The 72089-nt window shown below is 38.7% G+C and overlaps 1 protein-coding gene across 1 annotated transcript; it reads right to left on the minus strand.

Moving 5' to 3' along the window:
* Positions 1 to 6578: 6578 nt before the first annotated feature.
* LOC106091740 (aromatic-L-amino-acid decarboxylase) lies at positions 6579 to 30319 on the minus strand. The gene is made up of 5 exons (XM_013258379.2): positions 29848 to 30319; positions 11450 to 11634; positions 7902 to 8824; positions 7695 to 7834; positions 6579 to 7368 (listed from the first exon to the last, which is right to left on the minus strand). Exons 1-5 carry the CDS (start codon positions 29975 to 29977, stop codon positions 7016 to 7018), a joined length of 1731 nt encoding a protein of 576 aa, XP_013113833.1. The 5' UTR covers positions 29978 to 30319; the 3' UTR covers positions 6579 to 7015.
* Between the last annotated feature and the right edge of the window lie 41770 nt (positions 30320 to 72089).

Below are 72089 nucleotides of genomic sequence, written 5' to 3' on the forward strand. Positions count from 1 at the left end.
CGTTTGATCGGGTTATGGGGTTGGGGCGGTCCTCTCACGTACCCCACCCGAAATTTGGATACCAAATTTTTGTTTTATACTACTTTAACAGAACAAACTCAATTTGCTTGAAACGCCCCACCCATCTCCGGGATCTGGTGTTTCTGAAAATTAAGGTAAGGGGGATGGTCTGTGCCTCCTCCTTCCTTCTGATACATAATATCCGATATATAAATCTGAGCCGATTTGCTTCAAAATTACAATTTTTTTTTCTAAATTAGGGTAAGGGGGATGGTCTGTACCCCCTCCTTCCTTCTGATACATAATATCAGATATATAAATCTGAGCCGATTTGCTTCAAAATTACAAATTTTTCTTTTTCTACAACCATTTCTCATAATTGACGAATTTCATATATATCGAACTGTCCCTTGATTTAAACGACACTTTGAGTTCATATTCGGCTCAGAGAACTGCAAGCGGTGGTGTTTTTCTGATTTGCGTTATACTCATAAAAATGCGGTGTTAGTATATACCGCCACCGCAAATGAGGCGGTGTTAAGCTCGGCACACTGTTATGAGTGGCGGTCTTATGAATACTTGTACATACATTTTCATGCTTCGTATACCACCACTTCTAACATCGTCTTTGGAAGAGGTGTTATAAGTGAATACAAGATGAGAATAGTAACACCGCATCAACACAAGACATTGACTTAAATCATAATTGCGGTGTTTCTTTAACAACGAAGAGAATATTGATAATATTTAATTTCATTCTTGAATACCAATTTTCATAATTTTAAGGAATTTTTTCAAACTTTTTTATGTTGCAAAAACTGTAACATTATTATTTCCTTAATAACTCTTACTACCCACCACCATAGAATGGGGTATACTTATCTAGTCATTCAGTTTGTAATACATCGAAATATTGATCTAAGACCCCATAAAACATAAATAGTCTTGATCGTCTCGACATTCTGAGTCGATCTAACCATGTCGCACGTCCGTCTGTCGAAATGACGATAGCGGTCGAACGCGTAAAGCTAGCCGCTTAAAATTTTGCACAGATACTAACTATTGAGTCCCTGGAAGCCGCAATTTTTGTACGATTTGGCTGAAATTTTGCATGCAGTGTTCTGTTATGACCTGCAACTGCCAAGTATGGTTCCAAACGGCCCAAAACCTGATATAGCTCCCATATAAGCCGATATGCCGATTTTACTTCCAACAACTGTGAGTATGGTTCAAATCAGTCTGGAACCTGATAAAGCTGCCATATAAACCCGCCTCTCGATTATCCTTGTTCGGTTCGTAGAATCTTTAATTTTTGCTAATAGTTTCACAGAAGTTAGGTATGTAGAATAAAATTATGCCCTTCGAATTAATTTATTTTGTATAAATTTTTAGCAGAATCCATGGGGGTGGATTCCCAAGATTCGGCTAGGCAGAACTTTGCACGTTTATATTTACCCTAAACTCATGCAAAATAATTTTTGCTCAAACAATAGTTGTAGCTTCCACAGTCCATTTACAAACAATTGGCGATTTGATTAGCATCTTTGCCTGAAATGGATATTTTGGGTATTTTTGTGAAAAAATTCGGCCAGTATTTATTTTTTGTTTTTTTTTTTGGGACACTTTTATCTGGAAATCGCAGAAAAAATCTTTAATATATCTTTATTTTTTTTCTTAGAAGAATTTGAATTTGAGTGTTCGTTTTCAAAAAAAAACAAAAACATTGTATTTCGTTCACACGAATTTTTGAAGTGAATTTTTTAAAAATCTCACCACAGATTATTTTAGTTTTTTGTCGTCTATGAACATTGAAAATTGAGAATCTTAAATAATTTTATAGGTGCAAGAACTCTTTAGTTGGTTCAGGCGTTGTTCTGTGCATCGTAGAGTGCACCGTATTGATGATCTCTTTGCTATAGAATAGGAAATGATAGTATCTGCAGAATTTCATGGCTTATGAACAGGGATCACCCTACCCATTTTTCATATATAGGGTATTAACTGAGTTAAGAGAGATAGATAAAGGTTTTCCGCTCAGTACATTATTGCTCCTTAAATTGAGCTTAATCTTAAATCGGACAGCACTCAGTGATATGTTAGATGTTTGCCCCTGTTTCTTAATGGATTGTTCATGGTAAAATTTGCAATTTGCAAAAACTTTACAGCTACATAACCTTCTTGCTTCAGCATTAGTATCGAGATTTCCTCAGGACCAAGAGCTTTTGACAGCTTGGCTTTCGTTGTGACTTCAACAACAATTTCGAATCTAAATACTTTGGTCTGTCATCGATTGGGAGTTCCCATGCCTTCTTTTGTGATACTCCTTGTCACCTTATCACTCACTACACAGAAAAAATCACGAAATTAATTGATCCAATTAATTTTTTAATTGAAATTGCATCAATCACCAAAATGATAATATCAATCATCGTTTGAAAAATTTTTCAATTAAAAAAATTGCATATTCAATTAAAAAAAGTAAAAGCGTGCTAAGTTCGGCCGGGCCGTATCTTGGGAACCCACCACCATGGATTTTGCAAAAACTATATACAAAATAAATTTAGTTGAAGGACATAATTTTATTCTACATACCAAACTTCTGCTAAACCAGCAAAATTAAAGCTTCTAGGAACCGAACAAGAATTAACCAGAGACCGGTTTACATGGGAGCAATATCAGGTTATAAATTGATTTGAACCGTATTTGATACATTTATTGGAAGTTGTATTGGAGCAGAACAGCGCATGCAAGTCAAATCTCAAGAAGTCAAATCGGGAGATCGATTTTTATGGGAGCTATATCAGGTTATGAACCGATTTGAATCGTATTTGGCACAATTGTTGGAAGTCATAACAGAACACTACGTGCATAATTTCAGCCAAACCAGACAAAAATTGGGGTTTCCAGGGGCTCAAGAAGTCAAATCGGAAGATCGGTTTTTATGGGAGCTATAACAGGTTATAAACCGATTTGAACCGTACTTGGCACAGTTGTTGGAAGTTATAAAAAAACACCACGTGCAAAATTTGAGCCAAATCGGACAAAAACTGCGGTTTCCAGGGGCTCAAGAAGTCAAATCGAAAGATCGGTTTTTATGGGAGCTATAACAGGCTATAGACCGACAGTTGTTGGAAGTCATAACAGAACACTACATTCAAAATTTCAGCCAAATCGAACAAAATTTGCGGCTTCCAGGGGTTCAAGGAGTCAAATCGGAAGATCGGTTTATATGGGAACCGATATGGCCAATTTTCGACCAATGACCTAAATCAATATTAAGTATCTTTGCAAAATTTCAAGCGGCTAGCTTTACGCGTTCGACCTCTATCGTGATTTCGACAGACGGACATGGCTAGATTGACTCAGAACGTCGAGAAGATCAAGAATATATATACCTTTAGGGGGTCTTAGACGAATATTTCGAGGTGTTACAAACTGAATGACTGGATTAGTATATCCCCATCTTATGGTGGTAAGTATAAAAATGTTTGGAATTTTATGAATTTCATTAAATTTTTTAATTGGACCAATTAAAAAAATTATTAAAATTATTGAAATTTTCAATTAATTTTTAATTGATCCAATTAAAAAAAGATTGCAATTTTTTGGAAATTTCTACACAGAAAAAAAAATTAAAAATCGCTTTCAATCACGAAATTAATTGATCCAATTAATTTTTTAATTGAAACTGCTTGAATCACGAAAATGATAATATCAATATAACAGTTTTTAAAAAATTGCATATTCAATTAAAAAAATGGTTGAAATTTTTTTTAAATTAACAATTAATTTTTTAATTTATCCAATTAAAATTTAGTGAAATTATTAAAATTCTCAATAAATTTTTTAATTGGTCCAATAAAAAAATTTTTAATTGGTCCAATTAATATTTTAATAGGATCAATTGAAAATTTAATTTAAGATATGCAAATCTTATACATGAAATTTTCTGCGAAAAGAGAGCTGTATAGGGCGCACCCTCAATTTCATTACAACATGGTTCACATATGTAAAACTCCTCCAAATTTGAAGTTTATGTTTGGGTCCATGATCACTCCTTTGTGGGGGTGTTTTATCTTCTATGTATATAGAAAGAACTTATCAAAATCAAAAAAGTTTCCAATTCAATTTAATAGTAAGTGTGTTCGTGTACTCAAAATTTTTTGTGAATTTGCACAAGTTGTTACTGGAAGTCATTCGCGTACTTTATTTGTCAGCAGAAGAGAACAAGATAATTTGATAATTGGGAGCTTGCAAATTTCTACTAGAGGGTTTTTCGCCACGAAGTTTGCAGAATCTAAAATCTGTACATAGCATAGCTATTCTTACTCTCCTGCAAATTTGTACTGAAAAGTATGCGAACAGACCTAATGACTGAAAGAACTTACTACAATTAAAAAATTAATTGGCATTTAATCATTTTTTAATTAAATATGAGTTTTTTTTCCAATTAAAGTCGTGATTGAAATTTTTGCCATTTTCAATTGAAAAATTAATGCATGTAATTAACTTTTTAACTAATATACAATACAATACAATATAAAAGGAACAAGTAAAAGCGTGCTAAGTTCGGCCGGGCCGAATCTTATATACCCTCCACCATGGATCGCATTTGTCGAGTTCTTTTCCCGGCATCTCTTCTTAGGCAAAAAAAGATTATAAGAAAAGATTTGCTCTGCTATTAGAGCGATATCAAGATCCGGTCCGGTTTGGACCACAATTAAATTATATGTTGGAGACCTGTGTAAAATGTCAGCCAATTCGAATAAGTATTGCGCCCTTTGTGAGCTCAAGAAGTAAAATAGAGAGATCGATTTATATGGGAGCTGTATCGGGCTATATACCGATTCAGACCATAATAAACACGTATGTTAATGGTCATGAGAGAATCCGTCGTACAAAATTTCAGGCAAATCGGATAATAATTGCGACCTCTAGAGGCTCAAGAAGTCAAGATCCCAGATCGGTTTATATGGCAGCTACATCAGGATATGAACCGATTTGAACCATATTTGGCACAGTTTTTGGATATCATAACAAAATACTACGTGCCAAAATTCATTCAAATTGGATAAGAATTGCGCCCTCTAGAGGCTCAAGAAGTCAAGACCCAAGATCGGTTTATTGACAGCTATATAAGGTTATGGACCGATTTGAACCATATTTGGCACAGTTGTTGGATATCGTAATAAAACACGTCGTGCAAAATTTCATTCCAATCGGATAAGAATTGCGCACTCTAGAGGCTCAAGAAGTCAAAACCCCAGATCGGTGTATATGGCAGCTATATCAGGTTATGGACCGATTTGAACAATACTTGGCACAGTTGTTGGATATAATAACAAAACACGTCGTGCAAAATTTCATTCCAATCAGATAAGAATTGCGCACTCTAGAGGCTCAAGAAGTCAAGACCCAAGATCGGTTTATATGGCAGCTATATCAAAACATGGACCGATATGGCCCATTTACAATACCAACCGACCTACACTAATAAGAAGTATTTGTGCAAAATTTCAAGCGGCTAGCTTTACTCCTTCGGAAGTTAGCGTGCTTTCGACAGACAGACGGACGGACGGACGGACATGGCTAGATCGACATAAAATTTCACGACGATCAAGAATATATATACTTTATGGGGTCTCAGACGAATATTTCGAGTAGTTACAAACAGAATGACGAAATTAGTATACCCCCCATCTTATGGTGGAGGGTATAAAAATCCAGACGTCCCACATTTCGAAAAATCTATAGCAATAACATGGCAGCCGGTTCCACGTGCCGGACTAACCCGAAGGAGTCCTTCATCGGCCAAGGGCTGTCGCTTCAGTTTACAAAACACTGCTACGACAACAACAACAAACCTATAGGCGGAGTTGTTTTTTATACGGTCATGTTCATGTTCCAAGAGGTAAACATCTGTGCACCAAATATGGAAATAAATTGGAATTTTCAAAAAATTTCAATCATTTTTTGATTGGATCAATTAAAAATTAATTGAAAATTTAAAAAATTTCTATAATTTTTTTAATTGAATATGGAATTTTTGTTTTTGAAAAAATGTTCAAATATTCTTTAAAAAACTGTGATTGATATTATTATTTTCGTGGTTGAAGCAGTTTCAATTAAAAAATTAATTGGATCAATTAATTTCGTGATTGAAACTGATTTTTATTTTTTTTCTGTGTATGTGCTCGTCAAACTGTATGCCTAAATGGCTTGTGTACCATTGAAGGCATTCGCGGAATGACAAGAGTTCCGCGGCGAGTTAAAGAAAAGTTTGCCCATTGACCATATCTGCTCTCGAGCTGTTTTCAGCGTGGCAATCCCATCAACTTGCTAAACTAACGGCTAAGTTCAAACTGTAATCGGTTCCATGTATCGGAGCGAACCGGTTCACCCAAAAAGTCTGAGCAAGGGGTTCAACTCCCACTCACAAGTATCAAAATTTATCCTCAAGATGTTTACTTTGTTGTGTAAGTTTCCTCAGAATTCCTCCTACTCAAAAATTAGTTTTAGATGTACACTACACAAAAATATGTTTAGTTGTTTGTACAATGAACAATTTTATTTAATTTTCTTTTTTTTTCTATGGTACTGGAGTTTCTGGATATGTCGGCTTTACATTTATATAAATAAATGCATAATAATTACAAAAAAAAAAAAAAACAAAAATTAAACAAATTCGAATTCCATTGATGATTACACTTAAAACACATAAATAATTACCATAATTATTTTTTTGGTAACAATAAATAAAATCGGAACGATTTGAAGGGGAGTAGGGACATTACAACTAGGTGAATTATTGTCTATTCGAGATAATAGGCGCTTTAAAAATACATACACGTACAAAGGACATACATATACACACACTTACACATATTACAAATTCAATATAAACATAAGGACAAGGACTTTTTTCGTAATACTAATCTAGGAAAAGAGAAAGAGTTCTATTCTTATCTTGTTGTTCGATATGTTAGTATAGAACAAACAGTCGTGTATAGATCTCTTAATTGCTTGCCTCATCTGTTTCGACATCCTGGATTTCTTTCAGTTTATTTTGTTGATTTTCTGCTGTGGCTTTTAGGAAACTCTGCAGCATGGCATTGTTATCCACAACCAATATGGGCGTACAGCCATCCTTAAGATGTTCACTTTGGGATTCGTACATTTCACGCGATATACTGCGAGTGAAAGAGAAACGCAAGGACTTGGTGCGTGTGAGCTTCTTTTTGATTGGTGGTTTGCCGGCAATCGCTTGGGGTTTTTCCTTTTCCGGTGTGGGTGGTAGCGAAGATATTTCCATGGTAGCATCTCGTAGAATATCCTCGGCGAATGTTTTTATTTCTGTCCAAGCATCAACTGTAAAAATGAAAAAAAAATTCAAAATTAACTTACTAGCTGTTGAATAAATAAACAAACAAAAGCTTGTAGAGGGAAAGAGAGGAGGGAGAGAGGGAGGTAGAGAGAGAGAGCTCTAATGGGAGAGAGAGATAGAGAGAAAAGAGGAAAATAAAGAGAGAGAGAGAGGACGAGAGAGAGGGAGATCGAGAGATAGAGAGAGGAAGAGAGAGAAAGTGGGAGAGAGAGAGGGGGAGAGAGAGAGGGGTGTGGATAGAGTGAGAGAGGGAGAGGGAAAGAGAGAGAGAGAGGGAGTGAGAGAGTTTGTCGTATCACTATTTACTTACCTATATCCTTTTCTGTTGCATGCTCATAGGTAACACAAAATCTTATGACATATTTTCCATTTACCATGGAGGGAATCATATGCATTTTGCCCGAGTGATTCACTTGGGCCAAAAGTTCCTGATTATAGGTATCAGCGGCTCTGAAGTAAAGAGTAAGGAAGTTTAATGCATGAATGCACATTTTTAATTCCCCTTAATTAAACTTACCTCATGCGGAAACACACCAAACCCAAATACACATCATTTCGCACTTCGAAACGCTCATCTTTGCCCACCAAAATTTCGAATTTCTTGGCCAAGGCCATATGATTACGTATGTATGTCTGTAGGCCACTGATGCCATATGATCTGAAGACGAACCACAATTTCAATGCCCTAAAACGACGACTGAGCGGTATGCCATAATGACGATAATCAATAGCCTTGTCATGTTCATGTTGCAGATAAAGGGGATTGACATTGAGCGCTGTCTTCAGACTCATCACATCTCTGACCCACATGGCGGATGCATCGAAATTGGTTAACAGCAATTTATTGGGATTTGTATTGAAGGAGTCCGCCAAGTCCAGACCCTCGGCAAATTTTCTCATTTCAGGCAGTATAAAGGAATTGCCTGCATATGCTCCATCTACATGGAACCATATGGTGGGCACCTCTTTGCACACTTTGCCTATTTCCACCAAATTGTCGAAGGCACATGCTCCTGTAGTTCCAACGGTGGCCACCACAAAGAATGGTGTTAAACCAGCATTGGCATCATTCTGTATTGCCTGTCGCAACAAATCCACACGCATGCGACCTCTTTCGTCAGCCTCGATAATACGCAGTTTGACTAGAGCCATCTTTGCTGCCTTTTCCACCGAGGAATGAGCCTCTTTGCTGGCATAGGCAATGAGCTGGGGCAGGAAGACACTTTCGTGTATTTCTGTTGTCTGGCCTTTCAATTTGTTAATGGCTCTAGAACGAGCCGTAATCATGCACACCAGAGTACATTCTGATGCTGAACCTTGCAGGGCACCACCGCCCCTGCTACCGGGTACATCGGCTATAAATGCTTTAGGCAAACCCAATGCCTTGCCATACCAATCTAAAACAATGGTTTCCAATTCTGTGGCAGCAGGGCAGGAAGCCTGAAAAGGAAAAGAAAAATCCAAATTAATAAAGAGTGAAATGTGTAAAAGGTTTTTATAAAATAAACTAAAGTTTAGGTTTTATTGTTCGAAGTCTCATCAATCGTTAGACACGACAAAGAATGAAGATAGCTTCGGTTTTTAGCCAAAGTTAAGATCTTTCAACAATGGCTGAAATTTTGAACAAGGTTAGGTTGGATGCCATGCAGTAGAAACCTAGGTTGCTAACCTCTTCACTCTGAGACCTTAGGTCCATGGTGTGCGCCTAAGGAGAGGGTAAAAGAGAAAAAGAAGACGAAGACGGAGTTACACCATAGTAATGTACAAAAAAACAGAAGCAAGGAAGAAGGAAAAAGGTAGCCAACATAGAAAAATGTAGGGAAGGAGGAAGATCGGGAAACTCAGCGGTTAGAGCAACGTCCAGTCAGCCAATCTAGGCCTCTACAGAACTCCGCAATTGATCTCATCGTTCTTAAACACAGCATCTTCCTCCCAGTCCCCCTTTTGGTGAAAACGAGTCCCGAAGATCTTATCTCGGTACGACTATTCGCCTTGTAGTTGGAGACCTGCGCCAAATTTCATCGTAATCGGATGAAAAATGTTCAACATTCTATACCAGGAGATCGGCCTAAATGGCAGCTTTATCCAAATACGGTCCGATCTGACCCACATCTCACAGAAATGGGTAAGGGTCTTCCAGAACTCACTGTGTCAAGTTTCATCGAAATCGGGTAATAAGTTGATCTTTTATGGCCTTTATAATCTTTATCGAGAGATCAGGCGGTTGGTCTGTATGGCAACTATATTCAATTTTGGACTGATCTGGACCGCATTTCGCAGGAGTGAGTAAGAATCTACCAGAACTATTTGTGCCAAATTTCTTCGAAATTTGATGAAAATAAGCATTTTTATAGCCTCAAGACTTTAAGTCGACTATATATAACTATAGTCCGATTTTATGAGATCATAAGGTCAGGTTTATATATAAAAAAGAGTAAGAAATTATGTAAAAATGGTTTAAAATGTTTTGAGTATCAAAATATCTGAAAATTTATAAATACCCAAAAATTTATTTATTGGGCAAATACCCAATAAACACCCAACAGCCCCCTTAAACAGCATTGCACCATAACTGTGCCCTAATATGTCAACACTGGTGTTATGCATCCAGTCAATAACTTAGACAAGAGCTGTTGCATGCGCCAGTTCTGCTGCCAACCCATCGCTCCCTGCTGCCTCGTTGTTAAAAACCGAAACAAAGTTTTAGTTTTAAGGCCCATGGTTTCTTGGTCCGAGTTAAGGGCGTGGGCGAAGAATGCGCATGCAACCCTGTGGAAGAGCGAAACGGTCGTTAGGAGGGCGAAAATCCTATGGGGGATCGATATCGTGAGAAAATGAGGCCATTGCAGAAAGGAAGTAAGAAGGAGGCCAGTATAGCCATTGGTATCATGACGGGACCCATAGGACTACGAGGTGGGGAAACTATACCAGACATGAACCAATTTGGGGGAGTGGCATGGAAAACTATTAAGGATTTTGCAAGTAGCACGGAATTCGTAATTTAGATTTTCGTTTTCGATGTTACTTTTTTGTGTTTAGAGCGCACAACAAGCCGATAACTGGCTTAGGATTAAGTCCATAGTGGCATGGGGCGAATTAATATCTGCACCCTCTTTTCAACCTAACCTAACCTAAGTCGATATATATGGCCCCAATACAAATGCATCCCCCTATTTGAATTCTTAAGCTTCTAGGAGCCTACATTTTTGGCCATATCGCATTTTGATCATATACCCACACTTAAATAGCTTCCCATAACCACATACCCCGATCTGTTTTCTTGAGCACCCAGTAGCCACATTCATTCGCTGAGATGATCTCTTAAACATAACTCAATAATTTTGAATCGATCACATTTTGCTCTTTCTTACATGTTTAATTTTAACAATTTACTATAAAACAATGCCATCGTAGCCTAGAGTTTTGCATGTTCGCCTATGACGCCGAACGCCTGAGTTCAAATCCTGGCGTGAAAATCATAAATATTTTCAGCGGTGGAAATTTTTTGGCGTTAGTTATCCCCTTAGAAGGCCATAGCGAACCGCCTATGACGCTGAACGCCGGGGTTCCAATTCTGGCGAGAACATTAGAAAAAAATTTTCGGCGGTGGTTATCCCCTCCTGGCGAATGCTGGCGACACTTGTGAGGTATTATGCCATGTTAAAACTTCTCCTCAAAGAGATGTCGCACTGCGGCACGCCTTTGGGATTCGGCTATACAAAGGAGGTCCCTTATTATTGACCTTAAACTTTAATCGGACAGCACTCTTTGATATGTGAGAAGTTGCTTCTGTTCCTTGGTGGAATGTTCATGGGCAAATTTGTATTTGATTGTGTCCTTACTTATGCTGGCTACATTTGTGAGATATCATGCCAGGTTAAAACTTCTTTACCAAGTGGTGTCGCTATGCGGCACGCCGTACGGACTCGGCATAAAAAAGGAGTCGCCATATCAGTGAGCTTAAAAATTTAATCGAACTGCAGTCATTGTATGAGAAGCATTGTAAGAGAAGTATCCCCTGTTCATTAATGGAATGTTTATAGGAAATTCAGTTGTAGTACCTACCCAAGAAAATCCAATTGATCCAATGGCACTGCTTAACATATCTCCCAATATGGAAGGAAAGGAATTGCCCGATGGGAAGTAGGCAAAGAATTTCGGATGATTCCAATGCACCACACCGGGCATAACTTTTTTTTCAAAATCCTCCAACATAACATCAAATTTCTCTGGTTTGATGGGGGCTTCATCTGCATAAAAAGAGAAAAAAAAACAAATAATCTGTCAATAAAACCAAAAGACCAGACCTTGAGCAAAAAAAAAATGTAAACAAATCATATGATATGCCAATATAAAGCATTGCTGATGTTATAGAAAAATGAGAAGAAAAATGTTTTAAAAATTTCAAATTATTTGCACCTACAAAACAATTAACAGATCTTGTTGCTGGCTAACAAACAATTTGACTATTTGTTAGTAATTGTTTGTTTTTTTATGCACAACACACACGCTTACACACACACCCACAGTTGTTTTTCTTTTTATTTAATGTTCATGAATCAATTAACAATTTCTTAAAGAAAAGAAAACATACATACGCACACGCAGACATCTTCAAATGGGGGAAAGAAATCTCTTTTTTTCAATGAAATATGTAGATACACTGATTTATATAGACTGGCAATTTGTCCGTTTGCCACTTGGCAAAGTGTTTAAATTTTCAAATGTTTATTTTGATTTGAAATAAAACAAATTCGTATTGAATCTATTATGCTGCTGCTGCTGCCAGTACAGGTGTGATAATGAAATGATTGGACTTTGAAAAAATTTTTAAGCGTAATCTGTTTTTTGGTTTTATTTTAACAAAAAAGATTTATTTTATATGAAAAGTGTCCCCGGGTAGGTGAAGAAATCGAAAGTTTTTCGCATATGGGGATTTTATCTAAAATGCGACAGGTTTGTTTACACCTCGAGTGGTGGGATTTTTCTTAAATGTTGTAGCAAATGCTTACAGCCTTTTAGAATATTAATGATTGATTCCGTTGTCTGTTTACACTCTTTAAATATGTTAATGAATTATTCTAGTTTCTGTTGGATTTGAATTTATTCATAAATTCATCTCTTCATTATCATTGGCTAGGTGAAAGTAAAAGACCAGCATTCTTATGTGTTTAATTGACAGATTTAAAGACATGTTGAATTAGAATTTGGAAAAAAGTTTATAATTTTTTAAATTTTTATGGCACTCTTTGTTGTTCTTAAGCCCCCTCTTGTGTTAGAATCGTATGGTATAGAATCGAAATCGGTGAACCAAAAATCCACAAGGATTAAGTTGATAGGTTGTGATCATTTGGAGGGTCGTTTTAACGCATTGTGGAGCACTATATAAAGCGATAAAGGAAGTATAAAGGAAGTAAGGTATGGTTCCCAGATCATAGATCGATTAAGAGACGAAAAGAAACATCGCTTATCCAAACAATATTGCAAGTGCTTACATTAGGGTAGGTCGAGTTTTGCGGTTGTCAAAAATGTATTCATTGAAAAATTTTCAAAAGTTTTGTCTATGAAACCATGGGTTTTAAATCAAAAGTGAGCTCTCAGGTTTTAATAACAAAATCAAAGATAGGTGTGTATGAGGTATGGAGAATTTTGTCCTGCTGACCCGGACATGAAGACGAATGTCGTGTTTAACACAGATGCCTGTCATCACGGCCCAAGGGTGAATACAATGCGTCTACCAACTCTCCCGCATGTGGTATCCTACACATGAGTACCAATTTGATTCCACGTATTTGGACGTTAGGAGCGGAGCACTACCTACCTAATAGCATTAAATTCTGTGCATCAGATAGCAGCATACTCAATGCTGCTGTGATGCAAAAACAAGCTATCATTAGGAAGGGGTTGAGTACACTCATTAAAGATGCGACAACTGCAGTATACAACAAATGCATGATACGTGGTGTATGCCCCCACCCTTTTACCTATGGTCCTATTGCAGGTGTATAAGACAAGGTTTGCTTTTTTCGCTCTTTCCACAATATTTGATTTAAACATCAATTTCCTTTCCATCAAAACATTCTCGTATTTTTCATTAAAAGTAAATAGATCATTCTGTTCTCGTTAGGAGACAGGTTTCAATGTGAAAACTGTTTATCTTCTGCTGAAAAGAACAAATTTGGTCTTAGAAGGATAAATGACTAGACCTTGTGGAATGGATAGATGTAAGCTCGCGATCATAAGCGCTATACCGAGTCTGAGTATCTGATAACTTCTTTGAGTAGAATCCAAGCGGTTTCCATTCACCATCAATGAGTTGTTGAAGAACAGCTCCCATACCGATATCGGACGCATCCACCCATAAAGATGTTTCGGCAGACTCAACGGGATATGCCAAAAGTGCAGAGTTCGCTAGTTGATTCTTACATTCTTCAAATGAATTACGCAATTCTGGTGTCCACTCAATTGGTGTTTTATCATTTTTCTTCTGGCCGGACTTCAGGGAGTTTAATATTGCCTGAGCTTGAGCTGCTTTCGGGATAAACCGACGATAAAAATTGAGCATTCCAAGGAATCGACTTAACTCGTTGACAGTTTTTGGCAAATTGTATTGTTGAATGGCTAATACCCGTTCTGGACTTGGCACTAGACCACTTTGAGTTACGCAGTATCCCAAGAAAATAAGGGAATCCTTGCCAAATTCGCATTTGTCTCTATTTACAGTTACGCCATGTGATTGCAAACGAGAAAAAATCTGCCGAAGATGTATCTCGTGCTCTGCTTCGTTTTCAGACGCTACGAGTATATCATCAATATAAGCAAAACAGAAATCCAGTCCCCTTAGAACTTCGTTTATAAAACGCTGGAACGTTTGAGCAGCGTTCGTGAGACCAAACGGCATCCGTGTAAACTCGAACAAACCAAAAAGTGTAATTACAGCCGTCTTTGGAATGTCTTCTTCAGCTACAGGAATCTGAAAGTACGCTTTGACCAAATCGATTTTTGAAAATACTTTCTTACCAGCTAACATATAACCAAAGTCGTGTATATGAGGTACCGGATAACGATCGGGAACGGTTATCTTATTGAGGGCACGATAATCTCCGCACGGACGCCACATACCATCACCTTTTGGAACCATATGAAGAGGACTCGCCCAAGGACTTCTTGATGGTCTGCATATATCAAGTAGCATCATATAGTCGAATTCATCTTTCGCAATTTTTAACTTTTCTGGAGATAGTCGTCGTGCTTTCACTGAAATTACTGGTCCATTTGTATCAATATGATGTATAACTGGATGACTAACGGGTGGTAACTTAATACTGGGCGTAGTAACATCAATGAAATCGGAAACAATTGAATTACATTCTCCTGGCCCATCAGGAATTACCTTCAACGATAAAGTGAGTTGAAGTGAGCAAAATCCAGATACTTTGAGTTTTGTTGTTGAATCGATTAGTTGATTGTTTTTCATATCCACCAGGAGTCCAAAATGCTTCAAAAAATCTGATCCAATTATTGGCTGTGTTACATCAGCTACAATAAATGACCAGAGAAATCTTCGCCGTAGACCGATATTGCAATTAATAACCCTTGTTCCATAAGTTCGTATTTTCGTCTTGTTCGCTGCATACAAAACAAAAGATTTTGACGCTTTGTTTTTTTCATCGTTTCTGCGAGGTAAAACAGATATGTCGGCACCGGTATCTATAAGGTATCTTAAATTTGATTCTGCATCTTGAATAAAAAGGCGACTTATATGCCGGCCGCACTCATCCGCCACCTTAGATGAGGTGCCTAATTGTTTTCCGTCGAATTGAACGAGCAGGGCGAACGGCATTTTGTCGCTTTCCGTCCAAATTTATAGTGGTACCAACACACAGAAGATGTTGAACGAGAGCGTGAATTACTTCGTGAACGATGTGTGAAATTCCTTTTTTCGTGTTGACCACCTCTGAACGAAAAGGCATCAATTTTCGATAAAAGTTCACTTACTTGCCTTTCCAAAACCATCAAATGGTCTTCATCCTTAGTTGAAACAGCATTGACTACACCAGAAGCATCAGACTGGTCATGGATTTTATCTGCCATGATTGCTAACTTGTCTACTCCATCATCGCTTACCGACAGTATGGCTCTTGTTGTTGATGGAAGGCGCTGGATCCACAATGTTTTCAATAACTCTTTTGACACTTTTCCACAGGACAATTCCATCATTTCCCTTAGTAATGCTGAAGGTTTCTGGTCACCGATACATACATTTTCCAAAAGTTGTCGAAGGCGTTTTTCCTCAGATTCCATAAATTCATCAAGCAATGCCTTCTTCAAGACTTCGTATTTGTTGACCGCTGGAGGATTTTCCACAATATGGCTTACATGGTTCAAAATACCGCTTTCCATGGACCCAACTAGCGTATGGAACTTCGTTTCGTCGGAAGAAATTCCTGATGTAACAAACTGGGACTCCAATTGTATAAACCATAGCCGCGGATTTTGTCGCCAAAACGGAGGAACTCGAACCGCTACACGGGATAACTCCAATGCATTATTTTCATTTTCAGTAGCCATGCTTGAAAAAAAATAAAATCTGTATATTTTTCGTTCGGGGTCACCAATGTGGAATGGATAGATGTGTTCGTAATAAAAACTAATTCAAAACTAAACTTTATTATACAGAAATGAATTTCTTGTACATTGTCAAAATTATACTAAGCCTATGTGATAAATATTCAGAATAATAAACAAAGTTGTTTTTACGAAATAATAAAATTATTCTAAGGTTACTTTGATAAATATTTAAATTAAGAAACAAAGTTATTTTCACAAAGTGTGCCACCACAACCTCTTTAGGTTTTCCACTTCGCTAACATAGGCAGAGCCTTAAAAGTATATAATTCCCCTAATTCCAATAGCTACGTTGACAAAATACGTAACCAATTAACACTACTTTTTTTCTCCAGCGGTTGGAATATGTTGCTATATTCCAAGGTAGTAGAGACAGTACACCTCCTTGAGGTGTCCCTTTACCCACCCATCTCTGTCGATCTACAGATCTCAAGCCTGTCATAAGTGAGTAAGTTATTAACCAGAGTGGAAGACGGTAGCGTACGTTATCGTTGATAGCCAAATCCAGAAAGAAGAAGTTGGTCTTGAGAGGATATCGTAGCACAATACACCCTTCCTTAGTCAATCACAATTTCGACGTTAATCTATATCTATAGAATCTGTGGCATAAAAAACTCAATTTCTCCGACGATCCATATCAGTGTCAAATTTTTCCGGCGCCTCGTATTAGTTGTAGAGATTCCAGAGATATGTATACACAACGAGGAGATCTAGAGTTTCTTCACTAGACATTGGTCATACGTTCTCTGACTTCTGTATGTAAATAACATAAGTTTTGAGATAAGAAGAAGAATGATATTAATGAACAGAACTTTGGACTATGTATGTAAAAACAAATACATTTATTCGCACGACCTACAAGATATATACTACCTAAGATATTATTGGCTTTGAAAGCAATGATATTTGCGAAAGAAGACGAGCCGAGCCTGTGCTGAGAGTGTTCGAAAGGAATATAATTCATGAGATGTATTGAACAATCGGCATTGTGGAATAATGACAGTCTAATATTCAAGATTAGATGCCAATATGGACTTCATGGTCAAGCAAATATTTTTTTAAATTCCACAAATATTTGAATACAATCATTCATTTCCGTCTTACCTCCACGCTCCCTGTGAATGAGTCTGCTTTGGGGACCATCATTAATACCAAGAAAGTCATAAATTAATTTAATGGTCCAACGTAGGTTGGCAGTTTAGTTTACCCAGGGATATTTGATTCTTGCAGTTGTTTGGCTATTAACTGAAATATCTACTCGAGCTGCTGATCGATCATTAAATTTATCACAAGTTGGGAAAATAACGAGAAATCTTGCTATTGTATACGAAAAATAGCAAAAAATACAAACAAATAAGAAAAAGAAATTTCCATGTGCCTTTTCTGTTTGAAATAGGAAAATTGTGGAAATTCTACTGTTAGAAAATATTTGCATACAATGTCCGACTGAAATTTCTTCACTTCAGCAACCAAATTAAGTTGAGAAAATTTTTTAATTTTTGTTGTTTGCCTGCGGCCATAAATTAACTACACAATGAGAATAATTATGAACAAAAATTGAATTTTTGTTTATAAACAATTGCATGCATTGCCGATGAAGAAGCCAAACTATAATTAGGTACACCCATAAAATCGCTGTAGTAGATATATCTATACTCCCACTGGAAAAATGTTCACTTGTAAGTAAACTATAATAATTTTGAGTAAATTTAGTGGTTGGGATTTATTGAACTTTGAAGAAAGACGCAAGTAGCATACATAAAGGTTTATAGTTTAGTATTTATTGACAAATAGTACAACATGTATAAGCTTATAATCTGTACTACATTTCCACAGTGAGCATAGGAAACAAATGTAATATAACTATTCAAATTAATCCTATTATAAACAAATTAAACGTAAATAAATTTTTCAATTAATAGAAAAAGAAGTTGAACTAATAGAAATAATTGAAATATAAATTAATATAATATGAAATAAAAAATCGAAAATAAAAATGAAATTGAATTGAAAAGCGCTTGAGGCAACAAAATATTAAAAGTAATAGTACCTTAGAATTGCTAACAAATTACCTAATTAATATAGATAACATTTAAGTTTAAAAGAATATGACACACGCATACACTAATAAATGGTGAACAAATAAAATGTAAAATTACTTCTGCTAGATCATCAAAGTAAATTGTGATTGCAATTTTCTCTTGAACTGGAGAAATATCGAAATAGTACGAATATTGGGTGGTAGATTATACCAAAGGAGAACTGGTAATCCGAAATCATGTCTGGTTTTGAAAAGTTTAATACAGCTTAAACGAGATGACCGGGGAAAGTTAATCTAATATAATAAAGTGTGATTGTAATACTCTCTTCAACTGGAGAAATTGCGAAATAGAACGAATAGTTGGTGGTAGATTATTTCAAAGCCAACCAGCATGTATAAAGAACTGTCTGTCCGAAACCAAGTATCTGGTTCTGAAAAGTTTAACACAGCTTAAACGAGATGGCCGGGAGAAAGTTAATCTATCAAAAACGTATTTCGGTTGAGCAAGATAAAATTATTTTGTGACGCAAGAGTAAGCATCGGAATTCTAGCAGTCTTCTAAAATGCATATCATACAGTTCATTCGCGATAGGTAAAATGCTTTGAAATCTATTCACTCCATATACAAATCTAGCAATGTCATTTGTGACCCTTTGTAACTTTCTCATGTGTTTAAAGCCACAATTAATATAAATCTCGTAACAATATAAATGGAAGTCTGGACATCAAGTAAGCTTTAGCAATCATTCTTCGAATCTCTAAAGGTATAAAGAATTGAATGGACCATAAGTAACGTAGCATATCAACAGTATTATCAAATCATACAGTATTATCCAACAGTATTATCATATTATCATTGTATACTATACCAACAGTATTATCAATATGTATTTTCCACGACAGACTGTTTTCAAAAATAACTCCTAGATTATTCGCAAATATGGTATACTCAATATTACACCCATTTATTTGTACCATTGGGAGACTATCCATATTGTGTCTGTTCCTGAATACAAGCAAGTACTTAGTTTTATCGGGGTTCAATCGAAGACAATTAATCTCAGTCCATCTATTTATCCTCATCATGTTCCGGTTAATATTCTCAATGCAAGGTAAAAAATTGGAAATACTGCACGAGAAACATAGCTGAACATCATCAGCGTGTATATGAATATCGCAGCCAGTAGGCACCTCAACTATATCATTAAAATACAGGGAAAAGAGTAATGGGCCTGGAACAGAACCCTGCGGTACTCCTCTATATAGGTTAATTAGCTGTGAGCAGGCCTCCCTGGAAAATACTACCTGTTCTCTTTCATTTAAATAAGAAGGCATCATAGCACAGGCGGTATCATCAAATTCATACACATTTCTTAATTTGCTTATCAAAATCTCATGGCACACTTATCAAAAGCCTTTGAATGATCTAAAACAAACAAAAACAGCACCTATTGTCGTCAATGTTGCGTCTCAATTCCTCTACAACATTGACCAACACAGTGGTGCGCCTACGACCTGAGCGAAACACAAATTGTCTGTCAGTCAACAGATTATGTCGAGAAATATGGTCATTTACTTGTCTAAACATTATACCTTCTAAAGACTTTGACAATAATGGTAAGATACCAATCGGTCTTTATTCTCCTTTTCGCCTTTTTCCAGCTTGTAGACATTGTCAATGCACAGTTAAAAATATGTGTAATTATCGGAAGTAGGTACGGAGGCCACCGTTGCGCAGAGGTTAGCATTTCCGCCTATGACCCTGAACGCCTGGGTTCAAATATTAGCGAGAAAATCATGAAAATTGTCAGCGGTGGTTATCCCCAAATAAACAGCAAACATCTTTGCAATTTTTACTAACAAATTTTTATGTGCGTGTATTGAAACGATTGATATTCCAGCTTCAAAGGCTTTTGGGATAGACCCTTGACTCCTAAACTTGACTTCGGATACGTACTCTACTTCAAAATACCTTTTATTTAAGACCCACACGCAAAAAAATAAAACGTTTGTGGCATTTTTAAGAGAAACAAAATACTTTTAATACGAATTTTATCTTTTATCGTAACAAAGTAACGTTTCGCTTCAAAATATCAAACGTTAGCCATAAACGTAGTATTATCGAATGTAACTAACTTTGTTTATTGTAGACACTTTATTAATTTCGCCTCTGGTAAAAGTGCCTTTCTTTTGTTGTAAAACCAAAAATTCTTAAATGGGAAAGGTGTTTCGATAGCCGTAAACGATTATTCGTTTACCGAAACAATAATTATTCTCTTGTGTCTCTCTACTTAAGAGAGAGAGGGTAAAACTTGTGAGAAGTTTGCCTCTGTTCCTTAATGGAATTTTCAGGCAAATTTGCAACAGCATTTTCAAAGATCGCGGAACGACGTTGTCCAAACCTGTGTCCAAACCTGACATAATACCAAGAATTGACTGAAGTGTGTCATATTGAGATACACATGTAAAATTAAAATGGATGCTAGAACTGGGCAATAAGGAGTCTATAAATGATTGCGCATCAACATGAGGTATGCCATTGTAAGTAAACCGGAGATTTAACTTATATGGATCAACGTCGAAATGGGCAGCATCTTTCAACCTTCAATGCCAATATTCCGTACCACCTGCCATTTGAATTAAACTTTTCAGAAAAATTTCGAGTTTTTGCTTCTCTAAACGCCCTCACAACTTCTCTTCTTATACATTTAAATTCCTCTCGTAGCCTCGTCGATTACAAAGCGCCTCATTAAACTTTCCAGAATAATAGCTTCTCTAGCCGGCATCACAACTTCTCTACTTATATATTTAAATTCCTTTCCTAGACTCGAAGTTTTAAAGCGTTTCCACCGCCTGTATGTACCATCCCTCCTGACTATCAAATGTTGTATAGCATTGTTGAACCATGGTTGTCTTCTTGATCTTACGACTGTAGGCCTCAAGAGTACATGTCTCTCATACAGAAACTCTAGATTGAATTCAAAAAGTTTAGTCTTTTCATCAATGTCATTTAGAAGATAAATACCTATCCATGATAAACCATTTAAGTCAGCTATGAGCTCTTCTTATCTGATGTTCTTTAAATCTCTAAATGTGTTTCTGAAGAATGTTGCACTGAGAAATCGTATGACAGAAAAATAATATTATGTCTTGAAAACAAGGACGTCGGCTGATAATTACATATACATTTTTAAGGAGTAAATGTCTACGTGCTTATTTGGCCAAAATACCGTACCGGGTAGAATATTTATTTGGCCTGGCTAAATCTTATGCTGTATTTCCTGAATGAAGACCTTTTTATATGGGGGTTGACACTATTGATATTTTATTTTTTGTCTGAATGTCAATTGATATTGTCCCTATCGATACTATCGGCAAAGCAAAACATTTTGCAAAATTGAATAAAAATAAAGGATCCGATCAAAATTTAATAAAAATCAAATAAAAATAAGCGAACACTGAATGTATCCTTTAAGATACATTGCTCCTATAGAGGAAGACATTTTCATCCAATTGGGCTTAAATTCTGTACAATAATTTCTCTCATAACTTCTAACAAACTTTATTAAATTTGGTTTTATTCGGTCTGTGCATTGATAATGGTTCTCTATAAATCGATCTCCTGATTTTTACTTCTCATTTCCCTTTGAAATAAAGGTAATGGGCAATTAACGATAGTATCGATACTATCGATATTCGTTTTTAGAAAATCGAAAAACTTAAATGTTGAAATTATCGATAGTTTGTCAGCTCTAATTCTAACATTTTGGTCTTATATTCGTTTAGCGCCAGACTCATTCTAGCAGATTCTTTAATATTTTTACCAAAGGCTGCAATTATAATTACCTATGATGTCTATATCATTGCAATCGGGGAGTAGCAAGATTTGTTAAGTAGAGTGCTATTTCTATCCACACCGCCGTGAAGGCTTTACTAAGCTTCATATGCGCAAGCTGTTAAATGCAACATTTTAATAAGTGACAATATTTACACCTTCTTATGATTTTAACAGCAATATTATTAGCAGTTGTCATTTTTCGCATGCTCAGTTAATTAATTAGTACTATTTGTGTTTTATTTAAAATTTGTTTATTAAATGCAAACACTACTGGGATTAAGTATTGACAGTGAAAATAACTACGGAACTTTGTTGACTAATTAAACACCACATTTTTATACCCAGATGCATAACTCAGGTCTAAGGTTAAGGAAAATTTCACCAAGATTAAGGATAAGGAAACATCCACTTTTTGGTATGACTTCCAATCACTGTGCCAAGCATGGTCAAAATTGGTTGATAACTTGATATAGCTGCTCTGAGCCACTGGAGGTCGCAATTTTTAACTCGATAGGCTTTGTACTTTGCAATTTACGAAGGCATTGTTGGAGACAACATTTACAATGACTTTGGGTGACTAAGAGTTTCTAAATTGGATTTTTCAAGTAAAATTTATACAGTTTGGAAGCCAAAAAATGATTTTTTTTAATTTTTTTGGTTAAAAAATTATTTTCATTGTTAGTCCATATTGAAAAAAGCTTAAATACCTCAAGTTTTTTTTTTTTTGTTTTGCAAAGAGTACATTTTGAAGATGCGTCCTAAGTAAAATTTGAATAGCATATGTCAATTTAAACGCGTGTTATATGTACTCAATGTATGCACTCTTAATTCTAACAAGTTCGGCGGCACCGAATCTTAAATACCCTCCACCATGGATCGCATTTATCAAGTTCTTTATAGGCAAACAAAAGATAATGGGTAGGAATTGCTATACTGTTGGAGTTATGTCAGGTTATAAACCTATACGGGCCATACTTGGCTTGGACTTAAGAAAGGGACTTAAGAAGTAAAGGGACTTAAGAAGTAAAATGAGGAGATCGGTTTGCATGGGAGCTAGATCAGATTGTGGACCGATTCATGCCGTATATTAGAGAGCATAAAAGAAGTTACTGTGCGAAATTTTAGAGAAATCGGATAGGAATTACGTCCTCTAGAGGCTCAAAAAGTAAAATCGGAAGATCGGTTAATATAGGAGCTATATCAGGTTGTGGACCGATTCAAGCCATATTTGGCACATTTGTTAGATTTGTCATGGCTACAGTGACAGTGCCAAATTTTAGCAAAATCGGATAAGAGTTGCGCCCTCTAGAGGCTCAAGAAGTATAATCTGGAGATCGGGGAGCTATATCTAAATATGGACCGATGTGGCCCATTTACAATCCCAACAGACCAACACTAAAAGGAAGTATATGTATAAAATTTCAAGCGTCTAGCTTTACTCCTTCGAAAGTTAGCGTGCTTTTCACACACAGACGGACGGACATGACTAGATCTATTTAAAATGTATGGGGTCTAAGATCAATATTTCGATGTATTACACACGGAATAGCAAAGTTAGTATACCCCCATCCTATGGTGGAGGGCATAAAAAGTAACCTCGAAAAAGAAAATTTAAGTCAGGAATTTCGCGCTATTTACAAAATTCTTAATTGTTTTCCATACCATGCCCCTATGTTGGTTCGTGTCTGGTATTGTGTCTCCACCTAAATATCGGTGTCTCTTAGCTGCGAAAGCCGGGCAATAAAAATGTTCCAACGCCTTAATATCTTCCACACATGCTATCAGCTGCCGCACCGATTTTGGATAAGTGAGCTCGTTGTCCTATGTGTCCCGTTAAGATACCAAAAGCTATACTGACCTCCTTCTTACTTCCTTTAAGTAATAGCGTCGTCTTCTCACGATCCGGATCTCCCCATAAGTTTTTTAGCCGTTTTACCGACCTTTCGCTGTGCCACAGTGTTTCATGCGCGTTTGTCGATCACGCCCTTAACTCGGTATACGTCGACCCGAAAGGCTTCGTGTAAATAAAATTTATTGAAGGAAGTTCTCTGGACTTCAGAGGACACCATGCCGCAGTTTTAACACGGCATGTCCGCCGTGTTAAAACTTCTCCCCGGCGGCATGCCGTCCGGACTCGGCTATAAAAAGAAGCCCCCTTAAATTTGAATCGGGCAGCACTCAGTGATATGTGAGAAGTTTGCCCCAGTTCCTTAGTGGAATGTTCATGGGCAAATATCAAACGTTAGCCATAAACGTAGTATTATCGAATGTAACTAACTTTGTTTATTGTAGACACTTTATTAATTTCGCCTCTGGTAAAAGTGCCTTTCTTTTGTTGTAAAACCAAAAATTCTTAAATGGGAAAGGTGTTTCGATAGCCGTAAACGATTATTCGTTTACCGAAACAATAATTATTCTCTTGTGTCTCTCTACTTAAGAGAGAGAGGGTAAAACTTGTGAGAAGTTTGCCTCTGTTCCTTAATGGAATTTTCAGGCAAATTTGCAACAGCATTTTCAAAGATCGCGGAACGACGTTGTCCAAACCTGTGTCCAAACCTGACATAATACCAAGAATTGACTGAAGTGTGTCATATTGAGATACACATGTAAAATTAAAATGGATGCTAGAACTGGGCAATAAGGAGTCTATAAATGATTGCGCATCAACATGAGGTATGCCATTGTAAGTAAACCGGAGATTTAACTTATATGGATCAACGTCGAAATGGGCAGCATCTTTCAACCTTCAATGCCAATATTCCGTACCACCTGCCATTTGAATTAAACTTTTCAGAAAAATTTCGAGTTTTTGCTTCTCTAAACGCCCTCACAACTTCTCTTCTTATACATTTAAATTCCTCTCGTAGCCTCGTCGATTACAAAGCGCCTCATTAAACTTTCCAGAATAATAGCTTCTCTAGCCGGCATCACAACTTCTCTACTTATATATTTAAATTCCTTTCCTAGACTCGAAGTTTTAAAGCGTTTCCACCGCCTGTATGTACCATCCCTCCTGACTATCAAATGTTGTATAGCATTGTTGAACCATGGTTGTCTTCTTGATCTTACGACTGTAGGCCTCAAGAGTACATGTCTCTCATACAGAAACTCTAGATTGAATTCAAAAAGTTTAGTCTTTTCATCAATGTCATTTAGAAGATAAATACCTATCCATGATAAACCATTTAAGTCAGCTATGAGCTCTTCTTATCTGATGTTCTTTAAATCTCTAAATGTGTTTCTGAAGAATGTTGCACTGAGAAATCGTATGACAGAAAAATAATATTATGTCTTGAAAACAAGGACGTCGGCTGATAATTACATATACATTTTTAAGGAGTAAATGTCTACGTGCTTATTTGGCCAAAATACCGTACCGGGTAGAATATTTATTTGGCCTGGCTAAATCTTATGCTGTATTTCCTGAATGAAGACCTTTTTATATGGGGGTTGACACTATTGATATTTTATTTTTTGTCTGAATGTCAATTGATATTGTCCCTATCGATACTATCGGCAAAGCAAAACATTTTGCAAAATTGAATAAAAATAAAGGATCCGATCAAAATTTAATAAAAATCAAATAAAAATAAGCGAACACTGAATGTATCCTTTAAGATACATTGCTCCTATAGAGGAAGACATTTTCATCCAATTGGGCTTAAATTCTGTACAATAATTTCTCTCATAACTTCTAACAAACTTTATTAAATTTGGTTTTATTCGGTCTGTGCATTGATAATGGTTCTCTATAAATCGATCTCCTGATTTTTACTTCTCATTTCCCTTTGAAATAAAGGTAATGGGCAATTAACGATAGTATCGATACTATCGATATTCGTTTTTAGAAAATCGAAAAACTTAAATGTTGAAATTATCGATAGTTTGTCAGCTCTAATTCTAACATTTTGGTCTTATATTCGTTTAGCGCCAGACTCATTCTAGCAGATTCTTTAATATTTTTACCAAAGGCTGCAATTATAATTACCTATGATGTCTATATCATTGCAATCGGGGAGTAGCAAGATTTGTTAAGTAGAGTGCTATTTCTATCCACACCGCCGTGAAGGCTTTACTAAGCTTCATATGCGCAAGCTGTTAAATGCAACATTTTAATAAGTGACAATATTTACACCTTCTTATGATTTTAACAGCAATATTATTAGCAGTTGTCATTTTTCGCATGCTCAGTTAATTAATTAGTACTATTTGTGTTTTATTTAAAATTTGTTTATTAAATGCAAACACTACTGGGATTAAGTATTGACAGTGAAAATAACTACGGAACTTTGTTGACTAATTAAACACCACATTTTTATACCCAGATGCATAACTCAGGTCTAAGGTTAAGGAAAATTTCACCAAGATTAAGGATAAGGAAACATCCACTTTTTGGTATGACTTCCAATCACTGTGCCAAGCATGGTCAAAATTGGTTGATAACTTGATATAGCTGCTCTGAGCCACTGGAGGTCGCAATTTTTAACTCGATAGGCTTTGTACTTTGCAATTTACGAAGGCATTGTTGGAGACAACATTTACAATGACTTTGGGTGACTAAGAGTTTCTAAATTGGATTTTTCAAGTAAAATTTATACAGTTTGGAAGCCAAAAAATGATTTTTTTTAATTTTTTTGGTTAAAAAATTATTTTCATTGTTAGTCCATATTGAAAAAAGCTTAAATACCTCAAGTTTTTTTTTTTTGTTTTGCAAAGAGTACATTTTGAAGATGCGTCCTAAGTAAAATTTGAATAGCATATGTCAATTTAAACGCGTGTTATATGTACTCAATGTATACACTCTTAATTCTAACAAGTTCGGCGGCACCGAATCTTAAATACCCTCCACCATGGATCGCATTTATCAAGTTCTTTATAGGCAAACAAAAGATAATGGGTAGGAATTGCTATACTGTTGGAGTTATGTCAGGTTATAAACCTATACGGGCCATACTTGGCTTGGACTTAAGAAAGGGACTTAAGAAGTAAAGGGACTTAAGAAGTAAAATGAGGAGATCGGTTTGCATGGGAGCTAGATCAGATTGTGGACCGATTCATGCCGTATATTAGAGAGCATAAAAGAAGTTACTGTGCGAAATTTTAGAGAAATCGGATAGGAATTACGTCCTCTAGAGGCTCAAAAAGTAAAATCGGAAGATCGGTTAATATAGGAGCTATATCAGGTTGTGGACCGATTCAAGCCATATTTGGCACATTTGTTAGATTTGTCATGGCTACAGTGACAGTGCCAAATTTTAGCAAAATCGGATAAGAGTTGCGCCCTCTAGAGGCTCAAGAAGTATAATCTGGAGATCGGGGAGCTATATCTAAATATGGACCGATGTGGCCCATTTACAATCCCAACAGACCAACACTAAAAGGAAGTATATGTATAAAATTTCAAGCGTCTAGCTTTACTCCTTCGAAAGTTAGCGTGCTTTTCACACACAGACGGACGGACATGACTAGATCTATTTAAAATGTATGGGGTCTAAGATCAATATTTCGATGTATTACACACGGAATAGCAAAGTTAGTATACCCCCATCCTATGGTGGAGGGCATAAAAAGTAACCTCGAAAAAGAAAATTTAAGTCAGGAATTTCGCGCTATTTACAAAATTCTTAATTGTTTTCCATACCATGCCCCTATGTTGGTTCGTGTCTGGTATTGTGTCTCCACCTAAATATCGGTGTCTCTTAGCTGCGAAAGCCGGGCAATAAAAATGTTCCAACGCCTTAATATCTTCCACACATGCTATCAGCTGCCGCACCGATTTTGGATAAGTGAGCTCGTTGTCCTATGTGTCCCGTTAAGATACCAAAAGCTATACTGACCTCCTTCTTACTTCCTTTAAGTAATAGCGTCGTCTTCTCACGATCCGGATCTCCCCATAAGTTTTTTAGCCGTTTTACCGACCTTTCGCTGTGCCACAGTGTTTCATGCGCGTTTGTCGATCACGCCCTTAACTCGGTATACGTCGACCCGAAAGGCTTCGTGTAAATAAAATTTATTGAAGGAAGTTCTCTGGACTTCAGAGGACACCATGCCGCAGTTTTAACACGGCATGTCCGCCGTGTTAAAACTTCTCCCCGGCGGCATGCCGTCCGGACTCGGCTATAAAAAGAAGCCCCCTTAAATTTGAATCGGGCAGCACTCAGTGATATGTGAGAAGTTTGCCCCAGTTCCTTAGTGGAATGTTCATGGGCAAATTTGCATGTGCAGCCCTCTTGGCTTCACTGTCAAATCGTCTACTCTTTCATTTCACCTTACTCCGCTATGAACCGGCACCCAAACGATGCGGATTGTGCCATCCTCGGAGACGGCCTTTATCTCCTTCTTACACTCCAAGACTGTTCGTGACCTTACTGTCCGAGTTGTTATTGCCATGATGGCCAGTTTATTGTCTGTAAAGATGTTCACACTCGACGTACTTGCGTGAACACCACGCCATAGTCGCAGAGTTCCTGGATTTGGATATTCAAAAGAACCAAGCAGACGTAAGATAGAACACAATACAACGGGAATGGATCAAATAACAACAGACTACATTCGTGCAACTTGCAATTCGTTTGTTGACTGACTCAGAACAATAATCAAACCAATAGGTTGTTTTAGTGTGGAGGTGGCGATCCCCGTCAAGCTCCTGTGGGTGAACAATCTCGTTCCGATCACCGCGGGACATGGTGATCATTGGTTATTTAAAGGCGCCAATAACTCGCCTTGTCATATCGAGCATCATATGCACTCAGTATTTGAGCAAGAGCCGTTGCCGCTCGGCCTCTCACTGAGAGTCTCCGCTCAATACCGTTGATTGTCCGCGACTGCCATTGCAGCTATTCCTTTTGGAGCATTCCATTATCCGCAACATATGGACGCGCCCGGTAGCTCGCAGCTAAGCTTCTCGTGACGGCAATGAACACCACACACATTGATCCTCAATGTTCCAACCTGTGTGGTGCTCACATCTGGTGGCGTTCCCCGTCAAGCTCCTGTAGGTGAGCAAGCTCGTTCCGATCGCCGCGGGAACATGATGGTCATTGGTTATTTAAAGGCGCCAATAACTCGCCTTGTCAATCGAGCATCATAGGCACTAAGTATTTGTGCAAGAGCCGTTGCCGCCCGGCCTCTGACTGAGACTCTCCGCTTGTTACCGCTGATTGTTCGCGACGGTCATTGCAGCTACTTCGTTTGGAGCATTCCACTATCCGCAACCTGTGAACGGTAGCTCGCAGCTAAGCTTCTCGTGACAACAATGAACATGGCATTGATTGGAACTCAATGTTCCAACCTGTATGGTGCTCACAGCAGTCCCGTGCCCGTGATAGTAAACACAATTTGCCTTTAATGTGTCTTATAGTCCAGGTAGAGGTACATGTTGAAATTTCCAACGTTTCTCAGCACATCTAGGATAGATGTCTATTTGAAAACAGCGGTGGAAGGATAAAAGACAGAAATACGTGTTTTATCCGTACACCGGTGTTTTCAAACATTCATCTATCCTAGATGGATCATACTCTAACAGGTATAAGTAAATCTAAATTACCTTCAGCTTGATGACATTACCACTTCAGGCCTAAAAATTTTTTTATTGAGTTTTTTGTGGGTGTGTGCCAATTTAAGCAGCATTTTAATTAATTTTTTTCTAAGCCGTCGGCACTGAAATTATTTGTCATTTCATCATATTTTTTTGTTAATCATGCATCTGAAACTCTATGAAATAATGTTTATTGTTTTTATATCCTTTTTCGTAAATATTTTTATTTAAAAAAATTCTCATTTTCACATTTTCTTAAAATCACTGGAGTCCTTTTATTACAAAATGTTTCTTAAATGCAGCCACTATTCAACATTCACTTTGTTATATATTTTTCATAATTTTTTTTCACATTTCAACGCTAGAATCCTTCACCTATATATTTTTTTTTAATTTTAATTTGCGTTTCCTTTCCATACCTGGCAACAATTGCTTTAAATAGCCGGGATCCAATGTTGGCGCCACTTCACGTTCCCCAATATTTTTGGCATAATTGCAAATATAATCGATCATTTCTTTGCCATGCTTTCTAAAATCTTCCACATTCATTTTGTTATATATCTTTTTGTTATACGTTTGATGTGAATATCTTTTTTACAAAATTGTTTTAACACAAAATTGGTAAACTATTTGTTTGTTTTTATTTTTTCTCTTTTCACTATTATATTATATCACTTATTATATGCTTGACGAATTTTCAACTCTTATATATTCACTCAATTCATTTAATTTATTTTTTACTTGGGCTTTTGTTTGCTTTTTTAACTGGGTTTTTGTGATTTTTTTGTTTTTGATTTAAGCCCAAAAGATTTGTGTCAGCTATTCCTTCGTTTCGATTAATTTCTTGAGATACAACTGTTACTTCCGACTTTCCTTACTTGAATGATCATTGCTCCGTTGTAGTCTAGAGTTTTATATTAAATCTCTGCCAAAATAGAATTTGCCATATTGCGGAGAGCAATGAAAGAGAACAAGTATATGGGAATACCTGAAAACATTTGAAAGTTTGCTCAATTTGTTTGTTGGCAGTGGTTCAGTAGCTCAGCAGATCTCAGCAGTGTACAGTGAATATAAAAAGTGGGTGTGAAATTGTATGATGCTCAGTGGTTTAAAAATTAAATGAATGGGACAAAAAATCATAACAAAATTATAGTGCAAAGTAAAAAAAGAAGGATTTCCAATGTAAAAAAGCAGGATTTGCCGAAAAAACTATTGTAAAAAACGGCATCCCTGAAACCTTCCATATACGATAAGCTTCATGATCAGATAAAGATTAAATGCTTCCACCTAGTCACTAATTAGTGAGTTGTGCTTTGGCCATAAAATCATAAAGCATTGCCTGCCCAACGCTTTTCAAGCACACCACAGATGCCCTTACTTTATAAAATCTGGCCAAGAAAAGCCCTGGATGACCGGGGAGATTCGCAATATTGGGAAATAGGTCCGCAGACCTTTTAACAGAGCACGTCGTAAAAAAGCGGAAGTATATTGGGATGTTTAATACACACGGGACAAAAAATACAATAAGATAATCAGAGCGGCAAAACGTGCCTCCTGAAAGTTTTTCTGCGAACAGGTCGATAACGTTAATGACGCTGCCAATATAAAAAAGTTTCTTTAAAAAACCAATGTCCAAACTGAAACTTTAGTGAACGACATGGGTGTGAGAGCAGAGACAACGGAGGACATGTTGAGGCTTTTGATGAAATCCCGTTTTCCACAGAATACGACGGGACTCACGGAGACACCGGAATCTTGGATTAATGACGTTGATCGAAGGTTTATAATCCCTGTGGAGCTTCAAACCATTTAAGTCACCCGGACCTGATGGTATATTTCCGGCGTTACTACAGAAAAAGGCAGACTATATGACGCCTCATCTGGCCAATATTTTCGCAGCGTGCCTAGGACTTGCATATACTCCGAAAGCCTGGCAGGAGGCAAGGGTGGTGTTTATACCCAAGCCCGGCAAGGCAAGTTATGCAACATCAAAGGCCTACAGGCCCATAAGCCTTCCGTCCTTTCTACTCAAAACCATGGAACGTGTTGTGGACACCATGATAAAGAGTAGGTCACTCAGCGAATTGCTTAAATACAAACAGCATGCCTATGTCAAGGGAAGGTGCATGAAATAGCAGAATCCTTCGATGTCATACGTACACCCCGGCGGGTGAATGACCTATTACGGATGCTAACTGAGGATGGATTTGAATCCGTATGCTGCGCAGACGATGTTATAATACTTCTAAGAGCTAAGGATCCGAACGAGCTATGCAAAAGGGCCGAAAGGGCCCTTTCATTCCCCCTTACTCCTTTATGGCCCGGCACCCAAACGTTGCTGATTGTGCTATCCTCAGAGAAGGCGTTAATCTCCTTCTTACACTGCAAGGCTGTTCGTGACGTTACCTCCTGGTTGTCATTGCCCTTATGGCAATTTTGCTGTCCGTAAAAATGTTCACACTCGACGTTCTCGCGTTAGCACCACACCACCTCACGCTTTCCTTGATCGCGCGGATTTCTGCCTGCAGAACCGTATTATGGTCAGGCAGTCTAAAACAGATCTCAGTCCCTGGGTTTTCAATGTAGACCTCCTAGCGAACTCATTTATGCAAAATCGGTGAGACAAGCATTTGAGCATTTGTTGGGCATGTGGGGAAGATCATTTCCTATGTCATTTCCCGGCTTTCGCGTTTAACAGATACCGGCACTTATGTAGGTGGGGACACAATAACATAACAAATCAATTGGAAGAGTGATATTGAAAACAATTAAGGATTTTGTAAGTAGCACGGAATTCCTAACTTAAAATTTTCTTTTTAGAGGTTACTTTATAGTTTTTAGAGCGCATAACATGGGCGGATTACGATCTGCATCCTCTTTTCAACCTAACCTAACCTACTTTTTAAAAAGGTTTTTATTTTGCTTTCTATTCTAAATGGAAGCAAAATCAAAGCCAAATGATTTCAGCTGGACAGAGAAATCCAACGATAAAATGAAACAACCAAAATAAAATGTAACGTACAAACAGATGAATGAATGGACGGCACGCCGATAAATGTGTATGCTGCAATATGCACGCAAAGAATGGTTAATCTTTGGCAATGAAAGATTGCATGGTAACATGTTTTGGGTATTGTGTGTGTTGTTGATGCTAGATGTTTTTTTTTTGAGTTAGGGATATTGACAGTTTGGGGTTTACTTTTCTTACTGCGCTCGAAGAAAGGTTCCCTGATGATGAAGCTCTGGTTAGCATGCCCAATGCATTTCAAGCACCCACATATGCCTTAAATTTGTGGAAACGGTTCTAGATTTGCATTCTATTCTAAATGGAAGCAAAATCAGTCAATTGGTTTAAGTTGTACAAAGAAATCCAATGATTTAAATCATGTATGAAATCTAATCAATTACCCAGCGGCGGAAAACAGTAGCCCTGAAAGTTGACCTTACAAGAGAGCTCATACACATACACACTCAAATTCTAGCATCTTGCATTATAGAAGGCCTAAAAGACAGAATTTTGTCAGCTAATGAAAATGTCACTAGTCACTCACTTCTCTGAATATGGCTAAATGAACGAGATGTAATAAATTTGTCTCTTTAGTTTGATTTTTATACCCTACAATTCTGTGGTAAAGGGTATTATAACTTTGTGCATTTGTTTGAAACTTAAACAAGCGGAAGAGCTAGACCCCCAGTGATAGGCTTAGAATTACTTCCTTATTCGATTTAGCTATGTCCGCCTGTCGAAATCATGATAAATGTATCCGCTTGAAAACGTTCACCGATACTTCTTACCAATCTAGGTCGTTGGGGATTGCAAATATGCCATATCGGTTCAAATTTGAATATGGGCCCCATATAAACCGTTCCCCAGTTTTGACTTATTGAGCCCCTAAAGGCCTAAATTTTCATCCGATTTATCTGAAATTTGGCACAAGTACTTCTACTCAAGAAGTATTTAGACCGATTTGGATCATACTTTGCACAAATGTTAAAAGTCAGTGAAGTGAAGGGTGATGCCCTCTTCGTCAATGACACGCCGTGTAAATTTGAAATCGAGCTGTAGCGTATGTCTTTGGAATGCCTCCAGACTTATGGCATTATAAAAAGCCTGCTGCACACCTCTTTCCGCCGCTGGGATATGTTCATATTTGCATTATTAGAATATACATCTTGGTAATGTTGACTATGATTTTAAAAAATTGGTAGAACTCAACATGAAAAGTTGATAAATTTTTTATATTCTTCACGAAGTATACTAACTCTGTTATACCGCTCGTACTACCACGGAATATTGGTCTAAAACATCATAAAAACATATATTTTTGATCTTCATGACATGTGAAGAAACGTGATTTGTCGTTAGTCCATATGTTACCAACTGCTTAAAAAATCCTCTTACAGGTTCTAATGTTCCTGGGAAATCGAAAAAATATTTGGCAATTTAAGCAAATGCAAATTTGCCCATGAACATTCCATTAAGGAACTGGGGAAAACTTCTCACAAATCAATGAGTGCTGCCCGTTTCAATTTTAAGCTCAATGATATGGGACCTCCTTTTTATGGCCGAGTCCGAACGGCGTACCGCGGAGCGACACTTCTTTGGGAAGAAGTTTTTACATGGCAAAGTACCTTACAAATGTAACCAGCATTAGGAAGAGATAACCACCGCTGAAAATTTTTCTGATGGTCGTGCCAGAATTCGAACCCAGGCGTTCAGTTACATAGGCGGACATGCTAACCTCTGCGCTACGGCGGCCTCGAACAATGTTAAGCAAAGTGTCAAAATACTTTACTATTAAAACACAACCCATATCAACAATTTCATATTATTCTAGTGGTCGATTTTTATTCCCTACACCACCACTGTGATACAGGGTATTATAACAAACAAATTGATATACCGTATACCGATCGGCTTAGAATCACTTTCTGATTCGAATAAGCTATGTCCGTCTGTTCGTGTGTTCGTCTATCTGTCCATGTATTTTTGTGATCAAGGTACTGGTCGCATTTGTTGTCCGATTGTCGTAAAATTTTGCACAATTAATTTTTTTGGTACAAATACGAACGCTATTGATTTTGAAAAATCGGATCAGATTTAGACATAGTGTTCTGTTATGATTTCCAACAACTGTATCAAGTACAATCTAAATCAATCAGGAACCTGTTATAGCTCCCATATAAACCGATCTCCCGATTTGACTTCTTCAGCTCCTGGAAACCTCAATTCTCATCTGATTTTCCTAAAATTTTGCATGGTATGCTTTCCAATAACTGTATCATGTACGGTCCAAATCGGTGAAGAACCTGATATAGCTCCCATATAAACCGATCTCCCGATATAAATCTTCTTCCTTGAAAGCCGCAATTTTTGTCCGACTTGGCTGAAATTTTGCACATAGTGTTCTGTTATGATTTCCAACAACTACATTTGGCGTGGTCCAAATCGGTCAAGAACATGATATAGGTCCCATTTGAACCAATCTCCCGATTTGATTTCTTGAGTCCTTACAAGCCGCAATTTTTATCCAATTTGGCTGAAATTTTGCATATAGTGTTTTGTTATGACTCTCAACAACTGTACCAAGTACGGTGCAATTCGGTCTATAACCAGATGGCAGAATCCATGGTGGTGGATTCCCAAGATTCGGCCGGCCGAGCTTAGCATGCTTTTACTTGTTATACATAAAACCAAAGAGTTGGACATTTTGCCATTCCATTTGAAACACATCAAGTTATTCATTTTCAACCCCATAAAGTGTACGTACTAGATCGTCGCTATATTCATAAACTATCTAGACTTGTCCGTCCGTCTGTTTGTTGAAATCACTCAAAGATGGCCTATAACTTGATGTAGGATATTTTATATTAATCTCCCGATAAGAAATCATGAGTTCATAAATGTCGTATTATTGCCCCGATTTCAATGAACAAACGTGCCGAACGTACCCATTTTCGCCGTTACAGTGAGTTGCATGGACCCCTCAATATTCGAGTATAGACCAGATCTGTATGCTGTTGCCATATAGCCCTTTTTTCTGATTGTAGGCATTGAATGCACAAAGGACGCATTTCTTAAACAGAATTTGGAAGAGATCTCTTAACAATCGCACCAATTACAGTCAATACTAGTTTCAGAACTTACATCATTTTGCTGAAATTTGAAACAGTGAGACCCCTAGAAAACAGTATTTGACCTATTGGCATGCATGGTTTTATTCTGCATTCTTAGCGAAAACACAGAAATGACGGGATGTGAAATAATTTTCAGTTATTTATATGTTGGAAAAACCTACCAAAATTGAGGTCAGCCTACCAAACTACCAAGAGAATAAAAACCTACCAATTTTGTAGGAACCTAACAAAAACGGCAACACTGATTACAATTACAAATGGCCGATTAACAATTAATGAGCTAAATGACCTTAATTCCATTTAAATATTGAAAAAGGTTACACACAAACCACTTAGAAAATATATTTTTGTTAAAAATTTAAATTTTTTCACGAAAAGCCGCATAACCTATGAACAAAATCGGACATTGATCATAAAAATCGAAGAACATCTTTCGTTTTTGTTTACAATTAATTAAAGGTCTGTGGTCTTATGGTCCACAACTTGATACATACATAGCTCCCACATAAATCAATCTCCCGATTTTATTTTATTTATGCCTACTATGGCCTGTATCGGTCCATAACCTGATATAGCTCCAAAAGCATAGCATTTCATATCCATTATCGACCCGATTAATTGAAATAGATGGTAATCAAAGACCGTATACCACAAAGAAGGTCTGTTTGTTATACCCGCCACCATAGGATGGATGTATACTAATCTAGCCGTTTGTAACAGCTCGAAATATTGATCTAGGACCCCATCAAGTATATATATTCTTGATCGTCTCGGCATTCTGAGTCGAACTAGCCATGTCTCTCTGTGGGTCGAAATCACGATAGCGTTCAAACGTAAAGCTAGCCGCTGGATACTTAATATTGATGCATGTGCTTGGGTATTGCAAATGGTCCATGGTCAGATTTTGGATATAGCTCCCATATAAACCGATCTTGACTTCTTGAGCCCCTGGAAGCCGCAATTTTTTCTGATTTGGCTGAAATTTTGAACATAGTTTTCTATTATGACTTCCAACAACTGAGCCAGGAAGGGTCCGAATCGGTCTATAACCTATAGGTCTAAGTCTATAGTGTACGGTTATGACTTCCAACAACTGAGGCAAGTACGGTTCGAATCGGTCTATAACCTGATATAGCTCCCATATAAACCGATCTCCCAATTTGACTTCTTAAGCTTCTGTAAGCCTTAATTTTCATCCGATTTAGCTGAAATTTAGCATGCGGTGTTATGACTCCCAACAACTGTGCCAAGTACGGTCCAAATCGGTCAAGAACTTGATATAGCTCCCATATAAACCGATCGCTCGATTTGAGTTCTTGAGCCCTTACAATCCGCGATTTGTATCCGATTTGGCTGAAATTTTGCCAAACTGTGCCAAGTACCGTTTAAATCAGTCTATAACCAGATATAGCTCCCATATTTAAGCATAATCCATGGTGGTGGGTTTCCAAGATTCGGCCCGGCCGAACTTAGCACGTTTTTACTTGTTTTTCCTAATATTTGTAATTTGCAAATCCCCTTTCACGCTCTCTTTTACTGGCAAACAAAAGGCTTTCAGTAAAAAATTTTGCAAATTTTTGAGCACGCAATCACTCTTATTGCTGCGTAATAGTGCCATATCTTCTTAATTACCATAAACGTGTACTCGATGGACAAATTTGTTAACAAGAGTTTTATACCCCCGACTAAACTGTTCCTGTTAGTTATCACGGACTTTGTTTTTTCTACGAGAAACCCACCCTTAGACTTCTTGAGTTGCTGATAACAGTTCTTGGTATATTTAGCTGGAACTTTGGCATGTGGATTTCTGTTCTGACCTACAACTTCTATTTGAAGTTTGGTACCAATTAGTGGGAACAAGATTCGGCTCATTCGAACTTTTTACCCAAATATATTGTGTGACTTTTTGTGCCTATTTTAGGTGTTTAAATTCTTAGGTCCAATTGGCACCTTCAATACGTAGTGAACTTTTTGGGACATTTTTTTTAAATGTGTCTCGTATATATTTTGCTTACGTGCTAAACGTGTCAAAAAATTTTCTAGACTCGTACGTACCAGTACGTGTGTGTTTACCATTTATTTTAAAAATTGAACAGATCGCTGAATTTAGTACAAAAATAAATATATATAATTTACCTTTATCCTAAAAACTAGAAACTGGTTGTTATGGTATTAAGGAGAACAGGTTTGCTGTTAAAACGAAATTCATTATTTTGAGACCTTTTCTTCTTTCTATATAGCTGATTGCTAAAAAGAATACATTTAAGACAAAAAGACATTACGTTTCATCGAGAAAAGAAATGTATTCCAAAATATTTAGCACATAAACTTAAAATTAGGCAGCCATCACGTGCTTCTAATAGAATGGAATGTTTTTTTATATCAGTTTCTGGAAATCCCTGAATAATTCAAGGCCATAGTGCAGCCTTACTTATTAAAACAAACATAAATACTTTATCTAATCTGCATTAATCGCACTTAATAATGAATTATTTTCATATTATATACTATGTTACACTAAGATCCATATATTTCATAAATTATCTTTCTTCACATAAAAGTTAAAACCAATTATTGTAGAACAAAAAAGTAACAAGTAAAAACGTGCCGTGTGTCAGGCCGAAACTTGGGTATCCGCCATGAATTCCGCTAAAAATTTCAATTTCATCATATTGATCGATTCGGATAAAACTTGGCACTGATGTTGTAAGTCATAAGTTAGGGTTCTTGACTAAATTTCAGCCAAATCGGATGAAATTTGTGGTTTCTAAGGGGTCTATATCTGTTTATAGACCGATTCGGATCATACTTGGCATGGATGTTGTAAGTCAAAACTCAAGTCTTTGTTCCAAATTTAAGCCAAATCGAATGAAAATTGAGGCTTCTAAGGGCTCAAGAAGTCAAATCCGGAGATCGATTTATATAGGTGCTATATCTGCTTATAGACCGATTCGGATCCTACTTGGCATGGATGTTGGATGTCATAACTCAAGTTTTTGTCTCAAATTTCAGCCAAATCGGATGAAAATTGAGGCTTTTAAGGGCTCAAGAAGTCAAATCCGGGGATCGGTTTATGCGGGGCTATATCTATTTATAGACCGATTCGGATCATACTTGACACAGTTTTTGGAAGTCATAACACAAGGCTTTGTTCCAAATTTCAGCCAAATCGGATGAAAATTGAGGCATCTAGGGTCTAAAGACGTCAAATCGGCGGGGGATCGGATTTATATCCAAATCTGAACCAATATGACCCTTGCAAATGGCCCCAAAGACCTACATCAATAAAAAGTATCTGTGCAAAATTTTAAGCGGCTAGCTTGACGTATTCAATCGCTATCTTGGCTAATAGAATCGGAATATCGAGACGATCCAGCATATTTATATACTTTATTGCAATCCCCAACGACCTACATCAATAGAAAGTATCTGTGCAAAATTTCAAGCTTCTAGCTTTACGCATTCAATCGCTATCGTGATTTCGACATACGGACGGACATGGCTAAATAGAATCATAATATCGCGACGATCCAGCATATATATTGGGTTGCCCAAAAGGTAATTGCGGATTTTTTAAAAGAAAGTAAATGCATTTTTAATAAAACTTAGAATGAATTTTAATCAAATATATTAAATATAATATACTAAAAGTAACAGCTGATAACTGACAGAAGAAAGAATGCAATTACAGAGTCACAAGCTGTGAAAAAATTTGTCAACGCCGACTATATGAAAAATCGGCAATTACTTTTTGGGCAACCCAATATATACTTTATGGGGTCGCAGATACATGTTTCAAGGTGTTGCAAATGGAATGACTCGAATGACTAGATTAGTATACCCCCATCCTATGGTGGTGGGTATAAAAAGGTATTAAGTTCAGCTGGGCCGAACTTTGGATACCCACCACCTTTCGCCATAATCCGTTGAAAAATGCATAATTTATGAGCCCATAGAAGTTATATCGAATTATGGGCCCATTTGGACCAAACTCAGAAAGGGTGTCAAGAGGTCTATATCCAAATAAAGACCGATCTGGACCATAGTGGGCACGGATGTCGGAGGGATCAGTACATCTTACTGTTCCAAATTTCAGCGAAATCAGGTAATAAATGTGGCTTTAATGGGCCTAAGACCGTTTATCGGCTGGTCGGGCTATATGGGAGCTATATGAAGATATAGTCCGATATAGCTCATCTTTGAACTTAACCTGCCTTTGAACAAACAAAAAACAGTTGTGCAAAATGTCAGCTCAATATCTCTATTTTGAAGGACTGTAGCTTCATTTTAACAGACTGTTGAACAGTCAGACGGACAAACGGATGGACATACGGACGGACATGGCAGGACCGTCACCGTTACAGATCAAAATATGGATAAACCCCCATCCATCGTTGGTGGGCATAAAAAATGAAATCATTGAGATATATATGGGAGTGGTGCAGTGTATGGATCGGTTCCGAAAATCTTCCTGACTAATTTTAGCCAAAGCCCGGTTTTTGTGCTTTTTTTCCGTACCTATTCTCTATCCTGTCCTTTCGATGAATTTTTAACATTCCCATGGCAGCTGGTTCTATTTACCAGATTTCAAAACAAGTAAGAAGGCATAAATTTCGGCCGGGCCTACCACCTCGGGTATATTTGATACCTACCACCTCGAGTATATATGTAAAGCACCTTTCATCACAAACCGGTGAAAATTTGAAAACTTATGCACCCAAATTCGGCACGGACATTGAGTGGTCTAATAATTATAAGTTACTGTTCAATTTTATAGAACAAAATATTGGCCTTTTTGGCAGCTATATCCAAATAAGAACCGATCTGAACTATACAGGATACGGATGTCAAAAAGCCTAACATCAGTCACTGCGTCAAATTTCAACGAAATCGTATAATAAATGCGGTTTTCATAGACCTCTTTGTTACTTCCTTTAAGTAATAGCCTCGTCTTCTCACGATCTGGATCCCCCCATAGGATTTTGGCCGTCCTACCGACCGTTTTGTTGTTCCACAATGTTGCATGGGCATTCGTCGCCCACTCCCTTTACTCGGGCTGCGTCGACCCGGAAGTCTTCGGGTAAACCAAGTTTATTGACGGCAGTGCTCTGGCTTTCACCACCAAATTGTCTGCTCTTTCATTCCCCCTCACTCCGTTGTGACCTGGCAGCCAAACTTACCGTCCTGGTAGTTATTGCCCTTATGGCAAAAGTTGTTCACACTTGACGTCATCGCGTTAGTACCACACCACTTCACGCATTTCGTGATCGCCCGGATCTCCGCCTGCAGGAGCGTATTATGGTCAGCCAGTCTAAAACAGATCTCAATCCCTGGGTTCTCAATGTAGACCTCCAGACCCACTCTGTTCTCAAGCTTTGATCCATCAGATGGCAATACTATAGTTCCGTCAATCCAAGACTGTGCCGATGACAGCAGTGCCTCGCACTCGACTTCAAGGTTCATCTCAGGTATCCGATCGGAAACCTCTTCCCTTCCTTCCAGGTTTCCTATCGTCGCTTCGTTTATACCGCGATGGTATGGGCTGCTCCCATCCTCAATCCATTCTCCCATTCTCCCAAGTCCCATAGCCGCAGTGGCTGCCTCACACTTAATCTGTATGTCAATGGGTCGGATATCTAGAATAGTTTCCAGTGCCCTAGTGGGCGGGGTGCTCATCGCTCCGCCTATGCCAAGACAACATGTTCTCTGAACCTGTTGTATAGTCCTTATGTTGCACTTTTTCTCCATAGCAGTCCACCAATCTACTGAGGCGTAAGTAAGTATTGGTCTAATCACGCTCCTGTAGAGCCAGTGGACTATCCTCGGATTCAGATCCCATTTCTACATAGTTCCCACCATCTGTGAGCCTTCTAAGTATGCTCCTGAATGTGACACTTCCAATTCAGTTTCCTGTCCAAGATCACACCTAAGTACTTTACCTTATCAGATATCGAAATTGTCTTATAGAGGAAACGTGGTGCGTTAAATTGGCCCACCTTCGTCTTCCTCGTGAACAGGCATATTTCAGTCTTCTCTGGGTTAACATTGAGATCCTTAGGTCTAGCCCGGTCGTATGCTAAGCGCAAGACCCTTTCGGCCCTTCTGCATTGTTGATTCGGACCGTTACCCTTTTGAAGTATAACATCGTCTGCGTAGCAGAAGATTTCAAATCCCTCCTCAGTCAGCATCCATAATAGGTCATTTATGTTGGTCACTTATGAGAGTGGCGATACAATGCCCTCTGTTGCGTGCCTTGTGTCACTTTCTCACTTATATTTATGTCATGAGACCTACAATTAATCTACCTGTTTCTTAGCTTATGGTTTATCCAGTCTCTAAGGACCCTGTCCACCCGGTACTTGTGTAAGTATTGAATCAGTGTGTCGGTCCGCACATTGTTATAAACACTCTCGTTGTCTATGCATACCGTCAATGTGTACTCCTTGGTATCGTAGGATTCTTCTATGTTATGCACAACCTCGTGCAGGGTTGCCTCTACAGACCTTTCCTTGAAATAGGCATGCTCTTTGTACTTGAGCAGTTCGTTGGATGTCCTAGTCTGTATCATTGTGTCCACGATACGTTCCATGGTTTTGAGTAGAAAGGACGGAAGGCTTATAGGTCTGTAGGCCTTTGGTGTCCCATAACTTGCCTTGCCGGGCTTGGGTATAAACATCACCCTTGCCTCCTGCCAGGCTTTCGGAGTATATGCAAGTCCTAGGCAGGCTGTGAAAATATTGGTCAGATGCGCCAGATAGTCTGCCTGTTTCTGTAGTAACGATGGAAATATTCCATTAAGTCCGGGTGATTTAAATGGTTTGAAGCTCCTCAAGGATTCCACCATAAATTCCGTAATTACAAACCTTCGATCAACGTCATTAATCCTAAATACCTGTGTCTCCGTGGGTTCTGTCGTATCCTGTGAAATACGGGGTTTCGTCAAAAGCCTCAACATGTCCTCCGTTGTCTCTGTTCTCACTCCCATGTCGTTCACTAAAGTTTCAGTTTGGACATGGGTTTGTGAGACAAACTCTCGACGTGCTCTGTTAAAAAGTCTATGGACCTCTTTCCCAATATTGCGGATCTCCCCGGTCATCCTGGGGTTTTCTTGGGCTGATTTCATTTCCCGATCAATTAAAAATTAATTGAATATGCAATTATTTCAGTTAAATATTTTTTCAATCAACTTTTTCAAAACTATGAAATTAATTGAATTAATTTCGTGATTGTTTTTATATTATACCCTCCACCATAAGATGGGGGGTATACTAATTTCGTCATTCTGATTGTAACTACTCGAAATATTCGTCTTAGACCCCATAAAGTATATATTTTATGTCGATCTAGCCATGTCCGTCCGTCTGTCCGTCCGTCCGTCTGTCTGTCGAAAGCACGCTAACTTCCGAAGGAGTAAAGCTAGCCGCTTGAAATTCTGCACAAATACTTCTTATTAGTGTAGGTCGGTTGGTATTGTAAATGGGCCATATCGGTCCATGTTTTGATATAGCTGCCATATAAACCGATCTTGGGTCTTGACTTCTTGAGCCTCTAGAGGGCGCAATTCTTATCCAATTTGAATGAATTTTGGCACGTAGTATTTTGTTATGATATCCAACAGCTGTGCCAAATATGGTTCAAATCGGTCCATAACCTGATATAGCTGCCATATAAACCGATCTGGGATCTTGACTTCTTGAGCCTCCAGAGGTCGCAATTATTATCCGATTTGCCTGAAATTTTGTACGACGGATTCTCTCATGACCATTAACATACGTGTTTATTATGGTCTGAATCGGTCTATAGCCCGATACAGCTCCCATATAAATCGATCTCTCTATTTTACTTCTTGAGCCCACAAAGAGCGCAATACTTATTCGAATTGGCTGACATTTTACACAGGTCTCCAACATAAATATAATTTAATTGTGGTCCAAGCCGGACCATATCTTAATATCGCTCTAATAGCAGAGCAAATCTTTTCTTATATCCTTTTTTTTGCCTAAGAAGAGATGCCGGGAAAAGAACTAGACAAATGCGATCCATGGTGGAGGGTATATGAGATTCGGCCCGGCCGAACTTAGCACGCTTTTACTTGTTTTTTTTTGCTGCGTGTGTAATGTTTTTTTACCCACAGGTTGTGAATGGACACACTTGAATCTCGTATCATCCAGTCGAAAGCAGCTTTTTAGTAGAGGAAGAGATGTAGATCTTTCTCTTGGTTTTGCAGAATTTGTGGTAGGGAGTATGCAAAGGAGCTTATGCATATGCTTTATCAGCTCGTCGCCTATGGATTACAAAGAATAAGCTGGTTGTCCATCGGCTGCTGCTTCCTTTTCTTTCTTCTTCTTATTCTGTCATAACAATTTTGTCTTTACAGAAAATTTTATGAAAATTTTGTCTCTAGATGCAGTTCCATGAAAATTTCGTCTTCAGAGAAAATTTCATTAAAATTTTGCCTTTAGAGAAAAGTTCATGAAAGTTTCGTCCTTAGAGAAAATTTCATTTTGCCTTTAGAGGAAAGTTCATGAAAGTTTCTTTCTTAGAGAAAATTTAATTTTAGTATTATCTTTGGATAAAATTTCATCAAAAATTTAACTTTACAAAAAAAATTTGCATGTGGTGAAATTTTTATACAAATGTTATCAATCACAGAAACATTTTTTGTAATAATGTTTTTTTTTTATCTTTTCGAAAATCATTTGGAAGCATTTTATTTAGCAAAACACGCTATGGAAGGTTTGCGTTTTTGATTATCATGTAACTGCTAATAGAAGTGTGCGGATATGAAACGTGACATTTCGCATTGCGTGCTGTATTTTATTGACATATCTAGGAGGTGCATTCAATTAATGATGCAACAACAACAAAAATAATATAATAAAAAAAATGATAGGACTGTAAAAGGCTTACGAATTATTTTGTGTGTATCGTTTTCATTCACAAAAAGGAGAGATTCCAGTAAAAAATACTTTACATTTTAAATGATCGCAAATGGGACACACATACAACACGCTGATCAGTTCTAGCCCAATAGGAATTGTGTGGTTACATATACAGAACTTCTCTTGTCAATCGTTGAGGGTTAGCTTTATTGAGTATCATGGGCAGCGGATGGTCTCCAACAACAGTATTCAATAAATACATGGACGGGCGGACGGACATGGCAAAATTAATGGAGAATGTTAGTCTTACATGGTTGATGTACTTGAAAGAGGAACCATATCTTCTTGTTTTTAGCGATTCAAACAAATAAAAGTTTGTGCATTTGTTTGTAATTGTAATTGCCCGGTTTTCGCGGCTAAAAGACACCGGTACATAGGTGGGGACACAATACCAGACATGAACCAACTTAGGGGAGTGGTATGGAAAATAATTAAGGATATTGTAAGGTTACTTTTTAGAGCGCACAACATGTCGATTATAAGCTTAGGTGAATGTCCATAGTGGCATGGGGGGATTAATATCCGCACCCTCTTTTCAACCTAACCTTACTAAAAACCTAAAAAAATAGAATTTTCTCATTTGTCGTGGAATGTCCCATATGCTTATACCATAAAGGGTATACGAATAATTAATAACGGAGTTTTTTACTAAAAAGGAAAAGCGTGCTAAGTTCGGCTGTCACTATGAATTTATTCAGTAAACTCAACATTTTCCTCGTGGTAAAGTACCCGAACGAACAACGTCTGCAAATCATAAAAATGTACTACCGAAATTCGGAGTTGGTAGCAAAATCATCTTCGAAGCTCATTTTTGGCTTACCCATTCCCTAGTCGGATTTTGATGAAATTTCGTTCTTTTATACCCACTACCATAGAATGGCGGTATACTAATCTAGTCATTCCGTTTGTAACACCTCGAAATATCGATCTGCGACCACATAAAATATATATATTCTGGATCGTCTAGACATTCTGAGACTATATAGCCATGTCCGTCCGTCCATCTGTCGAAATCACGATAGCGGTCGAACGCGTCAAGCTACCCGCTTGAAATTTTGCACAGATACTTAGCATTGATGTGGATCATTGGGGATTGCAAATGCTCCATATCGGTTCAGATTTGCATATAGCCCCCAATAAACAGATCCTCCGATTTGACTTGTTGAGCCCTTAGAAGCCTCAATATTCATCCGAATTGGCTGAAATTTGGAACAGAGTGATGACTTCCAACATCCATGCCAAGTATGATCCGAATCGGTCTATAAACAGTTATAGCACCTATATGAACTGATCCCCCGATTTGACTTCTTGAGCCCTTAGAAGCCGCAATATTCATCCCATTAGGCTGAAATTTGGAACAAAGACTTGTGTTATAACTTCCAACATCCATGCCAAGCATGATCAGAATCGGTCTATAAACAGATATAGCACCTAAATAAACCGATCCCCGTATTTGATTTCTTTAGCCCTTAGAAGCCTCAATTGTCATTCGATGTGGTTGAAATTTGGAACAAAGACTTGTGTTATGACTTCCAACATCCACGCGAAGTTCGAACCGATTCCGAATCGGTCTATAATCAGATATAGCCGCCATATAAACCGATCCCCGGATTTGATTTCTTGAGCCCTTAGAAGCCTCTATTTGCATCCGGTTTGGCTGAAATTTGGAACAAAGACTTGAGTTATGACTTCCAACATCCACGCGAAGTTCGAACCGATTCCAAATGGGTCTATAAACAGATATAACTCCCATGTAAACCGATCCCCGGATTTGATTTTTTGAAGCCAAAGAAGCCTCAATTTTCATCCAATTTGGTTGATATTTGGCCCAAACCCCTATCTTAAGACTTACAACATCAGTGCCAAGTTTTATCCGAAATCGGCCAATTTGGCGATAGGACTTCTTGAGACCAAAATAATTCAAATACAAACTCAGTTGTTAAGAGTAAATTTTTACCGGAATCCATGGTGGTGGGTACCCAAGGTACGGCCCGGCCGAACTTAGCACGCTTTTACTTGTTATTATTTAAAGCATTTATATTGACGTAGTAATATTTTCGAATTTTTTTCAAAGCGGAAATTTAAAAAAAAAAAAAATTAATTTTTGAAAAAAAAAAATCTTTTTATTTCCTAATCCACTATGTTTTTCAACAACAACAATAATTTTCTTTATATTTAATGACCATTTAGCAAATAAAAGTAAATTTAAATGACCTTGACATAAAATCGCACCTACCTTCAAAAGTAGTAGGTTTATCGCTATTTTTTTTTTTTTAATTTAGGAACCATCAAAAGCAATAAGACAGTAAAACTGCCTCCAGAAATCTCACTCCTAAAACTTTTAGAACATTTTTTGTTAGTTTTTGAACTTTAAAAAATTGCCTACTTTCGACAAGCCAATTTTTCCCCAAAACATGGCGGTAAAAATTTTTTTTAATTAGTTTCATTCGTCCATTTTACGCCAACCCAAATTTTATTAGGATACCTTTTTCCTGGATTTGTCAATAAGCAAAATATGCGTTATTGGTCAGATGAAAATCAACATGTGCTTCGAATCAACACTTCATCCACAAAATATCTTTTTGTTGTGGTTTACATGCCGGCCAAGTCATTGGGTCATACTTCTTCTTCGACGATGCTACTCGTCACGTTGCCATGAATGGTCAACGGGCGGTATGAAATAAGACCCTAATACAATAAAGCCCCAAACGGAAAATGATATAAGACCCCATACTTTTATACATGAAACTAAAACAACAATAATTGGGGCTTTATTTCATTTTATGGGGTTTTATTTAATTTTAAAGATTTGGGCTTAATTTCGCATGAAATAAGACCCTAAATTTAGAAATGACACAAAGCCCCAAACCTTGTTTTGGGCTTTATTTCGTTTTGCAAACCTTTAAAATAAAACGGAGAGAAGCACATTTCGAAAGATTTCCCGCGCATTAGTCAATCGCCCACATATTGGGGCATTATTTCATTTTGAAATAGGGACTTTATGTTATATGAAATAATGTCCCAAATTTGGGGGCCTTATTTCATTTTAGTTTGGGATGTTTTTTTAATTTCGTTGTGGCCTTATTTCATTTCCACTTTTGGGGTTGTATTTAATTGTAAAATAAAGCCACATTTTTTGTCTTTTTTCATTTTCCGCTTGAGGCTTTATTGCATTGGGGTCTTTTTTTATTGCGCCATCGTATCATGCTCACTGATTATTTTTGGCCTTAATTGGAATATATGGATCTGAGCAACATTTAGTTTCAACACGACGGTGCCACAAGTCACATAGCACACGTTACAATCGATTTATTGAAGAGTATGTTTGATGAGCATGTCTGTCGATGGGCCGCCTCGTTCTTGCGATTTGATGCCTCTAAACCATTTTCTTTGGGCTACATCAAGTCATTGGTCTATGCCACGTTGCAAGAGCTCAGAGCAAACATTGAACGAGAAATCGTCAATCGAGCGATCGCCTCCGCTGAAATGTGTGTCTGAGTCCTCGAAAATCGGGTCCAAAGTATTGACAAATGTTAACGGGACCGCGGTGGCCATATGAACGAAGTCGAGTTCCATTAATAAATGTTATGACTGTACTTCAAGCCGATAATAAAGTTTTGAAATATCTCTAATGGTATGCGTTTTATAAAAAAAAAAAACAAGTAAAAGCGTGCTTAGTTCGGCCGGGCCGAATCTTGGGAACCCACCACCATGGATTCTGCTAAAAATGTATACAAAATAAATTTAGTTAAAGGGCAAATTAAAGCTTCTACGAACCGTACAAGGATGATCGGGAGATCGGTTTATATGGGAGCTATATTAGGTTATAGACCTATTCGGACCGTACTTAACACAGTTGTTGGAAGTCATAACGGAACACCGCATGCAAAATTTCAGCAAAATCGGACAAAAATTGCAGCTTGTAAGCGCTCAAGAAGTCAACTCGGGAGATAAGTTTATATGGGAGCTATATCAGGTTATATGCCGATTTGGACCGTACTAGGCACAGTTGTTGGAAGTCATAACAGGACACTACATGCATTTCAGCCAAATCGGATGAGAATTGAGGCTTCCAGGGGCTTAAGAAGTCAAATCGGGAGATCGGTTTATATGACAGCTATATCTAAATCTGAACCGATATGGTCCATTTGCAATCCCCAACTAAAGGGTGATTTTTTTGAGGTTAGGATTTTCATGCATTAGTATTTGACAGATCACGTGGGATTTCAGACATGGTGTCAAAGAGAAAGATGCTCAGTATGCTTTGACATTTCATCATGAATAGACTTACTAACGAGCAACGCTTGCAAATCATTGAATTTTATTACCAAAATCAGTGTTCGGTTCGAAATGTGTTCAAATTTTGACAAATTTTGTTCAGCGATGAGGCTCATTTCTGGTTGAATGGCTACGTAAATAAGCAAAATTGCCGCATTTGGAGTGAAGAGCAACCAGAAGCCGTTCAAGAACTGCCCATGCATCCCGAAAAATGCACTGTTTGGTGTGGTTTGTACGCTGGTGGAATCATTGGACCGTATTTTTTCAAAGATGCTGTTGGACGCAACGTTACGGTGAATGAACACATTTCGAACCGAACACTGATTTTGGTAATAAAATTCAATGATTTGCAAGCGTTGCTCGTTAGTAAGTCTATTCATGATGAAATGTCAAAGCATACTGAGCATCTTTCTCTTTGACACCATGTCTGAAATCCCACGTGATCTGTCAAATACTAATGCATGAAAATCATAACCTCAAAAAAATCACCCTTTACCTACATCACATCACGGACTGACGGACATGACTAGATCGACTCAGGACTTCGAGACGTTCAAGAATATATATACTTTATGGGTTCTTAGACGAATATTTCGAGGTGTTGCAAACGGAATGACTAGATTAGTATACCCCCATCCTATAGTGGTGGGTATAAAAAGTTGTCAAGACCTTATTGGAAATCCGATGCATACTTTATGTATAAAGTTTCTGCCAAATCATCCAATAATTTAAGCTTCTTGGGGCCGTAAAAGACTAACTAGGGGATAGGTTTATGTGGGAGCTATAACCGGTTATAGACCGTTTTGAACCATACTTACCACGAATGTTGAAAGTCAGAACAGAACAGAACATTACGTACAAAATTTCAGCCAAATCGAGGAACAATTGTGGCTTCAACGGTTCATGATGTCAATTTGGAAGATGGGTTTATATAAGACCTATATCAGGTCACGTGCAAAATTTCGGCGCAATCGGATATCAATAGCGGCTTCTAGAGGCTCAAGACATCAAATCGGGAGTTCGATTTATATGGAACCATACTTGACACGATTGTTGGTGACAGAATACTACATGCTAAATTTCAGCGCAATCGGACAACAATTGCGGATTCTTGAGGCTCAATAAGTCAAATCGGGAGATCGGTTTATATGAAGGCTATATCCAAATCTGAACCGATATAGCCCAATGGCAATCCCCAACGAACTACATCAATATGAAGTATCTGTAAAAAATTTCAAACGTCTAGCTTTACGCTTTCGATCGCTATCATCATTTCCACAGACGGACAGATGAAAGGATGGCCACATATGAATAAACATATATACCTCATGGAGTCCCAGTTCATTATTTCGAGGTGTTACAAACGGAATGTCAAAATTAGTATACCCCCATTCTATGCTGATGGGTATAATAACCAAAAAATATATTTATTATCATTAAGATTGATTTAGCATAGATTGCTTATTTTAAAAAATTAACCACCTGACATGTGCTAACTATATATTCAAAAAAATGCCTATATTTCTTTTTCAACATTCCTAAAGAGTCGTTAAAATTGTTCTAGTATAAAATAAAATCAACTTTTGGCCAAAATGGCATATGTACCTGTGGACACTGTTAAAGTCAACAAAAAAGCGGCAACCGGTGAGTTTTTTTTTTTTATAAATACAACGCAAAAATTCCAGTTCTTCTTTTTTAAGATTTCGTTTGAATCTTCTGCTTTCACTTAGCGTAAATTTTGAATTAGAATTTGAATTTCATTATACGCCCCTCTCCCCATGTGGCAGATGTTACCCGTTTCGTGCGGTTTTTTTTTTAATTTTTTGACTTTTTAAAGCTAGATTTATTAACAAAGAGTTGAATTTCGCAATAGAGTTGCTGGTATGTCAGCATGTTCAGCAACTGACCTTAACGAAGTATTATTAAAATTGCCAAACGATGGAACAGTGCCAATTATTTTCTTATTGATAGTTAAGAAGATTATTGTGCTGAAATATGTAATTATTTATTGGGACATTTGGGAGATGTGAAACCTGTAATTGTGGCATTAACCCAATGGCAGCCGGTCAGTTCTAAAAAGGTAATATTTCAAAGACAAAAAAACTTTTCTAAAGACAAAGGTTAGGTAAGGTCGGGTCGAGTGGATTGCCCATTAAAGGTGAGTTCACTAGGAGGACAGTTTGGCCCATTGTAGTACCCCAGAAAGAAAGCGAAGACAAAGAAGATTTGAGACCTCGGACTGTAGGTTATACACGATTGAAAGAAAAACTGGAGGAATGGAGAACCCGAGCGGGGAATGTATATACGTCGGAGCTTATGGCACCCCCCGTCGGAACCCTCCTGTTCCGTCCACAAATCTCAGGAGACCTACCCGAGGTAAGTTCGCAAGTTCAGATCGCAGAAAAAAGGATACTCCAGAAAGAAGAGTCTATGAAATGTGGTTCAGAACGGACTATATTTGGATATAGCTGCCCTATAAACCGACCTCCCCATCTCCCGATACTGGGTATTAAGACCATAAAAGTTCCAATTATTACACGAATTCAATGAAATTTGGCACAGTGTGTTCTGGTAGACCCCTGCCCATTCCTGTCAAATGTGGTACAGATCGGACCATATTTCGATATAGCTGCCATAAATACCGAACTCCGGATATTGTGTAATGAGCCTATAAAAGGAGCATTTTTCATCCTATTTCGATTATTTCATCCTGCTTATGGATAAAAAAGAATCTGTGCAAACTTTCAGCTCAATATCTGTACTTTTAAAGACTGAAGCGTGATTTCAACAGACAAACGGACAGACGGACGGACATGGCGAGGTCGTCTTAGATTTTTACGCTGATCAAGAATATATATACTTAATAGGGTCGGAAATGGATATTTCAATGTGTTGCAAACGAAATGAAAAAATGAATATTCCCCCATCCTTCGGTGGGGGTATAACAATTAAGGATTTTGTAAATATCAGGGAATTCCTAACTTAAAATTTTCTTTTTAGAGGTTACTTTATAGTTTTTAGAGCACGCAACAAGTCGATTACTGGCTTAGGTGTATGTCCATAGTGACATGGGTCGGATTAATATCTGCATCGTCTCTTCAACCTAATCTAACCTAACCTGATTACCTATTACAAGTTACAGAATATTCTTGCTGAGCGAAATAACAAAACTTCCGCTCCACTCAACGGTTCAAACTAAGTTGAAGTTTGAAACATTGGATATTTTATTTTCTTGGGAATTTCTAGATTTGTATTTAATACATAAATTTATACATTTTGTGCTGCTAATTCAATGCAGTTGCCAACTTCGTGAAAATCAAAATGCCTTGCACTAAAGCCACAGATATGTAAATACCAATTGCATCACAGAAATAATGCATTGGTCTAAGCGAATATCCTGTTGGCTGCCATGCTATCCGCCCAACTGAACGATCATTCAATTCATTCACTGAGTCACCGATAGAAAAATTTTGCCTGAAGTCGAGCTCGTTGAACTCTCAGAACCTGCGGCTATGCACACGCGAACAAAATGGGTTAATAAATAATGTATTTATGCTAATTCGAAGCGAAAAAAGTTTATAATAAAAACAAATATTTGTCTAATCTGGATTGTCCCGGCAAATATTTATTCGTGCAGTAAAAAAGAAACAGCAATCAAACCAAAAAATAAGAAATAAAGAAAAGCAGACATGATATAAGTAAAATATGGTTAAGTTCGGCTGCAGCGAATTATTTAAACCCATCAAATAGTAGATTAATTCACACAAAATCCATAATCAATATTCTTAGCGTTCAAATATTAGAACAAGTTAAAAGGCATTAAGTTCGGCCGGGGCGAACTTTGGATACCCATCACCTCGGGTATATATGTAAACCCCCTTTCGTCACAATCCGGTGAATATTGGATAACTTACGCACCCAAACTCGGCACACACATTGAGTGGTCTAATAAATACAAGTCACTGTTCAATTTTGAAGAACAAAATTTTGGTCTTTTTGGCAGCTATATCCAAATATAAACTGATCTGAACCATAAAGGACACGGATGTCGAGAAGCCTAACAAAAGTCACTGCGTCAAATTTTAACGAAATCGGATAGTAAATATTCTCGAGAGTTCTTTCTATATGGCACCTATATAAAGGGAGGCTTAAAACAACCCACTTTTTCAAATTTCAGCGAAATCGGAAAAAATAAAGGTTTTATGGGTTTCAGACCCTTTACGCACAGATCGGTCTATATGAGAGCTATATCTCAATATATCGAATGTTGGGAGGCCTTAAAGTACTCACTGTTTCAAATTTCAGCAAAATTGGATAAAACATAAAGCTTTTATGGGCTTCAGACTATTTATCGGTATATCGGTCTATTGTAAATATATGAAAGCTATATCCAAATATAGTTCGATCTAAACTATATTTAGGTCAGGTGTTGGGAGGCCTAAAACTACGCACTTTTTCAAATTTAAGCGAAACCGGTTAAAAAATAAAGCATTTATGGGCATTTGACCTTTTATCGGGAGATCGGTCTATATGACAGCTATATCTAAATATAGTCCGATCTGAACCATATAAAGGTCAGATGTCGGGAGGCTTAAAATAACCCACTGTTTTAAATTTCAGCGAAATCGGGTAATAAATAAAGCATTTGTGGGCATCAGACCCTATATCAGGAGATCAGTCTATATGACAGCTATATCCAAATATAGTTCGATCTAAACCATATTTAGGTCAGGTGTTGGGATGCTTAAAATAACCCACTGTTTTAAATTTCAGCGAAATCGGGTAATAAATAAAGCTTTTATGGGATTCAGACTCTTTATCGGCATATCGGTCTATATGACAGCTATATCCAAATATAGTTCGATCTGAACCATATTTGGGGCAGATGTTAAGAGGCCTAAAACTACTCAATGTTTAAAATTTCAGCGAAATCGGATAAAAAATAAAGCATTTATGGGCATTAGACCCTTTATCGGGAGATCGGTCTATATGACAGCTATATCCAAATATAGTTCGATCTAAACCATATTTAGGTCAGATGTTGGGAGGCTTAAAATAACCCATTGTTTTAAATTTCAGCGAAATCGGGTTGGTCTATATGGCACCTATATCCAAATATAGTCCGATCTGAACCATATTTGGGTCAGATGTCGGGAAGCCTTAAACTACTCCCCATTTCAAATTTCAGCAACATCGGATAAAAAGTAAAGCATTTATGGGCTTTAGATCCTTTATCCCCAGATCGGTCTATATAGCAGCTATATCCAAATATGGTCCGATTTGGCCCGTTCAAAAAATAACCAGCGTGCATCAAATAGACGTCTAAATTTCAGCTCAATATCTCAATTTTTGAAGGCTGTAAAGTGATTACAACAGACGGATAGACGGACAGACACACAAACATCGTTAAATCGTCTTAGAATTTTACGACGTTCCCAAATATATATACTTTGTAGGGTATGCAATTGATATTTCAATACGTTGCAAACGGAATGACTAAATGAATATACCTCCTATCCTACGGTGGTGGGTATAAAAAAGAACGCTTCAAATGAGGAAAAGTTTCGTTTTATGGGTTTTCGAAATAATTTTTCTTTGTGTTACACAGCGAAATGACCAGATGAGTTTAATTTCATCACATGGTGTAGGGCGTTATTATAAAATCATTAAAATTTGCGCCAGTATCTTTCCAAGTGACACAAAAATTCCATGCTAAAGATACAACCTCCCAGCTTCGGGCTATCGCTATTTCACCACAAAGCATAGCACGCGAGTGATTTGCAATTTCGTAGCATTGTCGCTTTGCCTTTGCTATTTGGCAGGTACAAAGTTTCTATCGTTTGCCAGTTAATTGGGATCTATTAAAGTTGGATTCTCTTTAAGCAGGTGATTTTTCAAAAAATATCTATTTTGTATTATTCCATGACATCGCCAATTTTAGATAATGTGCGAAAGATTAAAAAGTGTTCATGACTTGTTACTATTAGTTGGATTTTCCCTTGAATGGCCAATTTTGCTTAAGCATGACCATTTAGTTTGTGGCGGCAAATGACTCAATCATTGGGCAAGCTAAGCCGCCAGAAAAAAAAATTATTTCAAGAATATTTTTCCATTAGCACCTACTAGCCGCCATAATTTTTAGTGTTTGTACTAAGTGGTCACATATATACTGGATAGCTGGCACCTAGTGTTACCAATGCAAGCGCCTAATGTTTTTGTGTGAAAATATTTTTTATTCAGCCAAAAAAGACAAAAACGTGTGAAAATAGTCTAAATTTCAGAATCCATTCACTTTTGTTTGATATGACCACCTTTTCCCTTGATTTTTTCTCTGCGTCGTTAAAAAAATGAGCTGGACCATTCCCGTATAATTTATTTATTTACTTCATCACTTCCATACCGGTAAATTTCTTTGCCCTTATTTTGCTCACAAAAATGGGACAAATAGAAAAGTCCAACGGTTTGCCAGCTGGCTAATAGGACAGCCATGTTGTGGACGAAATGAAGTGAGGAACATAATTATTCCCTACACCACTACTGTGGTACAGGGTATAATAACTTAGTGCATTTGTTTGTAACACCCAAAACGAAGAGAGATAGACCCATAGATAAGCGTACCGATTGACTCAGAATCGCTTTTTGATTCAATTAAGCTGTCCGTCTGTCCATGTTAATTTTATACAAACAACAGGTCGCAATGTTCATCCGAACATCTTCAAATTTGGTATGGGCATGTTTTTCGGCCTAGAGACGAAGCCTATTGAAATTGGAAAAATCGGTTCAGATTTGGATGTAGCTCCCATATATATGTTCGTCCGTTCTTTCGATTTTGAGAAATATTGCAATAAAATGGTCATTTGGTAACCGATTCTCTTGAAATTTGGCAGGAAGGACTTGCTTATGACTTTCAATATTACTCGTGAATTTCATAGAAATCGGTATTATAAAGTCGGCACCGCCCGACTTTTGCCTTTCCTTACTGGTTTTTTAATCATTCTTGGTTTATATGTACTTTATGTGGCATTTACTTTGACGGCAGCCTCGATAAAAACAATTGGAGTGCGGCCATCGGCGGTCACAGCTGTCTTTCATCACTTGAGTTGGAAAATTACTTTGGTTGGCCGTTCATATGGTCAAATTATCTTCATTTTTAATAACTTGATATTGGAGTCCATACAAGGTGCTTTGGTGGACATGAGGGCCCCCGTACTTTTGAAAACATAGGTTGATGAAGGCCGGATTAACAACGCATCATTGACAAGGAAGATTGTGACTAGAGGAAATTTGCAAGGAGGAAATTTATCCTCTCTTTTGTGCCTTCTGGTTATCAATGGGAATCTCAGGTCTTGCGCGAAGTAGAGGGTGAAGGACGTTACCTACGCGGTTGACGTCACTGTCATGGTGGGTGGCTATTTCCCCTCTACTATTACGGATCTCGTTCAGACGGCATTGCGGATGGCGTCTGAATGGGCAAAGAGCTTGCCATAAACTCCCAAAAAACTGAGCTGCTACTTCCTCTAGGAAGTGTGAGCTGGGTGATTTTAGGGTACCAGTCCTGAATGGGACCGGATTGTCAATGCATCACTCGCATAAAGCTCGATAAGGGAGATTGTGACCAGAGGTAATTCGCAAGGAGGGGATGTATCCTCTCTTTTGTGCCTTCTGATTATCAATGGGAATCTCAGGTCTTTCGAGAAGTAGAAGGTGAAGATCTTTACCTACGCGGATGTCGTCACTATCATGGTAGGTGGCTATTTCCCTTCTACTGTTGTGTGCCTTGTCCAGGGGGTATTGTAGAAGGTTTCTGAATGAACAACTCCCCAAAAGACTGTGCTGGTACTTTTCACCAGGAGTTGAAAGCTGGGAGCCGCTCTCTTTGGAAGCCAAAGTACTTGGGCGTGATTATTGACCAGGAACTAAGCTGAAGAAGGTTCATCAGGGAAAGGGTCAAAAGGTGAATGAATCTACTCATGTCACAACTCGATAGAAAGAAGTTGGGGACTTAGGCCATGTACGGTATACGATGTTTACGTCCGTTTTTCGGTCGATTCTTATCTATATATGTCTGCTGTAGAAAACTGTGTCCTCCGCAGTATGATTGAGAAGTTACAGGGTAACGCGACGGTGCTGATTTAGCGGCAAGAAGGAGTGCCCCGAGAGAAGCGATGAATACCAGTCTCCATCTTAGGCATTTTCTGTATTTTGGGTGTGTGTGACAACATAGATCGCCCTAAGGGTGAGGGAGTCAGCTACATGGTGCTCCTCAAACTGAGGGCATTCTTCTGGTGGTGGATGGAGATGTAACGTGGCGGCATTGTATATGCGGAGCGACTGATTTTATGCGTCTATGCTGTTATCAAATTTCCCATGAACCTTCCATTAAGGAACGGGTGATATTTCTCACATATAAATGAGCGCAGTCCGATTAATGTTTAAGCTCTATGATAACTGGTCATCTTTTTTATGCCTAGTCCGAATACCTCACAAATTTTGCCAGCATTAGTAAGGGGATAATCACCGCTGAAAAATGTTCTTATGATCAAGCCGGGTCTTGAACCCAGGCGTAAGGCTTCTTAGGCAGACATGCTAACCTCTGCGCCACGGTGGTCTCTAATACGTCGTTTCTCGAAAAGGGATCTCTGGACTGGTGGCACCCGCTCTTCCAGGGGCCCTGTGTATACACGTGTACAGAGTCAATTGGATGGGGTCCCAGGGCCAGGAGTCTTAAGGCACTGAAGACGATGTCGATGTGAGAGTAGCGGCCCGATCAGATATATGGGGACAGTCAAGCGAAGCTAAACACTCTTGCATCGGGCCATGTGAGGTGGAATTTGATAAGAAGATGCAAAGAGATTCTTAGAACCATGTGAAAGTTTGTCGGGCTCTGCTGCGTCACGAACCATCAAGGTGTGGTCCTCCTCTGTGCGAGTTTCTTTGTGGGGCGCACACCTTCTACAATGACCACACGAGTGAGGCTTGAGCTGGTGCGGTGGTTTGCAGGATGGCAAGGGCCTAGAGGCTGGGTATTTCGCAAAACAGAACATCTCGGACGACGACTAGCCAGGAATGGATGAGTTGGCTACGGAATCAATAGGAACTCTCCTGTGCCAGCTTCTTGGTGAGGCGAATCCCTTCTACGATGACCGCACGAGTGAGGCTTGAGCTGTTGCTATGAGTTGTATGGTGGCAAAGGCCTCGGAACTGGTTATTAGCCGAAACACAACGTCTCGGCCGACGAGCTGGTCCGGAATGAATAAATTGGATACCGAATCAGTAGGACCTCGCCTATGCGAGCTTCTTGGCATGGCGGACCGCTTTCTACGTTGACCGCACGAGTGAGGCTTGAGGTGGTGCTGTGGGTTGCAGTGTGGGTTGAGCTGGTGCTGTGGGTATTTCGCGAAAGAGAACATCGCGGTCGACGAGCTAGCCAGGAATGGATGAATTGGGTACGGAATCAGTAGGACCTCCCCTGTGCCAGCTTCATTGTGAGGCGGACCCATTCTACGATGACCGCACGAGTAAGGCTTGAGCTGGTGCTATAAGTTGCATGGTGACCATATGTTCTCCCCTAAGCGAGCTTTTTGACTGGGCGGACATCTTCTACAATGAACGCGCAAGGGAGTGAGGTGCAGGGCGACAAAGTCCTCGGAGCTGGCTGGATAGAACGGCCATAGTAGGGGCCTGAAATGAGAGTGCGAATTTTTATACCCTCCACTATAGCCAGGTACACTTATTTCGTCATTTCGTTTCTAGCACTTCGAAATATTAGCCTGAGATCCAAAGCTTATATATTTTTGATTGTCTTGAAATTTTAAGTTGAATTAGCCATGTCCGTCTGTCGAAAGCAACCTTTCTTTCAAAGGATTAAAGCTGGGCACTTAAAATTTTGCACAAATACATCCTATTAGTGCGGGTCGATTGGGATTGTAAATGGGCCATATCGGTCCATGTCTTGATATAGCTGCCATTTAAATCGATCTTGCATCTAAACTTGCTGAAATTTTGTATGCAGAGTTTTGTTATGACTTCCAACAACTACGATCTAAATCGACGCATAACCTGATAAAACTGCCATATAAACCGATCTCCCGATTGCACTTCTTGAGTCCCTAGAGGGCGTAGTTCTTATCCGATTTGGCTGAAATTTTGTACAACTACTTCTCCTGATCTTCAACATACGTGTCAAATATGATCTGAATCGGTCCATAACCTGATATAGCTCCCATATAAACCGATCTCTCGATTATACTTCGTAAGCCTCTAGAGGGCGCTATGGTCTCCAACATCCAAACCAAGTAAGGGGCGGATCAGTCCATAAACTGATAAAGCTCCAATAGCTTGGCAATTTTTATCCATTATGCTTTGTTTGCCTACAAAGAGATACCGGGCAAAGAACTTGACAAACACGATCCATGGTGGAGGGTATATAAGTTTTGGCCCGCCAGAACTTAGTCCAATCTTCCTTGTTTTTTTCTTGTATTGTCCTTTGGTTCCATTTTTCTGCTCTACCGTGGGCGAACACAATGAGTAATAGGTCTCTGAGTGAAGAGGCTAGTAACCGAGGTTGCTAGTCGCGTGCGCTTCACATTCGCATAGTTGCCAACTTTTGATATGGCAACCATGCTTACAGCTGAATAATACAATACAAGTGTGAGCGTAAGAGTGAATAAAACAACAATAGGTGTGTTCGTGTACTTTCCGGTAAAAAATTTCAGGACAGCAGGAAGGCCTCTGTGGAAAGTTTGAAAAGCTCTTTTGTTATGTCTTTTATGAATAAAGCAGTTGGTTTTCATAAAATATCTGTTTGAAATTGCAAATTGCTGGTGGGAAAAAACTCCCAGTAATAATTTAGAACTTCTCAATTATAAAAATTTCAAAATGCTTGGAAACATGGGTTTGCAAATTTATAATCAATCTACCGATTGTACTTTGTTAAGATCTAAAAGAATTTGAAGCCAATAATTCTTTGTAAAATTTATTTGGCACTTTTTTAAAAGCTTAGCGAATCATAGCCAAACATCTCATTTGTTATCCATTGTTTGTTTTTCGCATTTTCGAAAACATCTTAAATGGTTCCCTTTGTAATTTTTTTAGCGCTGTGTAAAGTACAGCCCCGATTGTTTAGACAATGTGGGCGCCTAATACTAAATTTAAGTTCTAAGCAAAGGGGTTTTTGCTTACTTGTTGATTCGGCCAATTGGTACGTCATAATTACCAAATTACTCACTCGGTAAAGGTGTTAAGTTATGATCATTAATATTGTGGAATTTTTTTGTGAAAGTACACAAAGGTACATATCTTAAGTTACAGTGTATAACTTGTTATAATTGTTTAATGCTTGTGCGATTTCGATGATTTCGACCAATACATGGTGCGTTCATTAGCGAATCAATGATAAATGCTTGAACGATTTTAAGGAATCCCCGTTTTAGGCGGTATGTTTTGAGATTTAGATTTATCGACAAATAAAAAGAACAATGACTTGCTTGTTTTCATTTTGTACACATTTGATTTTTTGAATAAATTACAGCATCAGAAATAATTATACAATTTGTAATGTACTTTTCGGAACTGGTCTGCATTAGGTTAGCTTGAAGTTTCTTTGTAAAATCAGACTACTTAAAGAAATTTTGTGATACCCACTATAGGAACAGGCGAGAGGCACTGGTGGGAAACGAACCCACTATCCGAGTATTTGTTATCCGTGTTAACTATGGGGACGATGAGTAATGAACTAAAATCCCAAGTTTTAAATTGCTTTTAGAACTTTTTATCATGATTACATGATTCTTGCAAAGAGTAGTCTAAATGTTTTTCTCTTCCGTCGCACTGAAGATTTAGTAGTAGCCAGCCTTGAAATAAACAAGTCTCATTACTGGCTGGCTTCCCTATATATGGCACACGATCCAGACATGCCGCCTTCAAACCTTAAGTCGCTGGTTGAAGTCGCTTCTGTAGGGAAGAAAAGCCACCTTGTAGGAAGTGATGCTAATGCACATCACCAGATATGGGGAAGTTCGGATGTCAACGAAAGGATTGAGCTGCTTATTGAAAATATTATGAGTTGCGATTTGTGATAAAGGGGATAAACCGACTTTTATTACCAGAAACTGGCAGGAGGTACTAGATATTACCTTTGTATCGGAAGATACAAGTGGAAGAATATCCGACTGGGAAGTGTTGGATGACCACAGCTTCTCTGATCATCATTATATTAGTTTCAGCCTTGGAGCAAATACTGCAGAAGTAGTCCCTCGGCTAAATGCAAGAAAGGCGGATTTGGATAAATTTCGGCACAAATTCTGCACATCTATCCCTTCTAGACCAGAAAAGGAAGTGGAAACTACGGAGGATACAGACATAATGGCCAAGCGGATCTCGATGGCCCTGAATGACCTGCATGTGTCAGCATGTCCTAGTGCCAAGCCAAGTGGCAAACAGCGACCGCCATGGTGGACTCCAGAGTTTGTTGATCTCAGGAAGGACTGCAGAAAACTCTTCAACAGGACGAAAACGACAAGACCAAAACACGATAGGGACATCTATAAGGCTGAGCTAAGAAAATATAAGGGCGAGCTGAGAAAGGCTTAGGACAAATGCTGGGTGGAATTCTGTAGCTACGTGGAGGATACATCTGAGGCCTCTCGGCTAAGGAAGATTCTGTTCTCGAGACCTATTCAGAAGTCATAGAATGTATGGACAATGTCCAGTGAGGAAAAAGTAGACCTGGTCGTTGATACACATTTCCCGGGAAATTTTCCAAAGGACAACGTGGCTCCGGAAGAGGTTGTAACTGGCATGAATTCGTCGGAGGTTATTGGAGAAATTGTGTCTGAGCCGAAAATCCTTTGCGCGATAAGACGTTTCGACTCCTTTAAGTCGCCAGGCCCTGATGATATATCAACGGTTGAATTACAAGCTGTGTCTGATAGACTGGTTGCTTGGCTTAGGAAGATATACTCTGCTCGTATTGCCATGTCATATATACCTATGGGATGGAAGGACACGAAGGTCTTTTTCATTCCGAAAACTGGAAAACCTTACCACACGAAGTCGATAGATTTTCGTTCTATCATCGTTTATACTGAAGACTCTTGAGAGGTTGATAGAAACCTATCTTAGGACAAAGATCCCTGGAGATCACCTGTCTCGGCGTCAGCATGCATATATAAATCCACTGAAACAGCCCTTCACGACCTAATCGGCTGCATAGAGGGGTCTCTCGCTGTCCAAAGAATATATAATGGTAGCATTTCTTGAAATTGAAGGTGCTTTCTATAATGTAAAACCGACGTCAATCATGAAGGAGATGGAGTTTCTAGGCATCAACGCTACCGTAAGAAAGTTTATTAATAGCTTACTTACTAAAATATGCATTACGGCAGGCTTGGGATCTGTGAATCTAAAAAGATGGGTAAGCAGAGGAACACCTCAAGGAGGTGTACTGTCTCCTATACTTTGGAAAATAGCCATTAACAATATATTAATTTCTCTTGAAGAAAAAGGTGTAAAAGTGGTCGCGTATGCTGATAACGTGACAAATGCGGTTAGGGGGAAAGTTTCCCAGCACTCTAAGAGATATACTTCAGGAAGCTCTACGTGCAACAGGAAAGTGGTCTAGGTGTAAATCCGTGCAAGACAGAAGTAGTTCTTTTCAGTAGGAGATACAAGTTGCCTACAGTGGCACCTGTCTCATTGGGAGGAGAGAAATGCTATCTGCAAGACCCTTTCAGCCCTTCTGCATAGCTGATTCGGCATCCGTAATAGGTAATTTATGGTGGTCACCCAGGGAGTGACTACAAAATGACTCCCTGTCTGTCCGTCCGTCCGTCTGTCTGTCGAAAGCACGCTAACTTCCGAAGGAGTAAAGCTAGCCACTTGAAATTCTGCACAAAAACTTCTTATTAGTGTAGGTCGGTTGATATTGTAAATGGGCCATATCGGTCCATGTTTTGATATAGCTATCACTTAAACCGATCTTGGGACTTGACTTCTTGAGCCTCTAGAGTGCGCAATTCTTATCCGATTGGAATGAAATTTTGCACGACGTGTTTTGTTATGATATCCAATAACTGTGTCAAGTATGGTTCAAATCGTTTCATAACCTGATATAGCTGTCATATAAACCGGTCTTGGCTCTTGACTTCTTGAGCCTCTAGAGTGCGCAATTCTTATCCGATTGGAATGAAATTTTCCACGTGGTATTTTGTTATGATATCCAACAACTGTGCCAAGTATAGTTCAAATCGGTTCATAATCTGATATAGCTGTCATATAAACAGATCTGGGGACTTGACTTCTTTAGCTTCTAGAGGGCGCTATTCCTATCCGATTTGGCTAAAATTTTGCAAGACGTATTTTATTCTTACTTTCAACAACTGTTTCAAATAAGGTTCAAATCGGTTCATAACCTGATATAGCTGCCATATAAACCGATCTGGGATCTTGACTCTACAGGTCGCAATTATTATCCGATTTGCCTGAAATTTTGTACGACGGATTCGCTCATGACCATTAACATACGTGTTTATTATGGTCTGAATCGGTCTATAGCCCGATACAGCTCCCATATAAATCGATCTCTCTATTTTACTTCTTGAGCCCCCAAAGGGTGCAATTCTTATTCGAATTGGCAGACATTTTGCACAGGTCTCCAACATATAATTTAATTGTGGTCCAAACCGGACCACATCTTGATATCGCTCTAATAGCAGAGCAAATCTTTTCTTATGTCCTTTTTTTGCCTAAGAAGAGATGCCGGGAAAAGAACTCGACAAATGCGATCCATGGTGGAGGGTATATAAGATTGGACCCGGCCGAACTTAGCACGTTTTTACTTGTTTATCTTTCTACGGTTGAACTCGTGGCACATTTTTGCTTTCTTTCTACAACGGGTGTTAAAGATAGTTACCCAGGTAACGCCGCGGCTAGGTTTGTGTCCTCATTTGAGATAAAAGAAGACTGAGTTAAGCTTAGTGCCATAGTAGGTGTAATTCTCATCGTTTCGTCCCTGTCCTTATTTTGTCCACCAAACTACTGAGGCGCAAGTAACTATTGGTTTAATCAGGTTCTTGTAGTGCCAGTGGACCATCCTCGTATTCACACTCAATTTCGAGTCCCCATCTTATCTACATAGTGCCCCACCTCTGCTAGCCTTCTCAATACGCTCCTGGATGTGACTAGTTCAGTTTCCTGTCCAAGATCAATCCTCTTGAGCTCATAAAAGAGGCATTTATGAACTGATTTCGCCGAAAATTGGAATAGTGAGCTGTTTTGGACCCTGCGAAACCTTTGCCAATTATGGTCTAGGTTTATATAGAACGATCTCCAAATAAACTTGTTGGATTCAAATGGAAAATGTGCCTTCAATTTTTAATCTTATTTCGTCAAAATGTTTGCAAGTTCCACTATAATATTCCTCTCATACAGTGAAATTGTGAAATTTAGATGCTCAATTTCTGGTTCTGCATTCTTAACTCTTTTTATTTTTTGCAATGGGGAATTACCCAACAGAAAAAAAACGTCACATCAAAGAATATCATATAACTTATAATTTTACCAGATGTTCATAGCCAGTTAGCATTGCAAATTAACCGATTTGAAGGCAGCTTTTGGCTACCAGCTGGATTTTTTATAGAAATTTGCCAAGCATCAGTTGTTACCAAGGGTATGGAGATAAAAAACCCGAAAACAGATTAAATCTTCAAGATAATAATTTCCAAGAACCAAAAAATTGTTGTTCACAAAAACAAACTGATAAATATGCCCTTTCAGACGTCCATAGACCAGTTATGACGTCGATATATCTATATATATATATACAAACGTATATACAATGAAGTACATAAATGTGTATTAGACATGCAGAAAGTACGTAAGTCGTACATCTGTTGTCACTCAACTTGCCGGTACCAGCATCCGCAGACGCGCATATCTTGAATTGGTTAATGTTATGAGATTGAAGCGATTTTAGAAGAGCGCTTGTTAAAACTTCAAAGCATCTCAAACAGTGCCACTACTGTGTCTTGACTATGGACCACCAAAGGCAGAGCTTTCTCTCTTAGGACCCACCAACTATGTCGTTGGGGGTCACCTTCTCCTCCGCCAATTGATTAAATATAATAACGACATCGCCGATGTCGTTCACAATTATGAAGCATGTCTGGGGGCTGTATTCCTTCATTCATTCATCTCATTTTTCTTTGCCTCGCTTATTATCTTTCTTACCTGGTACGTAGTGTGGCTATTTTTAGACCAACAACGTCATTTGCCAAAAATTGGAATACCACCAGCATGTGATATGGTCGAGTGGCAGTTGCCTATGCTGGTTGCTTCCAACCATGCGTCCATGATGTTATCACTTTACGCCGCAGTCTGTCGACTATCAGTGTTTAGTGGAAATACCTTCTGCGCTGTGATAGTTCATCAAACAGATCGTTCAATGGACACAGTGGGAGGAATGGTTTATAATACCCACTTAATGAAAAATTATGGTGCTTGAATTGTTAAGAGATTTAACCTTTGCGGACATACACCAAAGCCAGTAAACGGTTTTTTTATGCGCTCTGCTATTTCTAAAATTTCACTATAAATTTCTTAATTCCCTTTTTATTCTAAGTTGATTCAAAACTTTTTCAAAATCTGATCCCAAAAGAAGGAATATTTCCCTTGCGAAAACTGGGCCTTGGTACAGGAAGTGCTCTCTTCATATTCTCTATATGCCCTACACACAGCCCTGAAAGCCGCATCTATTTCTGATCTTCCTTTCCTTAGTCTCTGCCTCGTCTTGTTCTTAACTGATATTGCGTTCTTACGAAGAATTTCGAGTTTTTCAAGCCTATCCATCCATAGGCAAATCTATGGCCCTTACTGGCAGGTTGTTCGCTCTTTCAATCCCCCTTACCCCACTGGCCTGACCACCAATGATGCGGACTGTGTCATATGTAGTGTAGGCGCTAATCGCCATTTTGCAAATTCAGAACGATCCTTGACTTTATCATCCCAAAAGCTATTTAAATACTCTTAAGCACGTTCAAAATCGCCGGTCTGGTATTAGCTCGGATCTCCGAGTGAAGAACCGTCAGGCAGGTTATAGAAGAGCTCGGTCTTTGAACCTACAATGTAGACACCATACCGTTGCAGCAACAACTACCAGGTGGCATTTGTACTTGGGTTCCTCTCGTCCATGTCTTTAACGGTTCCTTTGAAAACAATCGAAAACATATTTTTATCTCGGAACAAAGCCTTTCAAGAATAGCAAGTACAAATTTGTCCATGAACATTTCAACTGGGTCAAACTTCTCACATATCCATGACTGCTATCCGATTCAAGTTTAAGCTCAATGCTATGGGGCCTACTTTTTATAGATGAGTCCAAACGGGGTGCCGCAGTGCGACACCTTTTTAGGGAGAAGTTTTTACATGGCTTCTTTGCATCGGTTCAAATCCAGACAGCGATGGTGTCAATCAAACAGTCATTGCAGCCGAATCGAGAGATTAGGTCAGCGAGTTTACGGCAGTTATTAGTGAGGGCAGTTATTAGTGAGGCTTATAAGAAGACCAAAAAGCAATCCGGTGTACTGAGGAGTATCACCTCTTCTATGCTAACACGGGAACTCGGCTGAGGAACCGAGTTATACGGCAACAGTGCTAAGACAGGGAGACGGTGAAGCATACCTGGCATTACCTTATCTGCCTTTTGACTCTCCTACACCGCCACCCACGTCGCAGCTGCAACGACTGGCAAAACAGACAGGCGACGTGTATCGTGTGGTCCCTGGTCAAAATCGGGATATACATCTTGCACGTCGGCATCAATCCTTGCTCTGTAGGAGTTGAGGCTGCATCTGCCGGAACGTAATTGAGCCAGAAGCACTCTGGTTTGCCAGGGGAGATCAATTTCTTCAGGTCCAATGGGAAGCGGTCGTTCTCCAAGGACTACATTCAGCCGGTAGCTATTTACCGCATCTGCTACCGTATCTGCATGAATGTTGTCTTGACCCGCTTGAGCTAGAGGTTCTCTCTTGTAGCGCTGAACCTCACGCTCTAGATCATTTAGATCTACCTCCACAAGATTATGATTTGGGTGGTCTCTGCGATAACAACCCAAAAGGTATTGCTTAGACAACATGTTATGTTTTTGCACTGGTATGATCTTTGTCTCCTGATGGAGGTGGTCCACACGAGAACTGAGGAGACAGCCCGTCGCATTTCGGAGGGCGGTATTTTGACAGATCTGAATATTATTCCACTGTGTTTCACAGAGCTGACAAGACCACACTGTCGCTGTATAACTTTCCACATATCGGTCAATTGCTTTGTACGTGGTCAACAAGGTTTCTTGGTCTGCACCCCAAGTGCTGCCGTCAAGTGACTTTAGGACCTTGTTTCTACTTTTAACTGTATCGCGAATTGCTGTGGCATGTGGGGAGAATGCCACAGCAATTCACAGAGCTGTCATGCAGAGCTGTCAAATGTGACACCAAGTATTTTAGGACACTTGATAGTCGGAATCATTTCTCCATCGACCATCACAGCCAGCTCGGCATTCACCTCAGGCGTATTTGTAGTGAACAATGTGGGTGAAGATTTGAAGTCAACAATGGGTGGGGGACCTGATGCCACGATCGTACAATCGTCCGCATATGATACGATCTCTATGCCGTCTGGAGGAGGTGGAATGGAGGATAGGTAGAGGTAAAACAGTGCCGGAGATATCACCCCACCTTGGGATACTCCCTGTTTCACTCTACGGTGCTTCGACTTCTTATTCCTAAATTCCACAAATGACTGGGGACCACACAGATAATTCGCGACCCAGCCTTTCAGGCCTGGCTGGAGGGACGTATTGGCGTTGTCCTCAAATAGTTTGGCATGACTGACCGTGTCCAATGCCTTCGACAGGTCCAGAGCCACGAGGAAGGTCCTATCACATGGCCTGGGCGAATTGAAGCCATGGCGAATGTGTGCGGTTATGGCATTGAAAGCAGTTGTTGTGCTATGCAGTCTTCGAAATCCATGTTGATGCTCGGCGAATGGAAATTCTCCTACGAGGTTCGGGAGGAGTAATGCCTCAAGCGTCTTTGGCTATTGGTGAGAGAAGGAAGATCGGTATTGCTACGACCACTTTGTTAATAGTATTAGGAAGGAGATTTTGGATGAGACAACATGTTCGGAAAATCTAATCATGAGGTCCCTGGAGAACCTCCAATTCTCCAGGGAGCAATCCTTACGCAACCATAGCTACATTAAGTTTAGAATAGCACGGCCAGCGCCGGCTCCGATAAGCAGTCCGGCAGGGAATGGAATACAAAATTGGCGAAATGTTTAAAGAATATTGGATTTACTCATAACGATTTACAAATACCGAATTAGTTATAGTGGCAATATATGTTGATGATATTCTCATCGGATGCGAATACAAGAGAATTTTTCAAATAGTTAAGCGTGCAATTTTCAGTGAATTCGATGTGAGTGATTAAGGCCCAGTTTAATATTTCCTAGGTATGGAGTTTAACAGAGAAGGTGAAACTGGAAATTTAACTGTAAGTAATACCCAATATATTAGGAATATGGCTTGGAGGAATGTAAAACAGTAGCGACTCCGCTAGATTCTGGGTTTAATGTGTCCTGTTACGATAATTGTTGTGAAAGCACCCGACTCCGATAAGCTTTAGAGATATGGTAGGGACCCGAATCACTTTTTCCCACAGTCCAGAGATTCTGAAATACCCCTACTGTCGATTGAGTATGTCAGAATCGACCTGATCACACTTTCCTCGAACCAGTTGACTATCATGGATCTTTAAATAGGTTTTCAATCCTTGCAAGTGTTGCCATTCTGTGTCACACTCTTCCAAGTTGACTATGAAGGGCAGCCCTGTGAGAAAAGTTTGCCTCTGTTTCTTAATGAAATGGCCCTGGACAATAAGCACTCACTTTGATGGTCATTCATCAATGAAAATTAAAAGTATTAAAGCTGTTGTTTTGCAGCCATGTTCTTGCTGTCGTCTTTGCCTTATAAGCCGGAACTTCCGGCTGCCACTATACTCCAGAAAAAAATCTGCCAGTGTGCATTGTTGGCCCCGTCTACTTTTGTTCATTGATTTATTTCGAATTGCCGAAACTTGGCAAAAAAAAAAATGTGCCAAATCATCATTGTTAACAGGCATATTAACATGAATATTAACATGTTTTGCTGCTGCCACACTTGTTGTTGTTTTCATTTCTGAACGTGTGGGGAATTGATTGAGTTCGTCGTATTGTATGGCATATGCTAAGCACTAAACGTGTGGAGTATCAGCACCTCCTTCTAGTTGATGAATACCATTATAATGAACACCATCATTATCATCATCGTCGCCAGCATCACTTTTTTAATGCCATTGATAGATGATTCATAGCGCTTCGATACAAAATGCCATTTACCCACCCATCGCCAAATTCAATTTATTATGCTCTACAAGACACCTCGTCATGATAAATGCTCTTCTAAGCAGAGCAATAAATTTTTCAATTACGAGTATTTGGCCATTAATCTAAAATTGGGAATGAAGGCAATCGAATCATTGTTCGTATAAAAAGAGAAAGTTTTTGCCATAGTTGATTTTTTGGCTGATACTTGTGTTCGTAGGAAAAAAGTCATTTAAAAAAATGTCTCTCTTAATCTATTCGAACATTTCCTTGAACTTGATCTTTGATGACAAATTGGCATCTGCAAACCAACCACATCCGTTTTTTCTAAGGAATATTGTTTGATGTGTTGATACAAATTGTCAACGCCCACAAATGCTCTTCGATTCGATGTTAAGACTCTTCGATTTTACGTATAATCAAATATTGACGGCAGATGATTAGTGAATATCTATAGAAATTTTGACTGAGAATGACACCTACTGATACACTGAGTGTTTTTCTACTCTTAATACCTTTGAAAATCGTAGTCGAGAAATGTGCTGCGACCACTGCTGACAGGTAAAGGGAACTTTCGTTTTGGTTAAGCTCTTCTTGTGATATAATTTCTGATATTCACGCCAATGTGGGATACACATCATCTGAGACGTAGAGATTTAAGGCCATGATTTGCGAATCTTTACCTGAAATGTCCGAACTCTATGCATTGAAGGTCCAGTATACACACTCACGGATGTACTAGAAAAGTACAAGCCCGACATTAGCGCCTAAAGGAAGTGCACAGGGATTGGGGGAGGGTGTCACAACAGCATTACGGTGTTGGCACATTTTACATGACATGATGTTAGACATGAACTTGTCTGTGAATTTGTTGTTAGTCGGGGACTAACACAGCTTGTCTCCAAAGGATGTAGGAGAGGCTACACACAATCCCCATAAAAGCCAATATTTACATCAGTCTTTGCTATACTCATACCCTGACAGTAGACAAGAATAAACAGACGAGAACCTTTCCCGGCCGTCATGGGATAACTATGAGCACCACGCAGACTGGAACTTTGAGCTCCGACTTGTGTGGTGTTCATCGTTATCACGGGATGCTTAGCGTCCACAGGTTGCGGATAGTGGAAAGCTCCGTTTTTATGCGGAGTAGTCAGCAAGCGGTTTGCGACAACGAGGGATATATGTGCGGTCTCACAAAAGCCATGCGGTTGGGGCGCTGGGCCAGTAATACGCCCCCGGAAAACTATAAAAATCACTATGAGAAACAAAGATATAGTAGAAACGGACTCCCCTAACGTTGACGATCCACGCAAACGAAAAAAGGACCATGATTTGCGGATCCGCACTTGGAATGTACAGCACCCTCTCTCCGGTGAATGAGAGACTAGCCACATTCCGCATAAAAGCCAAATTCTTCAACAACAGCCTTATTTGTGCCCATGCGCCGAGGAAAAACAAAGACGAGCAGGCCAAGGATATTTTCTACGAGCGCCTAACGAGAGAATACGACCGCTACCTCTCCCATGATATTAAAATCGTTCTGGGACATTTTAATGCGTAAATGAGGAAGGAATACATCATTGGTCCAACCGCCGAAAAGTTAAGCCACCTTGAGATAACATCCGTTAATGGGTTAAGGCTAGTAGATTTCGCCGCCCCAAAAACTATGGTAGTTAGCAGCACCAGATTTCAACATCAAAATATTCACAAAGCCACATGGATGTCACCCGATCAAGAGACGAGGAACCAATTTGATCACGTTGTGATAGATGGAAGGCATTTATCCAGCGTATTAGATGTACAATCTATCCGTGGAACGAATATAAATTTGGATCATTACCTTGTTGCAGCAAGGGTTTGCACCCGTTTGAGCATGACGAGGAAAGTATGATTTGACACTGCACGGAAGTTGGACATTTAAAAGCTGCAACCACCACAGATGACAACTGCATATTCTACTCGACTGACCGAACTGATGGATGAAAGTACTCCTTGTTACGATGATACATAGCGCACTGGCAAACCATTGCCCACGCCATGAAATCCGTACTTGAGTACAGGAAGCCTCCTCCAAGAAACCCATGGTACGACCAAGATTGTCGAGATGCTACTGAAGCCAGAATGCGGCATATAGAGCAACCCTGCAATCAGTAGCAACGCGCCAGATGAAGGAGAGGTATCGGGAGAAAAGGAGAGAGGAGAAACATCGATTCCGAAGAGGGAAAAAAGAAATGGAAAGACGTGAGTGTGAGCGAATTGAAATGAGACAGGAGTCAGAATGAAGTCCGGAAATTCTACCAAAGAATTAAACATCAAATCGATGGCTTTGGTGCAGGCACATCCTCCTGCAGAGACACAGCATGGTGAGGATATGGAAAAAATATTTTACCCAACTGCTAGTATCCGACGTTGGCAGCGAAGAGGATACCACAGAACCAATCCCTGATGATGGCATAGAATGTTAACCGTCTAGTCAGAATGAGGTCCAAATAGCAGTGACCTGACTGAAGAAGAAAAATGTATCAGGCGATACGCTGATAAGGCGTATGCATCGGCTTGTCTGCGCAATCTGGGTAGAAGAACGCATTCCCCATGATTGGAACCTCAACATACTATGTTCGGTACACAAGAAAGGAGACAAGACGGAATGTGCCAACTACAGACGAAGATACTCTCGAGCGTACTGTGTGAAAGATTAAAGCCTTAAGTCAACGAGATAATTGGGCCCCATCAATGCGGCTTTGGACCTGGTAAATCTTCCCTGGACCAGATATTCACACCGCACGAAATCCTGGAAAAGACCCGAGAAGGACAAATCAATACATACCATCTTTTTGTTGACTACGAAGCCGCTTTAGATACTTCTTTATGTTCAAAGGTATTTGAAG

The sequence above is a fragment of the Stomoxys calcitrans genome, chromosome 5 (assembly GCF_963082655.1).
Source record: "Stomoxys calcitrans chromosome 5, idStoCalc2.1, whole genome shotgun sequence".
In the NCBI taxonomy this organism is placed as follows: Eukaryota; Metazoa; Arthropoda; class Insecta; order Diptera; family Muscidae; genus Stomoxys; species Stomoxys calcitrans.

Bases quoted from the DNA above. Each gene is read 5' to 3' on its own strand.
- LOC106091740 (XM_013258379.2), bottom strand. From the start codon at position 29,977: ATGAATGTGGAAGATTTTAGAAAGCATGGCAAAGAAATGATCGATTAT. The intron at 11,635-29,847 runs GTATGGAAAGGA...CTTTTTATGCAG, and splicing joins TTTAAAGCAATTGTTGCCAG to ATGAAGCCCCCATCAAACCA. The intron at 7,835-7,901 runs GTAAGTTTAATT...TCTTTACTTCAG, and splicing joins TTGGTGTGTTTCCGCATGAG to AGCCGCTGATACCTATAATC.